The 58,342-nt window shown below is 52.9% G+C and overlaps 1 protein-coding gene across 1 annotated transcript; it reads left to right on the forward strand.

The window, feature by feature from the left end:
- The first annotated feature begins 4,166 nt into the window (after positions 1–4,166).
- On the forward strand, positions 4,167–53,611 carry CACNA1S (calcium voltage-gated channel subunit alpha1 S). Its single transcript, XM_013961952.2, has 44 exons — positions 4,167–4,327; positions 9,828–9,933; positions 17,159–17,298; positions 17,853–17,986; positions 18,605–18,757; positions 19,033–19,238; positions 19,978–20,081; positions 21,214–21,362; positions 22,418–22,499; positions 23,132–23,292; positions 24,040–24,265; positions 24,832–25,039; positions 25,329–25,449; positions 25,923–26,037; positions 26,224–26,317; positions 27,129–27,198; positions 27,434–27,566; positions 27,854–27,983; positions 28,920–28,979; positions 29,726–29,832; positions 30,271–30,358; positions 30,644–30,751; positions 31,652–31,704; positions 31,984–32,130; positions 32,427–32,628; positions 34,294–34,452; positions 34,792–34,902; positions 35,613–35,696; positions 39,468–39,524; positions 42,567–42,695; positions 43,384–43,449; positions 43,651–43,742; positions 44,257–44,416; positions 45,034–45,161; positions 45,655–45,751; positions 46,838–46,940; positions 48,106–48,207; positions 48,327–48,451; positions 49,543–49,671; positions 50,454–50,653; positions 51,440–51,516; positions 51,971–52,080; positions 52,972–53,088; positions 53,351–53,611. Exons 1-44 carry the CDS (start codon positions 4,167–4,169, stop codon positions 53,609–53,611), a joined length of 5,565 nt encoding a protein of 1,854 aa, XP_013817406.2.
- The last annotated feature ends 4,731 nt before the right edge of the window (positions 53,612–58,342 follow it).

Here is a 58,342-nt window from a genome sequence, read left to right on the forward strand (position 1 = left end):
GGGACACAGCCCAGCCAGCACAGTCTTGTGGGGACAAGGGCCCCACAGGCTCAGTCTGCGGGGCACAGGCCCCATCCTGGGGCCCGCTGTGCAGCCCGGCCCAGGCTGCAGGGCTGTCCCACAGCTCACAGGGCTGGTCTGGGGCAGGAGAAGGGCCAGGGCCGGGCCGGCCCGGGGCAAGCATGGGGCCTGGGGCCTTCCGGCGTTCTGCAGGTCCCGCGGTGGGTGGTGGGAGCTGCCAGGGGCGCGGCACTGCCAGGAGCCCATCTGGGAAAGCGGCAGCGGGCCGGACTGGACCCACCACCAGCTACGGATCGGGAGGGAGCTGGGCTGGGGCTGGGGCTGGGGCTGGGGCTGGGGCGGGGCGGACTGGGGCATCCCTGTCCCTCCCCGCCACAGGCGCTCCCCGCCCTCTCGGCCGGCAGCACAGCTCCGCTGGGGCCACCAACAGGAGCATCCAAGCCGGGGGGAGCTCCGGGCCCCACTGGCCCCAGGACATGCCGCACCGGTCAGGCAGGGCAGGGTCACCTCAGCCCTGGCTGCAGCAGGACATGTGCTGGGGGTCTGGGATTGGGGCCTGCTCCATCCCCTGCTCCCCTGCCCGCCAGCCCTGACTGGGTTCCGGCAGGGGCTGTGAGGTGGCCCCCAAGGGGGGCCAGGCCCAGTGGGAGGCTGGTGGCATGGTTCAGGCCCCTTCTTGCAGTGAAATGGCTGGTTTGCTCTAACTGCAGGGAATGTCCCCCTAGAAGGAGCTAGTCCCTTGCTGGGTTCCAGTTTGGCATGCCAGCCTCACTCCCCAGTCCTCAACGCCCCGCAGCACATGGATGGCGTTGGAAGAGCTGCTGCAGGGGCTCTGGCTACTGCTAAAGGTCTCCATGAGCTGCTGTGGCCTTGCCTTTGGGTGTTGTGTGCAGGAAGGAAAAGTCTTGATTGGCCTGGAGTAGGGCACATTGCCTGCCGTGGTCTGGCCTCGTGCTCAGACAGCCCACAGGGTCTGTGACAGCTAGGTCTAGGTCCTGCAGGAACTAGGTGGCAAAGCAGGGAGGTACCTGTTGTTAGACAGGGAAAAGAGGAAGCCTTTGAAGGTGGGGGGCATGCACATGTGTCTGCGCATGTCAGGAGATGTTTGCTTGCATGGTCGTGTGCGAATATTGCTTGAGAATGGAACATTTCTATCCCTTGCTCTTCAAGGTGGGGAAAGCCTTTCTGATTTGGCAGGCCAATCTAGCTGAGCACTGCCTTCAAGAGTCCCTATGGCTCTGCCCTGTGGAACACAGCCATTACAAAGGGTTTGGCTGCAGCGGTGGACTGCCTCCACTGCAGTCCCTGCTCCCATATTAACCTTTTCTCCTTCCAAGCTGAGTGGGGCTCTGTCATGGGCTCACTGTGTTTGGGACTACAGGCACTGACCCTTCCTAATGCCATCTTTGCACAGGTGTGGTGAAAGAGCAGAAGATGAGCATGAAGCTTGTGAACGATGTGAGGAAGAAGAGCAAAGAGGTGAAGAAAACATGCCAGCCTTGGCCCCTGGCCTGTTGATGGAGGTCTCAGTTTCATGAGGAAGCAGCCTTCCCCTGCTAGATACATAGGAACATGTCCATTGAGTGGAGATCACAGTAAGAGCAATTTGCTACGCAGTAAGTGAGAGAGGGACTGGAGCAGGAAAGCCCTGCCCTCAGGCCAGCATCTCCCCTCTGCTTCCCCTGCCTGATCTGTAGAGGGAGGCAAGTGTAGTACCTGCAGGTGACTAAGCAGTGCTCCCCACCCTGTCCCAGTCCTCTTTTGTTATGCCTCAAAGCGTGAGGCTTCAGCTTTTCAGTCTAACTCTGAAGTTAGTTAAGGTCACATGGGAGACACAAAAGTGCTTGGCCTTGGCACCAGCTGTGCCATGTCTGGATGATGTGGAGGGGGGTGAGCCCTGGCCTGCAGGGACCACGCTCTAGCAGTTTTTGTTAAAGCCATGTCAAATTAGTGCTTGCCAGCACAGCCCTATGCAAAATACAGAGTACTGAAGGGCAGCAAGCAGTTCCCAGCAGCTGCACACAGGGGTGTATGTGAGAGAATAAATGAATCAGGTATGCTGGAAGGGAGTTCCAGAGGTCTTGAGTCCAACCCCCTGCTCAGAGCAGGTCTGATTAGGTCAAGTTGCTCAGGGCCTTATCCGGTTTAGCTCAGATTATCTCCAAGCATGGAGATATGGTGTTCAGAAGGGAGCAGATGGTGAATGAAGGGGTCCAGAGGGGATCAGAGAGATCTTGAATGTCCTTTCCAGGCCCTTGCTTGCAGCAGATCTCCCATCATGCTGTCATCCTCTGGGACAGCTGTTGAAGGATGAATCAAAGGGGAGATGTTTCTTCTCATCCCCTGCGAAGGCCTCTTGAGAAGGTGCCAGCAGTGTTCTAGCAAACAGTCCTAGAGCAAGTTGGGGGAGACCCCACGCCAGGGAGCAATGTCTGCTGCCAGCAGGAGCATGCCAAGTGCATGCTGCAGCCTGTGCACTGGCTCGCCACTAGGTGGACCCCAAATCCTTGTCTTGATAGGGAGAACAGGCACTCCTGCACAGGCAGCAGCAGAAATACAGCTCATGGCTTTCAGCAGCGCTTAGGGGGGAAGAATGAGGACCAGAGGAGAAACGGGGGCATGCCTGGACCTGCCTCAGTGACATGGAGACAAGGCTGGAGCCCTGGGTAGGAAGAATTTGACTCCAATTTCCTTAAAATGCAGCACAGTGGTGTAGGAGGGGGCAGGTTATTGATTTTGCACCTCTACAGTTGAGGCCTCCTCCCCTCCCGGTGTGTAAAAATGGGCTGGTGCAGCTGCAGGAGCAGCTCTCTTATGCTGTCTTCCTGCCATGAGCCACAGAGAAGGGAATGATTGGCTTCACCTGGCACCATGGCCCTCCTGGCCCTTGTCACAGCCTGTTCCGCAGCTGGCAAAGTAGAGAGGAAGAAGGTTTGAGCAAGGTGGTGTGGTACAGTGGGTAGAGCTCCCCCTGGGATGCAGGGGTTGACTTGGGCACAGCTGCTTGGCCACATTAGGCTGTAGCATCTCTGCAGGACAGGGACAACATTTGCTGAGGGACATACCTGTAAATAAGAAAATTTGTGTAACTGTTCTGCTGGCTCAGTCCATGGTTTGCAGGAAAACCCAAAGTACTGCCCTTCCTGATGCCTCTGTTTCCCTTGCTGTGAAAAGGTTGTGATAACCCCCTTCTCTCCCTATATGCATTGACACCTCTAGCTCAGGAGTCCCCAGCATTGTCCATATATCCAGCTGGGCTTTCCCAAGCCCAGCTGAACTTCCAAGACACCCCTAGAGCAGGACACAGCCCACCCTGGGCTTCTTGTGTTCCTGCATGTCTCAGACATGCCCCTTGCCCCACAAGCAGAATTGGAGAGGTGAGGCTGACCCAGGGCTGTCTGAGGTGATCAGTGACAGCCAAGGCATACTTTCGGCTCAGCGTCACTCCCAGGAGCTCTGAGGTTGGGGTCAAAGTCCCTGTCTGTGAGACAGACCCAACCCCAGAGGTATAGGGCCCAGGGCTCGAGAGACCGGTTTGCATCTGAGGATCTCCACATGAAGGTGAAATCGTGCAGAGAGACATGGCTGATCAGTTTGTGGGGTGACCTTCCTTGGGGAAGTGTCCCACTGGCCAGAGTCCGGTTCTCCATCTCACCCCAGAAATGCAATTCAGCAAATGGGGCCACATGCCTTCCCCCAGCCAGCCCAGCCTCCCCACTCAGGCGTGGAAGGCCAAGGGAGATGGGGAAAGAGGTGACCCAGGGTGAGGGCAATTTTCCTTTGGAGGGTGTGCACCTGACTCTGGGTTGCCCATCCCCACCCCCCGCCTGGCTCAGTGGCATGTGAAGCACTCACCTGTCTCAGGATAAGCTGAGTAAAGAAGCAACAGCTGCTGGAGTCCTTTTGCTGCCTCAGGAGCTGTGACAGCACCCGGGAGCCAGGCTAGTGTCTAATTTTAAACTCATGCTCTGTGCATTTGGGCATGCGAGTGCAGCCTCCAGTCCCCACTCCCCCACCACCTCCCCCAGTGCACAGAGGGGACGGGCTTAGCAGGAGGGAAGATCCAGAGGGGCTCTGGCAGGCCAGGATCTGGGGAAAGGGGGCTTGGCTGCGGGGCAGGAAGAGGCAGCTAGGGGAGAAACACCATGGAGCCTACTTCTCCCCAAGATGACGTGAAGAAGAGGCAACAGAAGGAGAAGTCCAAGAAGCCAGTGCCACCAGTAGCCCCCCGGCCAGCCAGGGCTCTGTTCTGCTTAACCCTGCAAAACCCGCTGCGGAAGGCATGCATCAGCATCGTGGAGTGGAAGTATCCTTTGGGCTGGGTGGACTTGGGAGCGCCTGTGTGTGCATGCCTGTGAGCATGAGTGCTAAGGAGGAGTGCTTGCTGAAGCAGGACCCCTTGGGGCTGCTAGGCAGTCAAGTCCTCAGCACACTTTGAGTCCATGAGCTGGCTCTGCTTATGCTGTGGTGGGGCTGTTTGTGCTGGCTGTCTCATCGGGCCTGTGAGGGAGCAAGGAAAGGCAAGGAAGGGCTTGGGCTGCCCCAGCAGGGTGCATTGGCAAAGGTGATGGCTGTGCAACCTGGGGGCACAAATAGGCTAGTGGGAAAGACAGGGCTGAGGAGCAGTCCAGGTCAGGGGGATCCTCAGCAAGGTATTGTGGGGACAGGAGGGGACGGCCTGGGTGGCAAGGGATGTGGGCATATACATGTTTTGTGTTGGCTGTGGCTGATAGGAGCCCTGCTGAAGAGAAACAGGAGATGGCCTGCCAGGAGAGGAGAGTGTTTGGTGCCAGAGGAGGGGGTGCAGGGCCTGTCCCAGGGCGGGGATGGGGCCAAGCAGAAGAGGAGGGCCAGGGTGGAGGAGCAAGTGCTGAGGTTGCAGCTTGGGAGGACAGGACAGTCTAAGGGAAGAGGGGCTTGGGAGGTGGGCAGGGAAACTGCAAAGAACTGCTTGGGGTGGCTGTGTGTGCGTATCTTGTCTGCTCCTGCAGCTGCTTCCTGCCATTGCCATGGGCAGCTAGCCAACATCCTCCAAATCCCTGCCGACACCATTACCATCTCAATCTCCTTATCCCCTCCCTCCCCACCATTTTTGTCACAGGTGAAGGCTTTCATGGATGAAGCCGTTTAGAGGGACAGTATCTCTGTGTGCCTCTGGTTTAACTTATGGATGTGTTTGGGATGGTTGCTCTTTAGTTGGCCATGCTTTGACTGGAGTGTTTTATCTTGGAAGTGCCAAAATGCCATGTTTCTGCCACCCATCCAGGGATAATTTTAGGCCATTAGACATGGCCTAGTTCGTTTAAAATACAACTTGTATTTTGTGGAAGGGAAGAGGATATTTTTGCCTTAATGGGAGAGGAAACATTTCACTTGGTTTCAACAAAACATTTGGGCTCAGCTGAAATTGATTGGATTTGGGCATTTCCAGCAAATCCAGTCTTTGCACCCCAACTTTTCTCATTTCAGTTGCTGAATGCATCTAGGTGTCTCTGGCCTTGATGGGGTTCTCCCAGTCTGGGGTTGTCTCCTCTCTGGGGTAGCTTGGGCAGCCCTGCCCCACTGGAGTAAGCCTTCCTCCTGTGCCTAGGGCTGCAGAGCCAGGCCTTGCTGGTTGGAAGCACTGCCTGCATTGTGGTATACGTGGTGCTACAGGGGCACCAAAGCCATGCCCCAGCACCACCAGCAATGCCATCCTGCTCAAAGCCTGAGCTGCCCATTTGCAGACACTCACAGCATGCTCACACCACCTGGCAGTGCTTTGCTGGGCATGGAATCTGAGCTCTCTTGTTCCTACCTGGCACAAAGAGGCTCTCTGACCTTTGAGGAGAGGGAGCAGAGTCAAAATTGGGGAATTTGCCATTTCTCCTTCTCTTCGGCTGAGGAATGGGGTGTTCTGCAAGCACTTCCTTCCCAGAGCTGTGTCTGTGTCTTACATGGGCACAGGGCACAGAAAGAACTTGTTCATAGACCCTAGTGGCAGAGGTAGAGCTGGAAATAGTATATATGTGTATCTTCCAGCATGCTCAAACACCTTCTTACTAATGGGCCAGAGCAACTGCATAGCACACTGGGGGGGGCCCTTCCCACACTGGGGACCTGGGCAAGGGACATGGAGGGAAGAGGTAGATCTCTCACCAGGAAGATATAGACTGTAGATGGTAGGAAGAGCAGAGGTGCAGGTGGTCCTGACCTGTGGGAGATGGATGATTCTGGGCACTGGGTTTCGCTGGCACCACTCTTGTGCCTGGCTGTATTTATACACCAATGCACCTGTCTCCCCTCACTCAGGGATCAGGGTTTGCAAGGCATGATGGGGTTGTTCCAGCTCCTGTGAGTTGTTATGGACTTCAAGGCGAGACCAGCTGCCCAGTGGAGATTAGCGTGACCATTCTCTGTGGGGTTACCTGGTGAACGGGTTCAGGGTGCTGCTACACATCTCTGCTCCTTGACCCCATCTCTACTGCACAGCATCTGCACTGTCAGAGGCACAAAGCTGAGGCACAGAGCTGGGACAGGGTCTTTTCCAGGCAGCTGGAGAGTGCTGGTATTCCAGGTCATTTTGTAGCCAGGAGGACTTTAAGGCAGATGGGTGAGGAGTAGGAGTCTGGGGACCATGAACAAGGCACTGAGTGCCTAATTCCCACTGTGAAGCTGAAGCTGGTTCCCTCGGATGCTGAATGGCAGGAGGCTGCTAGGGAGCAGAACTGAGATTTGCAGGGCAAGGGGATGAGGAGGGTTTTGAGTCTCTGGAGCTATCAGTGACAAGAGGCAGAGACCCCTTGCCCCAGTGACAGTACATGACTGTTGGCTAGCTGAATTGTCCCGCTGCATTTCTACCTAGTGACAGTGCCAGGCTCATGAACACTGGCAGGCAATGTGGGACTTGCAGGCAGCAAACTGATACCAGGAGAGCACTGGGTCCTAGCTTCACCTCCTATTGCAAGATAATTCTGCTTTCAAGGGCGAGGAGGAAATATGTATGTGGCTGTTTTCACCAGAGCAGAGGAACAAGCAAAGGCTCTTTTACTTCTGCAATTTAGTGGTTATTGGGGCAGGATATGGGCCATGATTCCTGCCCCTCTTTCCATTTGCTCCTCTTTCACGAACTTGCTCCATGATGCTGAATTGGTCCCTACACCCCTGCATCCTCGCAACTATATGGAAACTCGAATGAGTGCTGGCAAGGTGGACTGCTCATCTCACCCTGTCAGAGCAGGCAGGGAAGCCTCTAGCCCCTGGGCTGTGCTGTGCTATCTGGGACACAAAGGGGTGCAGCTTTTCCAGTTGACTTTAGTTTTTAAAGTATCAACAATTTGTTGGCCAGAAGCGTCCAGAAAAGGCAAAATAACCTGACTGTGCCCAGCACAGGAGGACACAACTGGCAGCACTCAGTCAGCTCAGCAGACTGAAATGGAGATGGAGAGAATATTCCTTAGTGCCCCTCACCCCATGACTCTGGGTTAGATAGTAGTATAGCCAGTGCAGCCCAAGGCTGGCCTCAGCATAATGAGCTGGAAAACTGAGATAGTCACTTGATTAACCATGGCATGGGAAGGCGTCAGTATGGCTGTGGGACCCCCTCTGGGGTACTGAATTCTGAGGGCTGTGCTGGGCTTTATAGCAGTATCAGTCTGCCTGGCTGAGTTGTAGATGTTCCCACAGAGGGTGTTCCTGGGAGCTGTGCTCCTTTGGAGGGTTTGCCCAAAATGAGATGGAAATGCTGAGAAATCCCGTCTTGTGCTACTTAGGTGTCTGTACCCAATGGATGCGATTTATCAGTTTACAAGAGATGAAACAGGCAGGTTGGTAGTTACAGGTAGGAATGGGGATGAGAGATGTCTCAAAACAGTTTGTGGGAGTAGGCACTGGCTGTGGTCATAACTTCTTGCTCTTAATGTTGCCTGGTAGGACATTAGTGAGGAGAAGGGGCTGCAGGGGAGATGTGCTGATTTACTGGATATGCTGATTGCTATTTGTTGATTTACACTATAGATGGGTCTGGCCGAATGGACGCTTGAACCAACATTTTCATTTCCTACATGTGCTTCTGGTTTCAGTGGTTTTCAGTGCTACTGATGGATGCAGACAAGGCAAGTGAATCAGGGAGAACTGAGATTTACTCATCAGGAAACATTATTTGTCAGGAAAGTTTGGGATGAGCATTGTGATGGAAAATGTTTGGTGTACTTTTTTGCACCATGCTCTACCCAGTATGAAATCTTCTGGCAAGACAAGGCCACTGGATGAATGGAAAAGACCCCTTTTGCTTTTAGGCACAAGCACAGCTGCATGGTGCATTGACTAGAGCACAAGTCTAGGACCCAGAAGCACTTCAGTTCTGCAGCAAGGCCTGGATGTGACCAGCTCCAGGGTTTAATCAGTCACTAAGGATAGGAGAACATTGCATATGTATGAGGGTGTTTCTGGTGGTCAAAGTACTCCAAAATACTTTGGGTCAGGGGCTCTGAACAATCCTGAGCGCTGCTTACTCTTTCTAACCAGTTCTTCTCACAGTTGGTAAGTGTGCTATGCTTGTCCTGATCTCTCTGGCTCTTTGAGCAAGGGCTCAAGGAACAGGTTGCCCAGAGAGGTTGTGGAGTCTCCTTCTCTGGAGATATTGAAAACCCGCCTGGACGTGATCCTGTGCAACATGCTCCAGGTGACCCTGCTTGAGCTGCGGGGTTGGACTAGATGATCTCCAGAGGTCCCTTCCAACCTCAACCATTCTGTGATTCTGTGACTAAATTATGCAGAGTCAAGTAATGAGAGACAGCAAAAGATGATAGCTGTCCAACCACGTCTGCTGCACTCGCTGGAGACCACAGGGTGGATTTGCACCATGCTGGGAGGAACAGAGACTTGGGATCCCTGAGGTGAGAGCCCTGCCCCATACAGGGTGCTGGGGCCAAAGTTTGAGCTCTGTTGGGGGTTCAGGAACATGATAGCTAGAGCTTGACCTTGAGATTTCAATGGCCCAGAGAAGCAGTGAAGGCAGAAGGAACCCAGCTGTGACCAAGGGCCTATCCTAGGGACTGCGGGGGGAACAGCAGGTCAGACCATTTGTTTGGAGATGCCACAGGGCCTGGTCAATACAATACCCTCTTTTAAAGAGGGGGACAAAGCTCAGGCTGACTGCCCTGGTTATTTCCAGCCCATGGTGCTGCCTACACTGGGGCACTCCAGGGCGTAGGATGGCAGCTGAATGTTCTGCTAGAGGAGACTCTGACTGAGCTGCCTTGCCCCTAGGTACCTCCTAGCTGGAGTGACACGGCTCACCTGAAATCTGCCTCTCAGCAGTGTCTCCCTAATGCCACTGAGTGCAGAGGGAGCAAGGGCCACCACACTCCAAAGGGTGATGCTTTGGCTAAGTGCTTACATTTTGGGAGAAGATCCTGAACTATCCGGACAACCTACCAAAGGATGATGAGGGGGAGACTGCCAGCTTTCCCATGCCCTGGTTCTTCCCCAAAGGCAGCCTTTAATTTGTTTCCCCTCCCCATATATCCCTTGCCAACGCTGCCTTTCTCCAGCAGCCATGCCCCAAATATCCAGACCCTGTGTCTCATCCTGGTCCATCACTACCAAATCCCCTCCATCCCCAGGAACGCAAGGAAGGGAAACAAGTGTGAATGTGTTGAGCATGAAGCCTGCCTGTTCTCTCTGATTTCCTGCCCCAGTGGAAGGTTTCCCCACAGCCTGTAGGGTTTCCCCACATGCACCAAGACAGGTCAGGACAGGGACATAGGCTGTATTTGTTTTTCAGTTCCTTTCCTGTGTCTCCATTCCTTAATACTTCCTCTCAGACCCTTCGAGATCATCATCCTTCTGACCATCTTTGCCAACTGTGTGGCACTGGCCATCTACCTGCCCATGCCTGAGGATGACACCAATGTTGCAAACTCCAGCCTGGTAAGGCACAGCCCCTTCCTCAACCACAGCAGCTCTGAAAAGTTTTGCCTCATCACTTAAATATATTGTCTTGACACTGAGATGTAAAACTGCAGATTAATAGCACAAGGATTCCTTAATCCCCATAGGTACGTGGTGGTAATATCTGTGATGGTGGAATCAGCTGTACCAAAAACTTCTGCTTCCCTGAAGGGTGAAATGGGGCCTTTTAGGTCCAGCAAGAGATGCTGCAAAGTCAGAGAGAGGCAGTGTCCACAGTGATGGGGAAACCACTGCAAAATGGGTTTTTAGAGGGGCTGAAACCACTCCCAGGTTGAGATTGAAGCCAGCAGATGTGTGTGAAATACAGAGGGAGGAAGAATTAATGCTGAAAAAAGAGCAAATCCACTCAAGTTTTTATTCTGACACTTCCAAAAGGGAACATCCTGTTCCTGAAAGGCTGAAATGTTTTGTTTCAGCATTTTTTGGCACAAAACTTTCTGACCTTTCATTTCAAAACTGTCTTTTAATTTTGGGACATTCTTTTAAATGGTAGTGGGGGGGGGCAGAACCTGTTAAGCAGAGAGGTCATTCCATTGCAATCAGTTATTCCAGTTTATTCCAGACACTACATTTTGCCTGGAATAAGATGTTTTTGTGTGATACAAATCAACAGTTTGCATCATTTTTGGTTCACCACCACTTTTTCCTCTTCAAATCTCTTTTGTGGTTCAATCTACATTGACTTCCACTGAGTGTCTAAGTTTGGGTAGTGAATCAAAATATCCAAATGCATTTTGTTTTAGTAAAATGTTCTCTCTTGCTGATTTTAGGACTTCTCAGTGTTGTGGAGGGTGTTGTGTGCAAGTTTTGCTGGCACCTTGTTACTTAAAAACTCTCTCTCTCATTTTTGCCTGTTCCTTAGAGACTCTGCAGCGAAAATATTAAAGCACTCAAAGGATTTGAAATATAAAATGCAAAATAAGGATTTTATTTGAGCAATATTTAATTCCTTTAGCTGCTTTTGGCTCTTTCCTTCTCAACAGCCTTTCAATGGCATTAAAGTAGTGCTTACTTCTTATTTGCTTGGAATAAGAGGATAAAGGGGCCGCTGTTACCAATGTATTATTGTTTCTTTTAAAAACAGAATCAAGACAGATCCACACAGGAGGATAATGACAAATACCCCCACAGAGAAAATTCCTGGGGTCTTTGTTCAGCCACACAGTGTGACCAGTTTCTCTGAGGCCTGGCAAGGTCAGGGCAGAGTTAAGCTTAAGACGCTGGTTTTGCTTTGATTCCCTGGCCATAGGGGCATAGCAGGATTTGAAAATTGCGGTTGTCTCAGCCAAAAGATAAGAGAAGCAAAGCAAAACAGGGACAGATCAAGCATGGAAAACAGGAGGTGGGGACAGCAGGGATGGGGGCTCCCTGCTGGCATGAGGTTTGGCTGAGACCAGGAGGCCTGCAAGGACAGAGGCAGAGAAAGTCCAGCAGCATGTTGTGGCAGTGCTGCATGACAGGAGATGGCATGGCAGCCTGTCTCACAGTGCTCCCAGGTAGGGATGCTAGATTAGCAGTGCCCAAGAAGGTCTGGCAGCTTTTTCCACTAATGAGCAGGCAGACAGGCATGTATTGGGTTATTTCATCTGTAAATGAAATTTGAATTATTTATATTTATTGTATATTATGTTATTTATATTACATCCTACTTCAGGATTTTTCAGCCTGTTGCTATGCCAACAGCTCATTGTATCAGGAACCTTGCAGACCCAGGGCTCTGTTCTTTCAGCCCTGCTTAGCACATCCCTTTTTCTTTGTATTCTGGTGACTTCATATGAACAAAACCATGTAAGAGCTGAGCTGGACTCTCGTTATCTTGGGTAATGGGCTATGCTCCACACAAGGAGATAATGGAACAAAGGCCCATTGGAGGCTTTTCTTCCTGCAGTAGGGACACATGCTGCAATATGTTTAGTCTCTCCCTGTCACTTTTTAATTACCTCTCTTCATCACCTGATCCTCCTAGGAGAGGATTCTGTTTCTCTGAAGACCAGCATATTCCCTCTTCTCCAAGGAAGGAAGAAAACCTGAAAGGTGCTGATGATTATTACTCCTCGTACTGCAGAATTTGCTAGTGGTTCCAGCAGAGATGAGACCACTTTACTAAACTCTATGTCCACCTGAAACTGTCCCTGTCCCCCAAACTTGTCCTTGAAATAGATGATGAGGCAAAAAGTATGGGGGAAACTGAGTCAGAGCAGTGATGACACTTGCCCTGTATTGCCCATGGAGGTTTTCCAAGCTCAAGAGCAGTCATGCTCATGGCTCTGCCTTTCCAGGACCACCTGAGAAGGATCTGCAGACAGAATTTGCACTAGGTGCAGAATTAGAGTCTCATGCAAACTTTGTGAACCAAAACTCATTTTAGGGGGTGAAAAATGTACATTCAGTGACCCATAAATGTTCTATGAATCCATTTCCCCATATCCTGAAGGAAATACAGTTGTTTAATTTCAACATATTTCATTTTTTATCTTTTCTGGATTTCTTCTAATCCAGAACATTTTTGTTTTGTAATGCTATTTTTTCAAAATCTAATTCTATTAAATCCAAAATCTTTTCCTGAACTCTGATGAAGTATTTTTGACTTTTCAACTCAATCAGAATTTTAGAGCATTCATTTTCATTTTGACTTGAATTTTCAAAATTGTCAGTGAGCTCCAAATCAAACTATTTGTCTTCCATTAGTAGTCTTGCTCTAGGAGACCTGTGTGATCCAACTTCAGAAATGTGTGTTTAGCATGGCAGGTTATTCTGGGAGAAAATACAGGTGTCTGCATGTGAGGTGGTGGTTTGACTCTGTTTATAGTCAGTGGAAAAATAAAGGCAAATTTAGAGTGGGATTTGTCTCCTAGGGCAGTTGATGTCATAATAAGATTATGAATGTTGCTTGACACACTTCGGACACTTAAAGTACCTATTTCTCCCTGCTAATGGGACCCAAGGGTGACTGCTCAGATAGAGCCCTCCACATCAGAGCAGCTAAAAGTAGTTGAGCTGAATCCTGTGTGCTGTGTAAGCATACCAGATAGAGTATGGTGCTTGGTAAACAGAGCAGAACTGGAATTCAAGCTGTGCAGAAGGCACTCTGTTAGTAACACATAAAATGGCTTTTTGTTTAAGCAGAACTAATGTTTAGTATAGGGGAATATGTTTCCAAAAATCCCACCATTTTGGGCTGCACTAGGTTGTGTCTCAGCCATGGGGACCCCTGTGTTTTAAGACTCTGAAGCATGAATACAGCCCAGGGCACAATTTAGTCACATAAATAAGGGCATCTAATCCTGTCCTAGGTGTCCCTGGCCTTCAGGTCCTCCTCTGGAAAGGCATGAGTCTCTTGTGGGTCCTGTGTAACATCTGCCAGGCCCAAGTGTGTCTCAGATCCTCCAGGTCATCTCCAGTAGCATTGAAAACAGCAAAGTTTAGGAAGCTGACCCGAGCAATTCTTGAGCAGTGATCCTCAATGCAGTGCCTGTTTCCGAGAACGAGTGCCTGCTGCCCAGGTGTCTGTACCCTGGGACTAGCATGGGTCACTTGCTGCAGGAAGGTCCTGGTTACAAGCATCTTCCCTAGAGTTTGGGGTCACCCTTGAAGTCTTGGGGTCCTGTAATAGCTGTGAGAATAGACCACGCACTTGCACATCTCCATGCACAGCCTCAGTGCATGAGATTTTAGGAACCGCTGTTGCTCTTTATCCAGGAGCCCAAGGGATGCACATAAAGAAGCAGCTGCATGTGCATCACTTCTCTCCTTCACTGTGGGCTGCAGCTGTTAAGGGCCTGGCATCCTGACCAACTTGTGTTTTGCCAGTCCTGGCAGCCTTGGTGGATCAGCCCAGAGTTTTGGGGAGGAAGCTGATGCAGGCCCCTCTGATCTTACTGCATGCTTGGCCACCCAGGGAGCCTGATTATATACAACCCTGCCATCACAAGATTGCTTCTTTTCAAGCTCCTTCCCCTGCAGACAGAGTTGGCCAGAGGATTTCACCTCCCCTTTGCACTTATCCCAGTTATGACTTCTGCTGCCCAGTGCTGGTGCATAGCCCTTGCCCTCCAGTTTGGCAGGCAAGCAATGACCATTCAACCTGAATGCTGTTTCAAATACAGCAACTTCCAAACCTAACTCTATCATGCAGGATGCCCATGGTCCCCCATGGCACAGCAAAGTTGGGCTCTGAAGGGACCTTGCTGACCATCTGCTCCCAGCCTTGGATTCTTCCCTTCACAGCTCCCCTTCCCAAGCACTCCCCATGCTCTGATAAAGGCTATTATAAGCAGCATTTTAGGAGCTGTTTGGAAATGTTTCTCCCAAGGTTTCTCCCCAGACACACCTTGTGGCAACTCCCAAGGCCTGCCTGGCCTTCCACTGTGACCTTCCCATGTGTGGAGTTTCCCACTGCATTTGCAGGAGGCTTCCTCTGCTCCCAGTGTCCTCCATCATTTTTATCTTGGTTTCCAAAGGAAGGGGAATCTATGAGACTGCCGTAACTGTGTGCCCATCTGTTTATTAGCAGTTCTATCCCCTTTTCTATTTCAAATCTTTTGGGCTTGTCCCAGCTACATTCAGGGGAAGAGGAGAAAGATACAAAGCTACTCTGTATTTTGCAAGGCACGGTTGCTGCGAGCCCCTGGAGAAAACCCTTATGGTGGGAAAGCTACCTGCCCTGTATGTCCTGGCACGAATAGTCCACACATGCATCCTTGTCAGTTCCTTGGTGCACATAACTGATCCAGCCACAGTAAGGCCTACCACTCAGCCAGGTTGCAAAGGCAGCATGGGATAGTGGAGGTGAGGAGGGTCAAGGACATGAGGGGAAAGGGGAGTGGGGCATGATTGTGGTAGAGAGGCTGGAGGGGCATGAGAATGCTGATGTTGCAGGGGCAGGAGTGGAACTCGAGGTCATGGAAGAGGGCAGGTGGCTGGGAATGGTTTGGAGGGGTCAGGGGAGCAGTACTCTCACTGGTAGTATCCACCCTTCTGAAGCAGGGGAGGCAAGCTGTGTTGAGTTGCCTCAGCTAAAACCTTGGTGACCCAGCCCTGGTAGCACCAGTAATTGCAGTAATCACAGGTCTCTGCTCAGAGTCTCTTGCCCTCAGATCCAACAAGGAGCTGGCACTTGTATATATGACAGTGATAGGATGACAGGGTTCACCTAATCTGCCCCCATGCACCAGGACAGGTTGGGGGTTGACCTGCTGGAAAGAAGTTCTGTGGAGAAGGACCTGGGAGTGCTGGTGGAGACCAGCCTGACCATTAGCCAGCAATGTGCCCTTGTGGCCAATGGTATCCTGCAGTGCATTAAGAAGAGTGTTGCCAGCAGGTCGAGGGAGGTGATCCTCCCCCTCTCCTCAGCCCTGGGGAGAGCACATCTGGAGTACTGTGTCCAGTATGAGGAAAGGCTGAGAGAGCTGGGCCTGTTCAGCCTGCAGAAGAGAAGACTGAGAGGGGATCTTATCAATGTATACAAATATCTAAAGGGAGGGTGTCAAGAGGATGGGGCCAGACTCTTTTCAGTGGTGCCCAGTGACAGGACAAGAGGCAAAGGGCACAAACTGAAACAGGGGAAGTTCCGTCTGAATATGAGGAAAAACTTCTTTACTGTGAGGGTGACAGAGCACTGGAACAGGTTGCCCAGAGAGGCTGTGGAGCTTCTGTCCTTGGAGATATTCAAAGCTGTCTGGACAGTGTCCTGGGCAATGTGCTCCAGGTGTCTGTGCTTGAGCAGGTGGGTTGGACAAGATGATCTCCAGAGGTCCCTTCCAACCTCAACCATTCTGTGATTCTGTGACTCTGTGACGCTTGGCATGTTCACTACTTCTGGACATGGTGATTGAACAAGCAATGTTGCTGTCTGTTCCCTGGCCCTGGTTTCTCAAATGGACAGCATTTTAGGTTTGACAAGCCAGAAGGAACCTGGGAGGAAGGTGTACAGTGTATTGTGTGTTTTCACTAGGTTGAGCGCTGCAGGCCTTCCCCAATGGAGAACTACATGCATGTTTGGTCCCAGAGTGACATTTTTGTGACAAGCAGGGAAAACACCCATCCTTCAGCAACTGCTGATCCCTGGGGTGCAGATGGAGGAGAGGGGCTATGGAAAGCCAGAAATATAAATACTTTCATCCATCTGTCTGCTTCGAAGGCATTTTAATCCCAGTCTGGAAACAGCCATCAGCAGCAAGGGCAGTGATCAGAGTGACAGACAGAGCCAAGTGGGCACAGACAGCTACACCCAAGTAAAGGCAAGCTATTTTGGGCTCTGCAGCTGCTGAGGGCTGTGCTGAGCCCATGCAGTTGGGCACCAGACCCAGTGTGGGAGCAGGTACAGCATCTCTGCCCCGTGGAGTCATGGGGTGTCTCTTCTCCCAGAGGGAGACATGCCATGCCCCATCCTTCAGTGCCCGCAGGGGTGGGGAGGGACATATTGGTGCAGGGGGTCTATTTGGGAGGAATTTACCCGGCAAGCAGGAAGAGCAGGAAAAAAAACATTTTTAGACAGGGTTCACCTAATCTGCCATTCAGACCCCCGGCAGAGGACTTGATGAGACATTTGCTGGGTCAGTTTCTCTCTGTCAGCTCACTCTGCCAGGCATGTATGCCATGCAGATTTGTGGCATTAGATAGGGCCTCACTTCCCTTGGGAGCCTGGGGCCCAAGGGAAGCCACAATGTGGCCAGCTCACCCCATGGGGACTGCACAGCGTCTCCAGGAAAGACCTAGCAAGCCCTCTCCTCAGACACAGAAGATGAGGAGAGGGAAGCAGTGCAGGCTGTGGAAGGAAGGCCATGCAGGGATAGGAGGATAGGGTAGTTGGGAGGGGAACTGGAGATGTGCAATGCCCTGGACAAGGCACCTTTGGGCACTGGGCTAGGAAATGGTGGATCTGCTGATGTATTTCATAAGAACTTGCATCTTTAGCCCAGAAGCCTGTTCCTGGCAGCTTGTTTTTGGAGGGATGCAAGGGAACATGCCACAGGCCAGAGAGTAGCATGTGGTGGCTCAGTGTGCCATCCCACTCTGCTTGGGACAGCCAAGGTGCTTCCTAGTGTGCGTGGGAGATCACAGCATTGGTAGCAGGGGCAGATCCAGAGACCTGCCAGGTGCAGCTGCGCTGAGTGGTGATACAGGGGAGGTGGCAGTCTGCACTAACAGTGTGTCCTCTCCTGCTTCTCTTTGCAATCTCCAGGAGAAGATTGAAATCGCCTTCCTGATCTTCTTTGCCATTGAGGCGATGCTCAAGATAATTGCCTACGGGTTTCTTTTCCATACAGACGCCTACCTCCGAAATGGCTGGAATGTGCTTGACTTCTCCATCGTGTCCCTGGGGTAATGTGAGGAGGGGAAGCTGCCGATACTCAGCTTGCCCCAGGCCTCATCCATATCCCATCAGTTAGATCATTTTTCTCTAGTGACCACAGTGGGTTTTGGGGGAGCTTGTAGAGTTGGTTTATGCCCTTTTTCCATGTGGCCCCTTTTTCTTGCCCTGCCCTCTCCTCCTGGGCTTCTCTGTAACTCCTGTTTCTTTTTGTCCGACTTCTTCATACCTCTCAGGTCTCCTTGCCCTGGAGAATGTGAGTGGCTTGTGGTCCTTTGGGATTTGGCACACAGGGAGTGGGTCCACTGGGCACCAGGGGGATGGGAGGGCTCCCAGCTGCCTGGCAGAGCAGATTAGATCCCAGCAGATGGGTGCCCAGCAGCGGGTACACCTATGCCAAGAGTGGGTACAACCATGCCATGCTTGGCCAAGATTCATTCTGTGAGTCAGGCTCAACTTGGTTGCGGAGCTCTGACTCTCTAGCACAGATTTCTTAGTCTCCATCCTCATGCCCTTCTCTTCCTTCCTTCACCTCCTCCCCTGCCCTGTGCCCTGGTTCTTATAGGCTTTTCACCATGACCCTGGAGCAGATCAATGCCAAGGAAGGAGGGACTTCAGGTGGGAAAGGTGGATTCGACGTGAAGGCCCTGCGAGCATTTCGTGTGCTGAGACCCCTGCGCCTGGTGTCTGGAGTGCCAAGTGGGTGCTGTTCACCCTGTCAGCATGAAGGGCTAGTGGATGGATATGAACCCCTGTCCCTGGCTGGGATGGGGGGCCATGGGACAGGTTTCACATTGGTGTTGGGCCATGCCCGGCCAGAATATGGGTGCAGAGGAGCTGCAAATTCTCACTCAACCCTACAGCTTGCAGTTATCAACACTGGGGCTTTGCAGGTCACAGCACACATAGATCCCTCCAGGGTTCAGCATCAGCACCTTTTGGTAGGCTGTGGAAAGGAGGCCAGAGTCTCACTCTAGTTTCTCCACACAGGGATCTCCTTCTCCCATAACTCATGTGAATACAGGCAGGAAGAGAGGAACAGAACAAATGGAGGGGTATGAACCACTCTCCAATAATGTCTGGCAGCTGGCTCTGCTGGGTCTCCCAGCTGCTCACGTGGTGGGTAGAGAGAGGATTTCCTGCTCCAGGGCTTTCAGTCCCACCTCACCTGTGCCAGCTTTTGATGTTGCCCCTCTCTCCTTTTGGCAAGGGGTATTTTGGGGAGTCTGCAGGTGTGGAGAGGCCAGCAGAAGTGTGCAAGGCACGCCCAAGGCTGTTTGGGAGGGGCTGACCTCCTCTCCCTTCTCTCTGGTGTAGGCCTTCAGGTTGTCCTGAACTCCATCATCAAGGCCATGGTACCCCTTCTCCACATCGCCCTGTTGGTCCTCTTCATGATCATCATCTACGCCATTGTTGGGCAAGAGCTCTTCAAGGGCAAGATGCACAAGACCTGCTATTACGTCGGGACAGGTGGGGCTGTGGCAGGCAGCAGCAGGACAGAGGTGTTTGTATGTGGCTGCTCTGGGGACCACAGAGCCTGTGGTCTAGTCCTACCAGCATCAGGCATGGGAACATGGCAGGGAGGAAGGTTATTTGCTAGAGGGCACAGCTCTGGTGATGGTACGTGATGTGAGAAGGTGGTGAATGGCGCCCCTTTTGGAAAGCTTCACCAGGAGGTTGGGAGGTGCTGGGACCTGATCTCCTTATCCTAGCCTGCTGCTTACACCACAGCTTTCCCCCCTCAGATGTGATTGCCACAGTGGAGCCGGAGAAGCCAGCCCCATGCACCAGCTCTGGCCACGGGCGTCATTGCACCATCAATGGCACTGAGTGCCGAAGTGGCTGGCCAGGGCCCAACAATGGCATTACTCACTTTGATAACTTTGGCTTCGCCATGCTGACTGTCTACCAGTGCATCACCATGGAGGGCTGGACTGAAGTTCTCTACTGGGTAGGCTCCAGCAGGCTGGGCATGGTACCCAGCTCAGCACACTGGTGACTCCTTGTCCTGCTTCACAGGGGGCAATTCCCCCCAGTACACAGGACTCCTTAGCAGGGCTAAGGTCTCTCCCTCATTGAAAGACATCCTGTGCCCACCAAGCTTCATACTGCAATCTCCATTCCATCACACCAGGCGCATCTGCATCTCTACTGTGCAGGCATTGCCTGAGCTTCCCTCACTCTCCAGACAGGCAGAAGTGTGTTCTAAGGGTGCTTCAGCTTCCACCTTTGCCTCTGACCTGTCAGGGGATGCCCTGGTCCAGGGGAACCTTTCATTCATAGGAACAGGAGCAGGTAGTTTGAGCTCCAGGGTATCTGGTGCTGGAGTTTTTTAGAAGCCTAGTGTCTGCTAACGTTGCTGTCAAACCAGTGAGGCCGTAGGGAAGGGCTACGGATTGGGCCCAGACATGGCTGACTGGTGGATGCTTCTCTAGGGCTGTGTCTTGCTGTCCTTGGGAGAATATCTTGATGAGGTTTGGGCTGAACTCTGCTCCCCAAGTACTTGGGTCTGGCTTTATCTCCACTAAGGCTAGGTACAGAGGGGTGAGGATCCAGGACTCAGAGAGGAAGGTTAATGTGCTGCCAGCCCAAACCCTCCTTTTGGAGGGTAAAGCTCTCACAGGCTGTTGAGACATAGGGTAGACAGTGCCTCCCCTTCAGGATGCTTCATCTGCTTTTCTCCTTGCAAGGTGAATGATGCCATTGGGAATGAATGGCCCTGGATCTACTTTGTCAGCCTTATCCTGCTCGGTTCCTTCTTCGTTCTCAATCTGGTGCTGGGTGTGCTCAGCGGGTAAGTGCTGCCCTGTCCTTTCTCTTTGCCAGAAGAAGAATGAGCTGAGCATGGGCCTTAGCTGGTTTTAACTATGCAAGAAGAAAGCCTAGAAAAGTTTCTGTTCCTTAACCTTTCCCATTTCCCTTTCCCTTGCGTATTTAGAAACATTGAGCCTTGAGTTACCTGTTGTATCAGCTGCCATGGCCTGGGGCTGTCCAAGACTTTAGCTCAACACTCAGCAAAGAAATCTCTCTGTAGCATAAGTAGATGTCAGCAAACACAGACATTATGTGTTTGTACTGCAGTCTGCAAGCACCAGAGGTAAAAGGAGCTGAGCAAAGAGCTCAGTCAGCAGTCCTTACCCCATGAGTGTGTGTCACAAGACACCCATTCTCTTTTCCTGGGTGTCCGTGACATTACTGTCCTATTGTGAGCCTGCATGTTTTTCTTATGGGCAACCTAAGGGCATGTCTTTGATGTGGGTTCAAGAGATCCAAGAGAATTTTTATTATTTTAATTAATGTTTCAACAGTCTAATTGAAATACAACAACCAGTTATCATTGGTCTGGTTAAAATGATCCTAACACTTATATGCCAAATTATCCAGTTCTGCTAATTCCCATGATAACACAGTTAAAGCTGTTATGTACATAGTGTGTCACTCACCCTGGCAGACCTACCTTCTCCCTGTTGCCACGAAAGGGATGTCCTGATTACTTGCCATGTGATGAGCTCACCTTTCCTACATGGAGAGCTTGGGCCAGCTTTCTGCCCCTCCAGATGGGTGGGACCCTGCTTGCTCTGGCATTTAGCAGGACTAGAGATCTCCTGCAGCCTCTGTAACATTGCAGCATCTAGTGTTAGCTTGTCTAGCCACAGCCACCTGCAGCAAGGAGCTCCCAAAGAAGAGCCAGTGATGGGGAAGAAACCCTGCCTGGCATCAAGGAGATGATGATCCCCCATGTTCTTGCATCATGCAACAGAGACAAGAGAAAGGAGAGTCAGTAGAGCAGTCTCTTAGGGTAGGGTATTTCAGGCTTTTATCTTTTTACAAGGACTGGCCTGGGACAGAGCTGGGACACGTGGCCCAGGCTACAGCTTCCGTGCTGTCTCCTCCTAAATCTCACTCTATTGCCTGCCTTGTCCCAGCGAGTTCACCAAAGAACGTGAGAAGGCCAAGTCACGGGGCACGTTTCAGAAGCTGCGGGAGAAGCAGCAGCTGGAGGAGGATCTGAAGGGCTACATGGACTGGATCACCCATGCTGAAGTCATGGACAGTGACCGGGCCAGAGGAGAAGGTACCAGCTCTGCTTGGGCAAAGACTCTTAGTGCAGAGGTTGGGTTCCTAAAATTGAGCTTCCTGGAGGGACAGCAAGGTGGGGAGCCATGCAGAAGTCACAGAGACTAATTTTGTTTGCAAACCTATGGAACAAAATGCTTTGACTTCTGCAGAACAGTTTCCTTCCTCTTTTTTTCCTTTCCTGAATCATTTTTTTGAATCTGATCCAAACTAGCAGATAACTTGGTCCTTGTGAGAAACCTCCACCTTAGCCACCCTATTTAATATTTGCAGAAAGTAATGGCACCCTGCTAACAAGGCCTAGGTCATCTTTCATTTGCAAAATTCACTTGAAATGGTCATGAGAAGCCATGTGTGTGTGTGCACTTGTGTGTGTAGGGGCAGAGTGCGGGGTTACTAGCTCACATATTAAAAGATACATGAGTTTCCTGACGTTGTTTGACAATTTTGAAAGATTAGACATGGTTCAGGGTAGAAGATGAAAAAACAGCCATCTAGTCAAGGGTGCGTCAAGGCCTGGGGAGCTCTGGCACTGAGGGGTCTGTGGGTCAGTCATGTCCCCTGCCAGTGCTTTGCAGCCCAGCAAAAGGTGTAGTAACTTCTGATGCCTCAAGCTGAGCTGATACATGTGTGTAAAAGGTCTTGGGAAACAACAGGAAAGATCAAAGTTCACACCTGCAGCCTGTGTTCTTAAACACCTCCTGTTGTGCAGCACTTGTTTAGATCACTATTGATCCCAGTTTTTCTCTGTTCTGGAAGCATCCTGCATGATAGGGGAACCTACCTATACACTACTGGCTGTTCAGCCTACCCCACTGGGTTGCTGCTGCTCTTGCTGCAGTGCAGGTGTTCCCAGTTCCTCCTATTTATTTGGTTTGCATGGGGCAGTCAAAACCACCTGTCAAGGCTCTCCCTACTGTCTCCCTGGGACTGTGTTTCTTATATTCACTTCAAGTAGGGAAGCTCTTTCAGATGAACTCCTGGGAGAGGTCCCTTCCCTGATGTTTCTCCCAAGGGCTCCAAGGAAAGCCTGCAATGTTGCTCCATCTACAGGTATGATGCCGTTGGATGAAGGAGGGTCGGAGACAGAGAGCTTGTATGAAATTGAGGGCATGAACAAATGGATTGTCTACTTGTGAGTATGCACTGGTTGAACCATCTGCTACCTTGCACATGAGCTTGCACAGTTTCTCTCTTGCCATCCTGGCTGTGCCAGGCTGTCTTGTCAACCACAGGTCCTTTAGGAAAGCTGAGGGCTATGTGTTAAGGAGGAGATACAAACATCCAGGATATCAGACAGCAGGGAATTTTGCTCTGGTATTGGCAAGAAGCCACTTGAGGATAGATTGCCTCTTCACTTTGGAACCAGGCTTCAGGCATTCTCTCCTGCCCCATGCAGCATGTCCTGCGATTTAGGAGCTGTGCACATGGCAGGACACCAGAAGTCACTGCAGGCCAGAAAGGACTCAGGAGGTGTTTGTATCAATGAACTGCAAAGCTTGAGTTAACGTAGCCAATGGGCATGTCCCCTGGTTATGTCCCCTTACCCCAGAGCCCCCAGTTGTTAGTGGGGGTAGCACCATGCATTTCCCCAGAACTCACATGGCCCCACCAATGGCTGACTATCTCAGCCCCTCCCAGGGAAGGACCCTGGATAAGGGAGCAGGGGTAGTTCTACTCTGCTGTCCATAGTCACTGCTCTGGGTACCAGGGCTGGGCAGGACCTTCTGGCCAGCCCTGCATGACCCTTTTGGCCTGTCTTTCTAGCCGCCAGTGGAGGCGTTGGAACCGAATGTTTCGTAGGAAGTGCAGGGATGTGGTGAAGTCCAAGTTCTTCTACTGGCTTGTCATCCTGCTCGTGGCACTGAACACCTTGTCCATTGCCTCTGAACACTACTTACAGCCCGACTGGCTAACAAGGGTGCAAGGTGAGCAAAGAGCACCAGAGTAAGGGAGGGTTCTGGACACCCTGCTGTTGTGCAGACATATGCACACATTCTGCATGTCACATTAGCATAGCACAGGGCCTGTTAGACACATTCAAACTTGCTCACACACACAAACACTGCTTACGCACAAGTGTATGTGCACCATCAGCACAGAGCTGTCACACAACGGCATGTGGTACATGCACAGTGTGTACACTTATGCATACAGAGTGTATACTCTTACGCACATGGTCTTGCACAGTGCACACACACCGAGTGCATATATTTACCACTGAACACACAGAGTATACACACCCAGACACTTGCATACAATGTATAGTCACACACATACACACATGCAGTCACACTACATGCACTCACATGAGTACGTACATGCACACACAGAAAACAGCCGTACACACATGAATTCACAGTTCAGCCACATGTACACACACACACAGAGCCCAGCACATACATGCTACATGCAGAGACACATATGTGGACAAACTGCATGCACTGACATGTGTGGTACAAACACACACTCACAAATGCAAGTACACAGTTGTAGATGTGTCAGCCATCTCCTCACCCTTCTCTCCTGGGTGCTCCCTAGAAGAAGGATTTGCTGCAGCTGCCACTCAGGGGTCAGTGGTAGGCAGAGAAGGGAGATGGGCAGTACTGCTCTCATGCTGTGCTATGCTGAGGTTAAGAGGTCCATGCTCTGATGGGCTCGGTCTCCCACCCTAGACAATGCCAACCGGGTGCTGCTGTCACTCTTTGCGGCTGAGATGCTGCTGAAGATGTATGCGCTGGGCCTGCGCCAGTACTTCATGTCCCTTTTCAACCGCTTTGATTGCTTTGTGGTGTGTGCCGGCATCTTGGAGACCATCCTGGTGGAACTCAGCACCCTGTCACCCCTGGGCATCTCTGTGCTGCGTTGCATCCGCCTCCTCCGCATCTTCAAGATCACCAGGTTGGTGCAGGAGCTCTGTGGACTCTGTGAGCTCACTACCCTCCCAAGCCTCACTGGCCTTGTCCCTTCAGAGGGCTGCAGTGTGAGCAGAGGTAGGAGCTCCTGGAAGGAGAGGCAAGCCCAAAGTGGGGATTTCTCCATCCTCAGGATGAGGTCTGGGAGGGGGGAGGAGGACAGAGCGGATGTCTCTGGAAGGCTTCCAGAGGCTCTCTCCTCTTGCTCTGGGTTCTGGTGTGTTGTAAATGGGAGTTCTGTGGGCTAGGACTCCTGGGTTTTCCTTCTGGTACCAACTCACTACATGTTCATCCCCTGCTCCTGTCTGGTGGAGACCTGTGTAGGCAGTGAGATGTCTTGCACACTACACTTGGAGCTTCATTTTTACCTCCTGGGGCCTGGCTGGACAAGTCCTAGCTTCCAGCCCTGTGAGTGGCACTGGGCCAGAGCCCCCTTGCTGGGCTGTTGGTGCAGCTCTCTGGGCAGAGCAGCATGTTCCTGCTGCCCTGATCCTACCTGCAGCCTGCTCCAGTCATTCCCCTCCCACACACTCCTGTCTCTCCCCTCCCCAGGTACTGGACATCTCTGAGCAACCTGGTGGCCTCCCTGCTCAACTCAGTCCGCTCTATCGCCTCTTTGCTCCTCCTCCTCTTCCTCTTCATTATTGTCTTTGCCCTGCTGGGCATGCAGCTCTTTGGAGGCAAGTATGACTTTGAAGACATGGAGGTGTGGCGCAGCACTTTTGACAACTTCCCCCAGGCCCTCATCAGTGTCTTCCAGGTATGGACTGTGGCAAACAGGGCATAGGGGTGGGAGACAGGATGCTTGGTTCTTGCCTGGCCTGTGTGACTCCTGGCGAGAGCCGAGGCTTAGGAGAGAGAGGTGGATTTGCAGGAGATGGTGTGGCTTTGAGGCTGGAGCACAGAGATAAGACTGGGGTCATGGGAGGCAATGCCAGTTCAGAGCTGGAGGAGTGAGATGGGATCAGGCTGTGGGATTCTGTCCTGCTCTGGTGCAGGTGCTCTGTAATTCTCATTCCTGCCTCACGTTATCCCTGCTCTGCTCCCAGATCCTGACGGGAGAGGACTGGAATTCAATCATGTATAATGGGATCATGGCCTATGGGGGCCCATCCTTCCCTGGCATGCTGGTCTGCATCTACTTCATCATTCTCTTCGTCTGTGGAAACTGTATCCTCCACCTGTGAAGTCAGGTCCAGGCTTCCTGTCCCCTGGTACAGTGACCCCATACCATCACTGAAAGGGGCTGTGCAGGGGCAGATGAAAGGGGGGGCTGCCTTAACCCTTTCAGTGCTGAACAGGCTTCAGGGCTTGCACTGGTGATGTTTGGGGTCCAGAGGCTGGAGGAAAGCATACCACAGGGGCAGGTTTCAATGACTGACAGGCAGATCTTCAGGCATCAGTCAATGCAGAAGCAAGACTGAGCTGGAGAGCTGAGCCAGGAAAGGGATGGGTCAGTCAGCCAAGGGCTCAGCACATGCAGGGAAGAGGGATGTGTGCAGGGTCAAGGATCACCAGGCAGGTGTGTCTCAAGGGCTCAGCTCCAGGAATGTTTTTCAGGGCAACCTGGAGATCATGGGCCATATGGCCATATCCTTCAAAGGGGAACCATCTCCCACATGTCCTTAGCGCTGTACCTTCAGATATCCTCCTCAATGTTTTCCTGGCTATCGCAGTCGATAACCTGGCTGAGGCTGAGAGCCTGACCTCAGCCCAGAAGGCCAAAGCAGAGGAGCGCAAGCGGCGGAAGATGTCCAGGTGAGTGACATGGTCCCTGGCAGTGGGAGCTCCTAAACCAGGAGCTTTGGAGCACGAGGACACATAGCATTGGTGGCGCCTCTGCCTTGGGTTAAGTTTCCTCTCCTCTCCTCTCCTCTCCTCTCCTCTCCTCTCCTCTCCTCTCCTCTCCTCTCCTCTCCTCTCCTCTCCTCTCCTCTCCTCCAGAGGTTACCCAGATAAGTCTGAAGATGAGAAGCAGCTTTTGGCAAAGAAGCTTGAGCAGAAAGCAAAGGGAGAAGGGATTCCCACAACAGCCAAGGTCAGTGCTGGTAAGGCCAGGACTTGGAGAAGTCCTGGTGAAGGACCAAGGTAACTTCAGCCACCAGCCAGGACTGACAGTGCCTCAAAGGCTTGGAACCGACCTGAGTCTGGACACTGCTGGGCCAGAATGACCCTCACCTTAGCATCCTCTGGTGATGGGGCCTCTCTGGGACCCTGGCAGGACCTGCTGCCTGGTGGAACCCCAGAGCTGGATGTTCCCATCCTTTTTTTGCTGGGGAGTCTTTTCTGTGATTTTCCTTTCCTTTTCCTTGGACACAGCCAGTTGGCAGCAGTTGAAGCAGACTGGTGTACACCAGCGTGGAAGGGAGCAGGGCAGGTCAGCAGCATCCCAGACTCACATCCACACATTCTCGGTGTTCACACCAGCACTCCCTGTGCACAGAGCCTTCTGCTCAACCAGGATGACTGTGTGCTGAGCTGCCTCTTATGAGCACCTGGCCTGCAGCTCTTTCCCTCTCCCAAAATACTCCACAGGAATCGGCTCAGGAGTCACTCCATGTTTTAGTCCACCCATTGTACAGATGCAAGGCCTGGGGCTCTTGATCAGCACATATTTCCCTGTCCATTCCTCTTGGTTTTGCTCTTTGCTCAGATTGCAACATCCCTGAAATTTTTCCCCCGCACTGCTTCAGGGAACCATGTGCTGCATGCTGTATGGGCAGCACACAAAAAACCTGCTTGCACTACATGGCTTTCAGGCTACTGGGGTCTGGCCAACATACAGTGTTCATCAGCAATGTTGGCACACTCAGCTGCCTGTCTTCTTCTTTGTCTCTTCCTTGTTTCAGTTAAAAGTGGATGAATTTGAATCCAACGTCAATGAGATCAAAGACCCCTACCCTTCTGCGGACTTCCCAGGTAAGACTTGTCCCTGGAAGGAGAGCAGGAAGGCTGGGGAGACATTGCAGGGGATGGTACCACCACCCTGGCTGTGTGAGGGGTGAAGGATGCAGTCACCCCTCACCAGCCTCAGGGCAGTGAGATCTTTCTAGCACAGGAGCCAGATCAGGATCACAGGATCCACCACAGGATCACATTCCCTCTCCCTCTCTGGGTGACCTTTTCCTTTTCCCTCTCTGTGGCCACCCTGTAGGTGATGATGAGGAAGACGAGCCTGAAATCCCTCTGAGCCCTCGACCACGTCCTCTGGCAGAGCTACAGCTGAAAGAGAAGGCTGTGCCTATGCCTGAAGCCAGCTCCTTCTTCATCTTCAGCCCCACTAACAAGTAGGCACACACCCTTCTCCTGGCATGACAGAACCAGGGCTGGCTTGGGTACCTCCAGCACCAACCCTTCCCCATAGGGACTTGTGCATAACAGCCAGCCCTGGAGGTAGCCAGCTCACTGGGACAACACAGTCTTCTCCATGGAAGAGCTAGCACAGGCATCCCTTCATGTTCAGGGCCCTCCTGTTCTCAAGGTTTAGCCATAACCCTCCTTCAGGCTATTGCAGCCCCATCTAATATCCCTCTGGCCCCACGGCAGTGTCTCATGCCATCCGTGTCCTCTGCAGGTTTCGAATGCTGTGCCACAGAATTGTCAATGCCACCTGGTTCACCAACTTCATCCTGCTCTTCATCCTGCTCAGCAGCATCTCGCTGGCAGCCGAGGATCCCATCCGGGCTGAGTCCTTCCGCAATCAGGTGCCCACATGGCTCCAGAGGGATGGAATGGGTGGGAAGACTGCACAGAGACCCTCATTACTCCAGTAGGCAGAGACCTGCTTGCCGGGCATTGTGCCCAGGCAGGTTTTGGTACCTGTGATTTTTTCTCCCTGTGAGAGACTTCTATGCAGAGAATAGGAGTCTCACTAAGATCTCCCTGTTTCTCTTCTGGTCTCCAGGAAGAAAGTCTTCTAGCATACCTTCTTACCCTACTCTTGTTTTGTATCCAAGGAAGAATTAGTCTGAGGGACTAAAACTCCTGTGTTTAGCCCTGACTATGGGAGGGCAATACCTTCTGGGAGAGGAGGCTGGTTATGTTATCCTCTCAGTGGATGATAGGCACAAGGTATTACTGCTTCATGCCTTAGCTTACTTCTGGGTCAAGAGGCCCACCTGCCAGGGATGCAAGATTATCTTGGTTCAAAGTTGTAGTAGTTTACTGGGGATAGGGACATCCTGTGAACCAGCAAACTGGGCCACTGGTGTGTGCAGCACCCTGAAATGCTGCCTACATGGAGCAGAGGTAGCTGCAAGTCTAGTCATTCAAGGCATGTATGGGTCTGCACTGTTGCAGTGTCTGGCAGGGAATGTAGGGTCTGACAGGGAAACAGTTTCCCAGGGCACTCAATACTTTTGGGGATCAGAAGCTTTCAGGTGAATCAGGTGAAGCCTCATTCACTTGCAAACTAAGAGCTTGGTCTTAGACTGCAAGTTTGACCATGCACTGGGGAAAATCAGCAAAGCTGAGGGAAGTTCATGGATCTTCTTAGCACCAAGTTTGCAGGCTCTGTTTAGCTAGATGGGCTCTCCCATTCACAGAGTGGAAGGCAAACCACAACACCAGGACATTTGAACACACTGGAGCATTTCTCATGTCACCAAAATCTCACCAATTTCTGGTACTTCTGTCTCCAGATTCTTGGATATTTTGACATTGGCTTCACCTCTGTCTTCACAGTAGAAATTGTCTTGAAGGTGAGTCCCTCTGCCCCCATAGCCCTGACTGTGCACAGCCCTTCCAGCTGCCAGCAAGGAGGGGATGACTATGCGTAGGCAGATCCACATAGGCAGACCATGAGGAGTGGGCATGTCAAGACTTGGAGCATGCGTCTAAACTGGGTTCTGGCTATGGACAGTCAATCTTTTTGGCGACAAGCTCCAGGCTTGGAACTTATCCAGTTCCACAAGTTCCAGGACCCAGTGGGGAAAAGCTTCTGGCTGAGCCTCAAGTCTCTGCTTTTCCTGCAGTCTAGGGGGTGTGTGGCCTGCCCCAGGGGCCATGTGTCCCCTGTAGTGAGATCAGGCAGCCAAGTCAGCTTTGCCATGACACAAGCACAGATGGGGCATGGCACCAGCATTTTCTTCAGACATCCCTTTAAGAAACACTTTGCAAAAGAGAAAGCAGTGAAAAGCTGAGGAGGGAAACAGTAATTCAAACGGCTGTTGAGTGCTGCTCCCACTGTAGTCTCTTTGCTTTTCTCTTCTTTAATTTGCTGAATGATTAGGAAATGTTATGTCTCCAGCCAGTACAGCATGGAGGATTTCCAGCTCACCTGAAGCCAGCTCCCTGCCTGGCTCCAGAGCAACATGTCTGAGCAGGATAGGGTCCCAGCCCACAGGTCTGTGAGAAGCCCCTCTTGCTACATCTGTCCCAGGGCTGTAGAGTAACCATGTCCCTGAGCCTTGCCTGGCCTCTGTACTAAACTCCCTCTGCTCCCCAGATGACAACATATGGTGCTTTCCTGCACAAAGGCTCCTTCTGCAGGAACTCATTCAACATCCTCGACCTGCTCGTTGTCGCTGTCTCTCTCATCTCCATGGGAATTGAGTAAGCACCTCCATACTACACAGGGGTCAGCACTGGTCTCTTTAGCCAGACAGGCCAGCTTGGGTGCTGCAGTTCTCCAGGTTAGATGGAGAGGGAACAGCCATCCCCTGGGGTGTTAACCATGTATTAGTGCCCATAAAGTGTCTGTTGCCACTACACTGAGAAGAATAGGGGATAGATGGCTGGGAGGCAAGGAGAAAAAACTCTTTCAGTGTCAAAGTCAAACATCCAAGCAGAAATTCAGATTGGAATTGCTTCTCCAGCCACCAGTGTCCTTTGGCCTTGTGTAGCATGATGGCTTAGTGACATCTACATGTCTCAGCCATCCCTCTCTGCTCACCCCTGATCTCGGCCTGGTCTACCTGGTTGCTTGGCGGGTTCATGCCAGGCTGGCCTGGGCAGAAGAATTGCCCCTTCTCTCTCTGCCTTTCTCTTCAGGTCCAGCGCCATCTCAGTGGTGAAGATCCTCCGGGTGCTGAGAGTACTGAGGCCTCTGCGAGCTATTAACAGGGCAAAGGGGCTGAAGGTAAGAGGGAGGACAGGGACGGTTCTCCTCAACCCATGGGAATCCCTGTGTGAGGTTATGTGACAGGCTCCACACTCTTTGTGGTTTGCCAGGCTGAGAACTGAATTCCACCTCCCTGTGAGATGTAGTATGTAGAAGGGGCTTACCTGATCCCACTGTCCTTGGTAGGACTCTGCTTTAACCTGCCCTCTCTTCCTGGGTCCAGTCCCTGCAGTGAGTGAGAGGGAGGGCTGGGGGAACCTCCCCCAGAAGTGCTCACATGTGCTCTGTCCTCACCTTCCACAGCATGTGGTCCAGTGTGTGTTTGTGGCCATCAAGACTATTGGCAACATTGTGATCGTCACAACGTTGCTGCAGTTCATGTTTGCCTGCATTGGGGTCCAGCTCTTCAAGGTGAGAGATGTCCTCTACAGGCAGAAGAGATGTCCTCCTGCTCACGGATGCTCTGGACAAACTCTTTTAGCCATAACCCTCAAGGGAAGCTATCTCCCAGTGTTGGGGTTAGCACAGGTCATATTCTAAAAGGAGACCTGCCTGCACCAGACATCCAGGGATAAGAGTGAACTGGTGGGAGGGATGGCAGGGAACACCCAGGTAATTGTGGGGTCCAGACAACACACACAAAGCGACCAGTTCCCTCTCCCCACATACTGCCTCAGTTTCTCCTCCCTAAGATGACAAGTGCTTATGACTTCCATTAGCACTTTGGATGCACCTTTTCTACAGGAGCACCCTTGCTGTCTGGACCCTGGCTGCTCCCTGGGACTATTCTTAGCAAAGGCAGAGCCAGCCCTGGCTGAGGTCAGCTTTGTTCTAATAATTGGGCTTAAACTCCCAGCCGATGTGGGGAGAGCTCTCAGGATTCCCTGCAAACTCAACAGAGCTGTCAGCATATATTAGATTTTAGTTACTGCTATAGTTACTTCTTCATTCCCTGTTTTCCAAATAGTTGGCTACCAGACGGAATGAGTAGGCTCTGGGCCCTGGAAAATTTGTTTCCACTACAGTACTAGGCAGCTTTTGTTTGTCTCAACCTAGAATTGACCACAGGGTCTGCCATGGCCCCTGAGACACCCCCTGAGCTCAGGACTGGGTTGTGTTGACAACCCAGTGTGAAATGGGAAAGGATGATTCCCAGTGGAGCGGGAAAACCTGCAGTGCTGTGTGGCACATGTCAGAACTAACACAGACGCAGGGTGGGGATTGAGTGTGATCTGTGAAAAAGTCAAACTTCTCCAGGGCTTCTGAAGTCCCAGCAAAATCATAGTGTCTCCTGATCTCTGTTCAATGCAGGGGAAGTTTTACAGCTGTACAGACCCATCCAAGTTGACGGAGAAGGAGTGCAGGTAAGAGCTCTGGGCAGCACAGCCCAACTGGGTACCCTGGTGAGGCAGAGGCCAGGGAGGTGAAAGCTGGGGAGCAGATCACTTGTGTTGCTGCAAGGGGATATTGCAGTCAAAAGTGGGGTTTGATGTCTCGTGCTGCTCTCCCTTGCCCTGGTGTAAATTGGGAATAAGCCCAGGGCCATCCTCCCCTACCAGGCTCCAAGCAGCCCTTGGCCTGTGCTGCACCAGGCAGGCAGGAGGAGGCATGGCCCTGTAAGCATTGCATCCCTCCCACTGCAGGGGCCATTTCATCACCTATGTGGATGGGGACCCAACGCAGATTGTGATGCTCGAGCGCAACTGGTTGCACAATGACTTCCACTTTGACAACGTCCTCTCGGCCATGATGTCGCTTTTCACTGTCTCCACCTTCGAGGGCTGGCCGCAGTGAGTCTGCAGGCAGGGGCATAGGCCTAGACCTGTGCTGGAAGCAGGTTGTTGCCACCCGGCTCGGTTTAACAGCCATGAGCTGAGATGACTTTTCCAAGGAAAGAAAAGTTGCCCAGGCCAAGAAGCAGGGCTAACCCTTCCGGTGGGGGCTGTAGGGCAGACAGGGCAGCCTTAGCAGCCCTATTCCACCTCTATTGGATTTGGGATGTCCCCAGAGCTCTCTGTGTCCTTCAAGAAAACGCATTCTTTTTCTCCCAGTCAGGGTCTCTGTTGCTTCCCTGTCCCTCCTGTAGGCTTCTGTACAAGGCCATCGACACTAATGCTGAGGATACGGGCCCTATCTACAACTACCGGGTGGAGATTGCAATGTTCTTCATCATCTACATCATCCTTATTGCCTTCTTCATGATGAACATCTTTGTGGGCTTTGTCATTGTTACCTTCCAAGAGCAGGGGGAGAGCGAGTACAAGAACTGTGAGCTGGACAAGAATCAGGTACTGGGACTTCTGGGGCAGGTGGAGGTGAACAAGCCCTGGGTCCTGCTGCTTCTGGTTTAGGGTGAACTGGGCCTGTTCTGGGTTCTAGCACTTCTGGGGCAGCCTGAATTTGATCGGCCCTTATTGCTGGCACTGCTGGAGCAGGGTGAATTGAAGCTGCACGAGGTCCCAGCACTCTGGGGCAGGGTCAGTTGGACTAGTGCCCAATACAAGGACTCCGGCCACAAAACAAGCCTGATGAGAACCAGGTAATGGCTTTCCAAGGGCAGGGCAAAGTGGACCAGAACAAGGGACTGGGTTTTCTGGTTCAGGTGGGGTGCCCAGACTGACCTAGAGCAGAGGGCTGGAGACATCAGGGGAGATAGAAGCAGCAGTGAGACCAGCATCAGCAGTCATGCTGCACATGCTGATGAGGAGTGGCCAATACACCAGAGGGCTGTGCTGCCATTCAGAGAGACCTGGACAGGCTGGAGAGTTGGGCGGAGAGGAACCTCATGAAGTTCAACAAAGGGAAGTGCAGAGTCCTGCACCTGGGGAGGAATAACCCCATGCACCAGGAAAGGCTGGGGGTTGACCTGCTGGAAAGCAGCTCTGCTGAGAAGGACCTGGGAGTGCTGGTGGACACCAAGTTACCATGAGGCAGCAATGTGCCCTTGTAGCCAAGAAGGCCAACGGTGTCCTGGGGTGCACTAGGAAGAGTGTTGCCAGCAGGTCGAGGGAGGTGATCCTCCCCCTCTCCTCAGCCCTGGGGAGAGCACATCTGGAGTACTGTGTCCAGTATGAGGAAAGGCTGAGAGAGCTGGGCCTGTTCAGCCTGCAGAAGAGAAGACTGAGAGGGGATCTTATCAATGTATACAAATATCTAAAGGGAGGGTGTCAAGAGGATGGGGCCAGACTCTTTTCAGTGGTGCCCAGTGACAGGACAAGAGGCAAAGGGCACAAACTGAAACAGGGGAAGTTCCGTCTGAATATGAGGAAAAACTTCTTTACTGTGAGGGTGACAGAGCACTGGAACAGGTTGCCCAGAGAGGCTGTGGAGCTTCTGTCCTTGGAGATATTCAAAAGCCGTCTGGACAGAGTCCTGGGCAATGTGCTCCAGGTGTCTGTGCTTGAGCAGGGGGGTTGGACAAGATGATCTCCGGAGGTCCCTTCCAACCTCAACCATTCTGTGATTCTGTAATTCTGTGAGAACTAGATATGGATGCCTGCAGGCTGAAAGGAGGTGCTGGGATGCCCAGGAGCTGAGCAAGCCTACAAATGCAGCATGGGCACTTTGAGCTGGGGGTGCCAGGGCTGGTGTGCACATGAACCCTGCAAGGATGACCTTAGCCAGCCAGGGAGGGAAGTGCCTGCTGAGCAACTCTGAAGTGTGGAGAGAAAATCCAATACCCCTTGGACAGCATAACAAACTTTGGAGGGCAAGCAATGGCTTTGGAATCTTAGTCCTGTGTGGGTGCTTGTTAGAGGTCTCTGCAGAAAGCACAGCAGATACTTGAAACATCATTCTCCCTGGCCCATGTCGCTGGGCTAAAAAAGAATGGGAGACCCAGCTTGTGTCTATGGGGACATGCAGCATTGCCACTGGTGCTGGCTGTGTGCCTGTGCCACTGGCGCTGCCCCATGCCCCTCTGTGTGCATCACATCTGTCCCCCTCTTCCCCAGCGCCAGTGTGTGCAGTACGCGCTGAAAGCTCGCCCTCTGAGGCGCTACATCCCCAAGAACCCCTACCAGTATCAGATCTGGTACGTGGTCACCTCCTCCTATTTTGAGTACCTCATGTTCTTCCTGATCCTGCTGAACACCATCTGCCTGGGCATGCAGGTAAGGGGACAGAGTGCCAACCGCAGGTGATGAAGGGGTGTCAACAGTGCCAGACCCACTGGCTCAGCTCTATTACTTTCAGAAAGCTTCTGGAAAGAGGGTCCCACATGGCAAAACTGGTGCTGTGTGCTCAGCATCCCTGGGGCTAGAAACAAGGTTGGACTGGTCGGATGTGGGAAGCCCAGAGGAAGGGTTTCAGGGGAAAAATTTTCCTTTTTTGATGACCCTTTCTGAGCCAGGTGTGTGAGAGAGGGTCTTCATCCAGCCCACACCTCTGGGCTCACGATGGAGACTGTGCCTGCCCTTGGGCTCTCATGGTTCTTCCTTCCGTCTCCTCAGCATTACAACCAGTCTGCAGAGATGAACCACATCTCAGACATCCTAAACGTGGCCTTCACCATCCTCTTCACCTTGGAGATGATCCTCAAGCTCATGGCTTTTAAAGCCAAGGTGAGGGCAGGACAGGGGCCATAGGCCGGGGGATGGTCTCAGGCTGGGCTGAGGGCATGCATTTCCGTTGCATTTGGCATCTCTCCTGTACAAGCCCCCCAGACCTGGGACTCCAGAGAAATTCTCCTCATAGGACCCTTGGGGACCCCAGTGAGCAGGGCCTGGGAGTCTCTGGAAGGACTATCAGTTGTCAGGACTACCCTTACTAGCCCCATCTAACCCAATGCAACTAGCCATTGCTCCCATCTTTGAGGCCATCTTTGTCTCTGGTGGGGTTGGGGTCCAGAGACCTGCTATACCTCTAACTTCTTCTCTGTACCCTCCTTATTTGACACCATTGCAAGACAAAACCAAACACTTGATGACAGGGTCCCAAATCTGACTACCATCCCTGCCTTTGTCTCTGCCTGAGGCATCAGAGGTTGCACACAATCCTCCTCATCCCAACCAGTGCAGCACTGTTGCTTGGGGTGGTGATGGAGCACTGCCCTCCTCCTGCTCTCCCTTGCTGCCAGTGGAACAGTGGATTCTGCTCACCCTGTATCAAGGTAGCGCGGGTGTCACAGCCCTAGCTGCTAAGAAGGGGGCATCTCTTCTGTAGGGGGGTTTGTCCCCTTGTCAGCCTCACCTTCCTTTGGGCACCAGCATCTGTCTCCTCTTTGACTTGGCCCTTTGATGTTCATTTCTGCTCTCTGGTTCACCCCTGGCAGGGCTACTTTGGGGACCCCTGGAATGTCTTTGACTTCCTCATTGTGATTGGCAGCATCATCGATGTCATCCTCAGCGAGATTGATGTAAGTGTCAGGCCGCTCCAGCACCTTGGTGTCCCCAGGGAGCATTGCTGCTCGTATGTGCTTGGGGCTGTTCTGCAGTGCTGTGCCAGGGCAGGACAGGGACACCAGTGCAGTGCCCAGCTCCACAGACTGTCAGTGTACCTCTCTTCTCTCCCTGCCCCGGGGCACACAGTCCTTGCTCCTCTCATTTTTGAGGACAGCCAGCCAGGATCAGCCTGTGACATGGATGCATGGAGATCACAGATGTGACACTGTGAACCCTAAAGCACTATATAAATGCAGAGGATCTCTCCCAGCCTGCTGACATGTCACACTGCCCTGTCCCCTTCCTTCCCCAAAATCTGTAGGCAGCAGGATCCTTCAGGAAACAGTCTACTTAGTCAGGACTAGACTATGAGGAGCATGACGTGTGCCACCCCCTGCCCACTCACCCTGCCTTTCTTCCTCATGCACACACCTGGACAGACAGTCACCCACATGTTCATTCTTGGATTGCTGCAGATGGGAAGAAAAAGGGTTCCCTCACCTCCCTGTCCCCACAAGACACTTCTGTCACATGCCATGGGATGATCAAACATATCAAATTTCAAAGCATTTGCTTTGCATGTGTCCCTGTATACAGTGATCAGTGATCCACACAAGACTGTATATGTGTGCATGCGTATATCCTGTACACTGCCTTCTGGAAGCTCTGTACCATATATACTGTGTCACTGCTGGGTGGCTGCAGGCAGTGGCTATATGTGTAAATACTCTGCTGGAAGCATTTTCAGAGACGTGTGCTAGGAAGTCAGTGTGCCACTGCCTTTCACAGCACTGGGACCTTCAGACCTGATGCCCAGTACTGAAAATGCCCCTGTGCACCTGGAGGTTGTGTGCTGCATTTAGCAGATCTAGTGATAACTGTAGAAGTAGCTGTGGGATCAGGAAGATTATATTGACCCCCTCTGGTGATTTAGCTTGCCATTTGCTCCCTAGAACAGGAGCTTGCCAGCTCCAACATCCTGCAGGGCTCTGTCAGGCAGAACTGTTGCCATGGCCCAGCCCTGCATGGGATGGCCTTCAGACATTCTCCTCCATGCTGATGAGGAGAGAGTGTGTGAAGGCCCTTGGCATCAGTAACATTCCTCTCTGGAGGATGAGGCCTTTCCAGGCACCACAGAAGTGAGGTGAGAGGAGCCATCCACTCTCCTTCTGGAACAGCAACACGTTCCTCCCTACACAGACCCATGCTTCAATATTGCTGTCCTTTGAACCTCTTGGCCTTGATGAGCTCCCAGGTTTCTTGCCAGTCGTGACAGCTTTCGGCTGTCCCCAGGTCCTCCAGGGCCCTCCAACTCTGAGCGCACTCAGTGCCTCTGGCCTGATTTCCCTTTGCTTGTAGGGCATCATTTTGTAGGATACTACCTCTTTCCCCATCCTGAAGGTCCTGTTTTCACTCAGAAATGAGATTCAAAGGTGCGCTCAGGACCCTGAGTTGGGCAGAGCTTTTCAGTCCATGTGGAGCAAGAAACTGGGTCAGTTGGCACAGATGCCAAGGATGTGCTTCACTGTGGGGCTGGTGCAAGTCAACACACTCAGGGACACGTGTCACATGCCCCCAGGGGAGTCCAGTGCCCTGGCTGGGCTGACCTTGCTGACAGGGACTAACCCAAGCCAGAGCGGTGGCAGTGTCAGCTGTCACCTTGCCATGCCAAGCCAGAGCCAGGTGATGCCACAGCCCCCAGGACCAAAGTTCATCCCTCTGCTGCAGTGGCCAGTGCTGTGCAGGAGGTCAGACGGGATGGCAAGAAGAGTCCTGTTTGACCTTAACTTCCCTGTGTCCTTTCCCCCAGGTCCTGGTGCTGCAAGAGCAAGAGCTCTTGTCTCCCCTGTGCAGTAGTTCAGTCCTCTGAGCTCTTCAGGTAGTTCTGTCACAGAAAGTCCTGCTCTGCCCTATGCCTTGGGGCACCTCCACAGCCGTTGACAGTAGAACAGTCCTCAGATGCCCTAAAGCCTGTCTGCATGCTCTGCTGAGAGCAGAGCTTGGGCCCTTCTCTGTGCCCCTCACAGTGCCCCAGCCTCCCTCCATGCCCCTTTCTTCTCCATCCAGCGCTCATCCCTCCCAGCCTTGTTGAGCTCTTGCCAGCCATCTGGTGACATGGGGGGGGCATTAGGATTAGCAGAGATATGCATCACTGGACAGTCTCACTTCTACCCCTGGTAAATCTCCCCCTTGCTTAGAGGTCAATGCAAGGTGAGTCCTTCTTCTCTGATCCCCAGGAGCTGTTTGCAATCACTGCACCTTCCACAGGTCACCTTGCCTGAGCAGGCAGACCTTGGGGCTGCAGCTTTTTCAGGAGTGTGGCCATCACAAAACAAGTCTGCACCCAGCACTACTGGGATGGAAGGTTAAACCTTCTCAGGAACTGAGCTTTTCTTGGGGCACCCAAACATGTGACTCTGGTTTGCAAAGTCTGTCCTGTCTTTCTTTCTCTCCTTCCATTCTGCATCTCTCTTCTCTCTCATGTCTCTGTATATGGCTGTTTGGGATGAAGAGGTGGGGACAGCTGTGCTATTAGAAGCCTTCTACTAGCCACCAGAGCCGTATTCTCATATCTGTTTAGTTATCTGGTTCCCATTGATTTCAGGGGTGTACTGAGGGGGTCCCAGGCAGTTCTTGTTTTAGCAAGAGGAGAATGGGGATTGGAGTCCCTTTGGTAGTGCTGCCCCAAGCCATATGCACTCTGGAGCATATGGGCCTGGCAGTGTCCATGCTGCTGTGTCACTCACTCCTGCCACAGCCTGCCCTGGAAGCTAAGGATCTTTGCAAGATCTGACCCTACCAACCTACCCAGTGTCCCCTGAAAACACTGGAAGGACTCTCAGGCTCCAGGTATGAGCCTTGTCTGTGTGCAGAGGGGAGCTGAGGCTGGGCCAGCCCACTGAAGGTGGTGTGTTAGTACCCATCCTGGCTCTTGGGGTAAAGAGTCTCTGTGCCCCAGCACAGCACAGGTTTCCCTGAAGAATGGAGTGTGTCTCTGGGTAGCTTTGAGGAGCTTCAAGCGTGTGTGTGTGAGTGAGTTCCCCTCTGCATGTGAGTGTGTGTGCCTTGTGTGTGTATGAGTGTGCCCATGTAGACCAACATTTTCTGCTTTTCACCCTCTTGATTAGTGTGCGGATAGTGCTTGGAACTGAATTGCCCTCCTAGCAATGTGTGGGCCAGCCACTTTCAGAGTTCACTCCCCAACAAACTTGCACCAGTCACATGTAGTCAAGCTTCCAAGCAGACTTAATGAGAGCAGCACAGCTTGTTGGGGAGAGGAGCTGTGGTTTAGCTTGAACCTGTCAGCTTGGGTTCAAATCTCACCTATTGCAGCCCTGTGTTTGGCTTGGAAGGTAATTTGTGGAAGGCAGTTAAGTTACACATTCCTGGGTCTTTGGACCAGACATACTGGTCCATATTCCTGCCATGCCTCTGTCCCAGACGTAAATGTTGCAGCAAGTGAAATGCAGTGGGTCACATAGGTGGGTAAGTCCATCATGACCAACTCTTTCCCCATCATCCCTCTGCTGTCTCTGCCCCACCCCACATGGTGGGTCTCTGTCCCTCCTTCCCCTTCTCTCCTCTCTTAGTCTCATTCTCTTGTCCCCAGTTTTCATCTTACTCTTCCTTCTGTGTTTGTGTCTTCCTCTTTTTCCTATCCATCCATCTGTCATTCTCTCTCTCTCTCTCTCTCTCTCTCACTTCCTGCCTCACTTCTCTTGCTGACTGTCTTATTCTCTTGACAGACTGTTCTTGCTTCCAGTGGTGGATTGTACTGCCTTGGCGGAGGCTGTGATAGCATTGTAAATATCGGCTGCATGTGCTTGCAGTGGGCCCCTTTTCCTTTTGCTGCCCACAGTTTTGCTAGTGTGCCTATGACTGGTGCTTGCATGCGTTCTGCATGTTGTTAAGACACACATCAAACCCATCTGTTCTCTTCCACGCATAGATCTCCCCTTGCTGAGAGGGGCCTGGAGTGAGATACCTCTCCACACACACAGAGCCCTTTTCTATAGGAAATCCCTTCCCACCCTTGGATGTACCAACCTGTTCTCCAGCCATCGGTTCATTCATCTGCTGACCCAGGCTTCCCCTCCTCCCTTCCCACCCCAAGGCAATGAAACCAAGGATAACTGAGCTAACCAGAACAGAGCATGTATCAAAGGTGTCCTCTGGCTGCTGAAGGCTGCTGACCTTCTTTCCTCTAACCATCTTCTAGTTTGTACAAGGCCTAACAGGATTTGTCTGTGCAGTTTTTTACACTGTTAACCAGAGAAATTGCAGAGGTTTGACTCTTTTGCCTTGCTTTCCCCTTGGAAGATGGGCTATGTCCCATGTCTGGTGTTGCATGGGCCCCCAAGTCTCACCCAGTCAGACTCATGGCCTGATCTGCTTGTGATGGGATAACTGGGCAGAGAGAGGCCCCATGCTGATTTCTGGGACCACCATGGGGGTTACTGAGTACTGTGGGGTGCAGTGAACCAGGGGTGTCACTACTACTCTGGGTTGCCTCAGAGGAGAGTCCAGGGGCTGGGCTGCAAAGATGGGAAAAGCTGGCTGACAGGGCAGCTCATGACAGGCAGTGGTTGCCTTGTGCTGGGCCTGATGCCAGCCATGCTGGGGAAGGCAGAAATGCTCCTGATAGGCTCCAATCTTTAGATCCTAGTGGATTGCTCTACCTGAGGGCCTGCTATCCTCTGCTCCTGCTGAGCAGGGGCAAGGAGCCTCTGGATGCCCAGGAAGGTATGCTGCATCCTTCGAGCATGTCCCTGCTGAGCTGGGTGGCTGTGACTATTCCCCATTCCCAGATGCCAGTCCAGACCTCCAGGCCTTGGCTCCCCAGGCAGGATTTCCACAGGTCTCTTGCTGTGGCTTTGTGACCGAGAATTGTTCTGATCGGGCAGCGTGGGGGGAGGGGAAGCTCAAGGTCCCACAGAGTGCTGGAGTCTGGTATATCTCCAGGTCCTGCTGGAGGCTGATTTCAGCATGTGGCTCACATTCAGGGTTCACACGCCTAGGGAGGCACAAGGCCATGAGAGGACCCGACTCTGGCAGATGTTTAGAGCCAGTGCACTGCTGAGAATTGGTGAAGGAAATCCCACAGCCCAGCTATCCACAATGCCTGTTCTCAGGGTTCCCTGGGCCCTGGTGCTGGTGACTCTACAGAGGGCACACTGGACCTTTGCTGAGCACTGCTCCGGTCCCAGTGGGTGGGGAAGTGATGTGATGAGGTTGATGCAGATGTTCCTGACCACCATTTTTGCTGGGAAGCTCTTGTATGCTGGAAAACAAAGTCAAAATAAGGAGACATAGTGAGGGGAGACAGTGTTTCCCAGTGGGGTCCTGGGAACTCAGAAACATTAAGCTGAGGAAGTTTGAGCTGCTAGTGGAAATGTTTAAGGTCGTGGTTTTGTTGCCCTGAAATAGCCAGGAACAGATGTGTTGGGTGATGGGAATAATGTAGTTCAGGTGGGCAGCACTGAAGTCTTGGGAGGCTGGATAGGGCACTGGGAGAGGCAGCAATTGTCCTGGGTTGTATCATAGGAGTGTGTCAGGAAAGCCTTCTGGAAGGGGACCTTTTGAGGAAGAGTTGGGGGGTGGGGCATGTACTGGGCCCGTGTGGCAACAAGTAGACGTGGGTTGGAGACGATGCCAGTGATTGTCCCAAGATGCCTTCCCTTAGTCCCGGCACATGGTCTTGAACTAGCAAAGCTTGAGAGCATTTGCTGCAGCTGCTCTGAGCACCCAGGCTCCCTGGCCCAGCTGTGCCCTGCTGATATGTGGGTGTATGCAAGCCCTCACTCCAGGAGTGATGCCAGAGAGATGTGATGAACTCAGGGTGGATGGTGGCTGGAGGGAGACCAGGAAAATTTGTTCATGGCTTCTAGCGGAAGAGGCTGGGGCTTGAGGACTGTGCCATATTGGACTAACCAGCCAAATGGGTAACTGAGCCCTCACAGCATCTCTCACACCTGGATGCTCCAGATGCTCCCAGCTGCTGCGCTTCTCCACAGACAAAACCTGGCACTTTGAGCCCAGGATCAGCTGCCTGCCTGCTCTACTACCAACTACCCATTCTTCTGTGAACCAGGGAGTCCCCAGCCCTGGCACACTGCCTGGGCTGGAGGGAGCTATTCACCACCTCCAAGGAAGGGGCCTTCAGCCACCTCAACAGAGGAGGCATCACTGAGGTTAGGGGTGCCACTGGGCAGACCCCCCCCCCCCACCCAGAGCCTCCTCATTCTCTGTTCTCCATTTGTCCCATGAAAGGCCTTCTGCGATGTGCCCAGGACTGAACAATCCTCAAACTGACCTTTTTGTGCTTAAACAGCCATTATTACCCCTTCCTCTGCCTGGCCTAGAGCTACCCACACTAGGAGGCCCTGAAACCCACAGCTGGGGTGGGAAGGTCCAAAATGGTACCTAGCGCACAAGAGCCAGGAGGGACCCTAGTCTGTCTTTGGGTGGCCCTGGTTGGCATGTGGTGAACTGCACAGCTCTCCCCAACCTACATTACATCATGTCTTTCTCCTTGAAGTGTCCCATCCCCCTAGCTAATGGGATTTCTTTAATACATGTAAATAGCTGGCCCCTGGGCAGTCCAGGGTGGGTTGAAATGTCAGACAGCAGGGCTGAAGAGATGAACTTATGCAGAGGCTGGAGGGAAAATGCCAGCACATCACCATCTTTGTTTGGTCCTCCATACAGGCGAGGGTCATGGGGAGCATGATTTGTGCCTGGAGGAGGGATCTCGTTACCCTTCTGCCCCCAGGGCCTGTTCCCACTCTTATCTGCCTGGAGGCATCAGCACCCACTGCCCTCCAAGTGTTGTGGTCTGCCTGCAGGACGCTGATGACAACTCCCGTGTCTCCATCACTTTCTTCCGGCTTTTCCGGGTGATGCGGTTGGTGAAGCTGCTGAGCCGGGGAGAAGGTGTCAGGACCCTCCTGTGGACCTTCATCAAGTCGTTCCAGGTGCGTAAAGGACATCTCTCCCCTCCCAGACATACACGTGTCACGGGCTGGCAGCAGGCTTTGATGCTGAGACTAACTGGGCTAACAGTCTCTCTAGACAGGCAGAGGAGAAAAGCTCCTTTGGTCACAGGCTGCTGGCTTCAAATTGTAGCAGGGGGTCTGCACCATGTGCAACACCATTGTCTGCATGTTTGGGAGTATCTGTGTGGGTTTTCCCAGGCTGACATCAGCATGTTTCGGAGCATGAGACATCTCTGGTTGTCCCCTAATGGCTGACCAAACAGGCAGGGAAATGCCCTGGGGCGTCAGCCCTGGACCCAGCAAGGCTGGGGCAGTGCGTCAAGTGGGCAGTTCAGGAACACGCTGCAGCATCTCAGCACACCAGCCCCTGAGTCTGGGCAGCTCCCTCAGCCCTGAGCATCTCCCAGGCCTGCTCAGCCTCCATCCCAGCTGCAGCAACCCAATGATCCCTTGGGGCTTGGCATTAGCCTTCCACGCATGAACACCAGAAAATGGGGCTGGCAGGGGGATGGTTAGAGGAACAGGCAGAAAGTAAAGTGTAAATCCCCTCCCCACATGGAGGCCTGACTGCCAGCCCCAAGCAGTACCTCCAGACCCAATCTGTTGTCCTCAGGTTGCCTTGATATGGGGCTGTTGTCTCACCTGGCCCGTGGTCTTTTTGTCACAGGCTCTGCCCTATGTTGCCCTGTTGATTGTGATGCTGTTCTTCATCTACGCTGTGATCGGGATGCAGGTAAGGAGAGGGGCAGAGCTGAGATTTGGTTTTGAGCAGCCACTCCAAGTCTGGTAGCATCCAAAGAGGTGCAGGGATGGGGGTGGGGGGGTGGGGACAGAGAAACCAGGTACTCTGCCAGGCACTTCCTGGGACTTTGCTGTCATGAGAGTAGGGGATATCTGAGGAAGGGTACTGGGGACCTGACAGTGTGATTTTCAGATGTTTGGGAAGATTGCCATGGTGGATGGTACCCAGATCAACAGGAACAACAACTTCCAAACCTTCCCACAAGCTGTGTTGCTGCTATTCAGGTTGGTCTTTTCTTGTCAAGCAGGCAACTCTGGAAGAGAGCTGGTCTCAAACTCTCCCACGGCTGCCCACTAGCCTGGAGTGAAGAAGATCAGTATTTTTGTAGCTGATTTGTTTTTTCCCCTGCAGAAAAATGTCATGTAGCAATGGAAGTACTTCAGGAATGGCTGTTGGTGTGCCTAGTATGGCTGAGCTGGTGGAGAAAGGGGGCACTTTAAGTTTTCTATTCTGAATGTTTCCTTCCCAAATTGGATTTTAATTTGTGAAATTTCAAGAAACTCAAGGGGAAGCAAGAGCTCAGCCCAAGGCTTCCCTTAGTCCCAAAGAGATCACTTCAGAGCTTTCAATAATAGATGCTACCCAACCCCCCAGGCTGGAGAGTGAACTCTGGAATCCTGACCGCTCCTTTCCCAGAGGCTCCCTGCTCGCCTGTGCACTGGCCAGCTGCAGCCCTCACTACAAGCCCAGTGCACATCCTGCACAGGGCAGAGACCAGCTGGCATCCCCTCTCCTCAGGTGTGCGACAGGGGAGGCCTGGCAGGAGATTCTGCTGGCCTGCAGCTACGGGAAGCTGTGTGATCCTGAGTCAGACTTTGCTGAGGGTGAGGAGTACACCTGCGGCACAGGCTTCGCCTACTTCTATTTCATCAGCTTCTACATGCTCTGCGCCTTCCTGGTACATCTTTCTCCCACTGGGCCCTGCGTCGTGGTGGGGGACAGGTCCCATGCTCAACCTGGGGCACCCCTTGGCACCCCACTCCCAGTCCCAGGAGATGCCTGGGTTCAGGTGGCCGTGCATCTCATGGAGTTGACCCCACAGCACCCTCTTCCCAGAGGTGTCATCCCCCAGCCTATGGTGTAAACCTAGCACCTGCACTTCCATGGGGCCCAGGATGTCCAGGTAGATCCTTGCCACAGCCCCTCAGCATGCTGCTGTCCAGATGAATAGGCCATGTCTTTAGTGTCTGATGCGAGGGTGTTTCCTGTGAGGGTGGAGAGGGAAGAGCTGTCCTGTGCCCACTGCAGCCAGGGTTAGGGCAGAAGGCCCTTCTGTGCATGGGATAATCCACAGCATCCACAGGCTCTAGGAGGATCCCAAGCCCCTTCTCACCCCTGAGCTGACCCTTGTCTGCCTTCACTTTCCTATTGTCCTGGTCAGGGCCACATGGGCAGTGCTGCCCTGCTCTGTGCTCTGAGTCACAAGGGGTATTGCTGCCCCTCTACATGGGGACCTGCTGCATGCCTGGTCCTGCCCCGACCCGGTGTCCTTCACACCCACTCATCTGCCCTCAGATCATTAATCTCTTTGTGGCTGTCATCATGGACAACTTTGACTACCTCACACGTGACTGGTCCATCCTTGGGCCCCATCACCTGGATGAATTCAAACGGATCTGGGCTGAGTATGACCCTGAGGCCAAGTGAGTGATCCTGCATGGCATGAAGTGAGTGGCAATGAGGGTACAGTTTGCGTGGGGCCGGTGTCAGAGAGGCCAAGGATGAACTGCTCCCTCTGCTGCAACCCCTGAGACAGGTACCGCAGTGCTAGCTGTGGCAGTGTCTAAGAGTTAGGTCCCGGCCTCTGGAAATGAATGCAGACTGCCAGCTTGTTCAGCATGTCCCAGGGCAGATGCTAACCATCATCATGTTTGGGGCCATGAGACTTCCAATCCCCTCCTCATCCAATCCCAATGATACTGCCAACTCTTCCCACTCTACGGCACAGCTTTATCTGCTGTCCAGTGCCATGGCGAACAGTTGCTCTCCCCAAGAAGCGCAGGAAAGCGAAGGGATTTGCCCACTGAAGGAGCATGGGGCAGGCCAAGGGGACAAACCAACACGTCCCTTCCCACACCACTGTGCCCCACAGTGTCTCCCATCCACATTGTTGATGCAGTTTGTTGCCTCCCACAGGGGGAGGATCAAACACCTTGATGTGGTGACTCTGCTGAGACGTATCCAGCCTCCCCTGGGCTTTGGGAAGTTCTGCCCACATCGTGTAGCTTGTAAGGTAACAGTCAAGGGGATGGCTTGGTTAGTGGGCATAGGGGCATCTTTCCTAGGCTGTTTCTGCATCCATGTAACCCCTGCCTTGCCTCACCAGAGGGGCTAAAGTCAGGAATCCAGCCAGATTTCCAGTGTTATAAATTATGCTCACGCTCTGATCTCTGGTGTTTAATAGAGAGGAGTCTTTTGGGGCAAGCAGAGATGCTTTAACCTGGCTAGAGTTGATGCATTTCAGGGTCCTGAAGAGAAGCACCTGCCTGTGCTCACTCCAGCACCGTGGTAGATAGCTATAGTGGCCTGGTCTCTGGATGACCCTGAGCCCTCAGTGCAGAGGAATTTCTGAGCCACAGTGGAGTGCTCCAGATCCCACCTGGGGCAGGAGGGCAATGCTGGGCCTGATTACCCTGCTACATTGCCTGGGCCATAGAGGGTTATCTCCAAGAGCCAATAGCACTGAGGGAGCTGGAGACTCCTGCTCGGCACATTTGAGTATCTTTTTCCCAGCTTGGCTCATACTGCTCAAAGCCAGGGCCTGTTTGAAGCTCATATGAAAACCATGTTCAGCAAGACAGAGCTCAGGGTAGCTTCACTGGTATGAACCCTTGTGGGTCTTGGGCAAACTTGTTAGGAGGTTTGATCCCCAAATCACATCAGCCTGATGCAATTCTTGGAGGATGGAGTGCAACCTAGAACAGTTCCCTTCTTGCCCTAAAAGCAATGCCACGTACTCTCCTTCCAGCTCTTCCTGTAGCACCACGGGCCTATAGGTTGAGTTATTTCCACAGGTCTAATCTAAACTTCCTCCAACTCAGTCTGGTTTAGCTGATTAGGATGAGTGATGTCTCTTTCTCTCTGGCCTGTGTGCTGCCAAGAGATGGTGCAGAGTCCAGCTGGCCTGACTGTAGTAGCCAGAGCTGGGAGGGTTCCTTGGCTCACAGCTCAGACTGAGACGTGTCGCTCAATGCGGAGTCTCTCTCACACCCGTGTGAGGGGCTGTAGCTGCCCTCCTGCCAAGACAGGCTGCATGTTTGCATGGAGGTGCCAGCTTGCTCCAGTCAAGTGGGAACATGATTGTTGATTTGTTGTGCAGCGTCTGGTATGCATGAACATGCCCCTGAACAGCGACGGCACTGTCACCTTCAACGCAACCCTCTTTGCGCTGGTGAGGACAGCCCTCAAGATCAAGACAGAAGGTGAGAATACTTGTGTCTGCCTCTGTCACCTGGCCAGGAGACCAGGGGAACCTGTGACACAGAGTGCTAGTTACGCCTTTTCTGCCAAGAACCACAGGACTCCTTCCCTGTTGGGCTAGACCCTCTACTGCAAACTTCCAGCACCCTCCTCATCTTCGTACCTTTATTTCCCTGGATCAGGAACCATGGGCACATGCATGGGGCTGCTCAGGGCAAGCATGGAGGACATTTTAAAGTTGTACATGTATGTGTCGCATCCCCAAAAAGCAAACCAGTGACACCCCAACTAGATGACTTCACCCTGAACAGCACAGGAGCAGTTCTGACCCAGTTTCCAGCCCTGCCGCGGTACATGGCTGGCAAGCTCCCTTCCCACACTGTTAAGCGTAGTCTGATCCTCCTCCACACCCATCACAGTACTGCCTGCTCCAGATTTGCATCTCCCTATGTATTTATTATCTCATACTGGGATGAAAGGGGCTAGAGGGATCCTCTTTGAATTTGCTTAGAAAGAGTTGCTCTCACCACCTTCCTTGCCAGCAGTGGAGTTTGCTAAGCCCTGCTTTGGGAACACACCACACTAACTTGTTTCCATGGTTCTGGATTTGGCAGCAATCACACAAGCAGCTCTGCAGCAGGGCTGGGGCAGCCAGCTCTGGCAGGAGGTGAGGCTGAGTAGTGGGGGTCCATCTGGATCTGACATCTCCTAGTGGCAGTGCATGTGTATCTTCCTTTTGGCTGAGGTGGGAAAGGACTTTGGGAAACAGAGTCCTCAGCAAAATGCAGCCAGCACTAGGAGGAGCACAGGATATTTCAGAGCACACATGGGGACAACCTGGGATTGCAAGCTAACAGAAATGGTGAAGCCAAGGAGAGCACTGAAGGGGAGGTAGAGATCTGTTGTTGACCACCAGACCAGACAGAGAACAGAGAAGCTGGCACTAACACTCCACCCTTTTGCTGTTTGCTAGGACCCACCCTGTAGTTAAGGTCTTTTCAAATCAAAGCCCCTTTCTTAGAAAGCTAATTTTTGCTGGGCAGGGAGCCTGGGGAGGAGCCATCACACCCTGCATGAGTCTGGACAGGTTTTCACATGCCTTGGCTTCGTTCATGTCCATGGTCCCCTGGGGAAAAACTACTCCATCCCTGCTCCCTTTCCTCACAGGTAACTTTGAGCAGGCCAATGAGGAGCTCAGAGCCATCATCAAGAAAATCTGGAAGCGAACAAGTATGAAGCTTTTGGACCAGGTCATCCCACCTATTGGAGGTGTGTTTCCTGGTGGCACTTGCCAGAGGGGCTGAACCCCTTATTGGGGTCTCGGCTCTTCCAGGCTCTTCAGAGCCTTGTGTTAGGCGATGTTGTCAGGTTGGCTTTCTCCCCTCCAGATGACGAGGTGACAGTGGGTAAATTCTATGCCACTTTCCTCATCCAAGAGCATTTCAGGAAGTTCATGAAGCGCCAGGAGGAGTATTATGGTTACCGGCCCAAGAAGAATCCTGTGGAGATTCAGGTTGAGAGTTCTGGAGTGGTGGTGGAGGGGTGACTCATCCTGGGAGCAGATGGTGACTGGGTCTGTACATGGCATGGTGGGGAGTTCTGCAAATAGGAGAAGGGGCTTTCCTCAACTCAGAAGAGTCCAGGATGACATAGAGAGACAGGGCTGAGATGAGATGTGGTGCCTTTGTCCCTCAGGCTCTGAAAATGAGGTGGCTCCAACTGAAGCAATGCTGAACTTGTCATGAGTGGTCCTCCAGGTTAAGGTGACCTTAGTCCCCAGAGCGCAGATAAGTCCGGAAGCAGAGGAGTTTTCTGGCTCCCCCTCTGCTGACTCCTGCCATAGATAAGACTCAGATGGCTATGATGCCTCATGAAGCAGTTATAAGACCTGGAAAGGCTTATCTCAGACCAGTTTTTAGGCTGAACTCTACTCATCCATCTGCTTACCCACTAACTCTTCTCCAATGCCAAGTCCTTCTTCATTTCCTCACTTTGACAGTGATATTGACAGTCTTGGGTGCCTGGTGCTCTGAATATCTTGATTGGTACAACATTAGTTGGAGAGGGGTTGGTGTGCATCATCTTGGACAGGAACTGCTGCAGAGTCAGAGAAGACTGCACAGACAACCCTGAAGGATGCTGCTAGGGTGGGATGGGAGAGGAGAAGTTTATGTGTTCGGCCAAAGCTACAGAGATGTCCCCAGCCTCTGCTGACCTCCTTGTAAGGAAGAAATCACTTATAGTAATAAAAGATGAGGCCCAAAGAGTGCAGAATGGGGAAATGAGCCAGGGCCCCAGCTCAGATGCCCTCAGACTGGGGACAAAGACATAGCTACTCTGGGGTATCATCAACATGACCTTTCTTCAGGCTGTCCTTAGCAAATCCCTTTGTGGAGCTGCATTTGCCCAGAAGCTGCTTCACACAAATACAGAGTCAGCTAGCTGCAGGGCAATGCATGACCTGTCCCTGGTAAGGGATCTGTCATGGCAGCATGGCTTGGGAACCAAGAGAGTGGGGTTCATTGTGTTTCCTTCTCCAAAGTTCAAAGAGAGAAGGGTTGTGGGGCCAGGCCATATCCAACCATGCCTCCTTGTCCCTACCAGGCTGGGCTCAGGAGCATCGAAGAAGAAGCTGCCCCTGAAATCCATCGGGCCATCTCTGGGGACCTGACAGCTGAGGAGGAGCTAGAGAGAGCAATGGTGGAGGCTGCCATGGAAGAAGGGATATACAGGGTAAGCACAGCCTTCAGGACACCTCAGACGCCCAGCAGGGCTGAGGGGTACTTGGTCCTAGTCATCCCCCATTTCCACGTGTTGGTGGTCCACCAGTGGGTCAGTGTGGCTACCAGTAGGTGGAGCATAGTCCACGTAGATGAGCCTGATCATGAAAGACAGCATGAGCCACCAAGGTTGGATCAGTGCTTCTTTCCCCTACCTAGGCATCAGGACGCCCTGCTTTAGTATTACTCCACTGGGCAACCTGCTTCCTGCCTCTGTAAAATGATTCTGCTTATGTCTGGCATGGATATGCTGGATGTTGACCCACAGCTTTGGGTCACGCCCATCCGCACTTCCTCCCAGGCTGAGACAGGACAACTCAGGTGTCACCACTACCCACAAGAGAGACGGATTCTCTCCCCACTCCTGAAAAGTCTGTGAGTCAGCCTGAGCCACTGTGGTGTCACAGGGGCTCCTGCTGTGTCCAAAGGTCTCACAAGTTCAGTGTCCCACAGAGATGGCACAATTTGTCAACGCATGGGGCTGGAGGCTCTCATCCCAACACTGCTGTGTGACACAGGGTTTGTCATGTCACCTCTCAGTGCCTCAATATCCCCACCTGGACAGAGAGGCTCTTGACACCATGCAGTACACAAGGCCCTGGCAAAGAGGTTATCGGAGAGAATGGTGTTCTTCTGGGCACCCAGATGTGTCTTTTTCCATGGGAATGGTCTCATTTCTCACCCCAGAGTAGCCTGGAGCTCCACGCTTGCTCTTATATGCTCTGTTGGTTGCAGAGAACAGGGGGCCTGTTTGGCCAGGTTGACACCTTCCTGGAGCGGAGCAGCCCCCTGCAGCCCCATGTGGCCAGCCAGAGACCCCTGCAGTTCACCGAGGTGGGCAGCGAAGACCTCGACTCCCCTGTCTTTCTTGACGACTTCCCCCAGGAAGGCAACACCAACATCAACAATGCCAACAACAACAACTCACTGGAAGGGTAAGGGTTGGTAAGCCTCATGTGAGCGTGGTGAGGCTGGAGGGAGAGCCAGATGCTGTGCCCTGCCCTGCTCACAGTGACACTGTGCCATTGGTGGATTGTGTGTTGGTCTTGCCCAGGTAAGATCTAGAGAAGTGACTGATTCCAGCAATGAGGCAAATTGGGCCCTGGAGGAAGTAACTGAAAGCTGGACACTAGCTTGGAAGTGGCTCCATGGACATGAGCCCTTTGTGAAGAAATTCAGCCTTCAGAGCATGAAGTAGGGTCCCAGGCAAGGAGGCAGTGAGGGCAAACACCTCCCTCCGATCCCAACTCCAGCCTAGGACTCACAGAGATATCCCCAGGACACAGGTGTCTCCACACATCTCTGTGTGTGACTACCCTAAGTGCCCCTCACTTCCTTTGTCTTTGTTCCTTTGTCTTGGTGGCATTAGGATCTAGGTAGACAACAGAGCTCCAGGAAATGCAGGAAAGACTCTTCTCCTCTTCTTCCTGCTATCTCTGTGTGCCAAGACCCAGGCTGAGGTGGCAGAAGAGGTGGTGCCCAGGAAACCCTGTGCCCCACAGCCACCTGAGCATGGGGTATGGAAAGGCTGGAGCAGTCTGGGGCAGGGACACAGGTTACAAATGTAAGAGGACATAATTCTTCCTACTTCTTGCAGTCTCCACCCTGTTCATCCAACCCAGACATTCCTCCTGGTCTGCCCCCCGAGCTGTGTCCCCCTGGGTAGAGAAGACAGGGAGGGCTGCATCCCTCAGGCTGACCCATTTCCCTGCCCCTGCCAGGGTGAAGTACGAGGATGAGTTGCTCGGGCAGAAGGTACTGACAGCACCCAGGCAGCCATGCCTGTCTCCAGCATTGGGTGAGTCTCAGCATTTCTCCTGTCCTGGGGAAGATTTGCACCAGTCCCTGGGGGCCAGGGCACCAGGAAGGGACTGGCTCCTCAGCAGACAGGAGGGGAACACAGAGCTCCCAGCAGTTTGCAGATAAATTCCCCACCTCTCCCCGACATTTCCACCCTTGAGAATGATAGAGCGTGGAGCCAGGTGCCTCAGGCTGTGGAAGGGCTGGTGACCCCCAAGCCAGCAGAGCCATGAGGCCACGTTCATTTCCACAGACAGGGATTTCTTCATCTTTGCCCTGTGTGAGGAGCAAGCATGGGGGAGAGGGCAGGAGGGGGCCTTTCTCTGTTCCACTACCCCTAAGCCCTTTCTTTCCCCCAGTCTAGTTAACCCTTTCCCAGCTGATACCCTCTGAGGTGGCAGTGGTATTCTTGCTCTTGTGCCCATCTGATGCCCCTGCTTTCCCTCCCCTAGAGCATAACCACACCTTCCCTGTGAAGAGGCTGCAGCGGAGGCTGAGCAGGAGGCGAGTGGCCACTTTTGGGGGCTGCGCATCATCAGGGCTGCATGTTCTACCCCAGGAGGTAAAGGGGACAATATGTTTCCAGAGACAGCAACATGGGGGACGTGGGCTGAACCTGCCTCCCTTCCTAGGAAAGGCCAACACTGCCGTGCTGCAGAGGCACCCAGTCCCTGGTGCTCCCCAGCCAAGATCACAGCTTAACTGGGACTTCCACTTGTGATGAGCTCGGGGAATGAGCCAGGCCTCCTACCTTGGTTACTGCAATGGGCTCAGGGCATTCATCCAAGCCGGGGGAGCTCAGAGTTCTGTTTTCCCAGTAGCAACTCTCTGGCTTCCCCACTACCTCTGGAGCCAGGACAGGAAGAAGTGGGGGTCAGGGTTGCTCCTGCACCACTCTAGCTGACAGGATCTACCTGACAGGCTCACAGTGCCCCTTTGGCTCCCAGACCCTTTTGTAGGGGAGACACCCCAGGGGAAAGGGGCATTTACATGCCTTCACTCTGCACTGAAACTTCCCAGGAGGCAGATTCATGGAAAGATCCCCAAAACCCTGCCAGTGGATGTGTGAAGGCTGATGCATGCCATGTCCCTGCCCCTGGTTACACACTGAGGACAGCCAGGCCCTTGCTCAGGGCAGGGAGTTCCTCTCTAGCTCTCATCCCTCTTGGCTGGAGTGGGGAGCCCTGGTGTCCCCTCCACATTATCAGTCCTCATCCTGGGGTTCCGAGCAGATTTCCTGCCTCAGTGCCTAAGCAGACTGGTGGGTCTGGGCTGGTTCCCAGCTCTCTGCCCCCTTGACCCTGGTGGTTCCATTGCTGGGCAGAGCTCCAGAAGGATGGGAGTGGGTGTCCAGGCTGGCGGACACTACCTGCTGTCCCCGCATTAACAAAGTAGGGCTTTTCTTTGAACATTGCCCAAGCCCAGGGTGCACCTTTTTGCTCCTCTCACCCAGCTGCCTGGGAAGGATGGCTCTGTGGAGAGGACAGTGTCCAGCTCAGTGTGCCAGCAGGATGAAAGCAGTGACCCAGATGTAACTTCCACCCCAGCCATCACCTTCCTCATCCGGGAGGTAAGGCAGGGGCAGGAGACTGGCAGAGGGCAAGGAAGGGCTGCCAGGGAATGGAAAAGGGGTTGGTGCGGGGGCTGCCATGCTCATGCCAAGGAGGGGGCTGGAGGGCAAAGCTTAGCCACGGGCATGAACAGCATTTATGTGCCAACACAGAGGAGAGCAAAGCAAAGGCAGAGGGGATGGGCTGCCTGTAGACAGGGGCACTTTGCTACAGACTGAGCACACTCTGAGCTATGACCCCATCCTCCACTGATGGCTCCAGGCTCTGATCTCTGGGGGCCTCGCAGCTCTGGCCCGTGACCCATCCTTCGTAGCAGTGACCAGGGATGAGATGGCGGCCAGCAGCCAGCTGGAGATGAGCGAAGTGGAGAAGGCAGCTGTGGAGCTGCTAAAGGGAAGAGAAAACCTTCAGGGCATGGAAACCTGCTCTGTCCACCAGGACATCTTGGCTGCATCACCACCTGCCTCCCAAGGGCTCAGCACAGCCACCTCCCAGGAGACCATCTCCATCACTTACCTGTGAGCTGCCAATGCTGCCCAATGGGCACAGCCTCTTTCAGGTGCTTGCAGGGGGGTTACTGGAGAAATGTCATGCTTCTGCCCCTCTCTGCCCTTGCGGCTCGTTGGGCTCTGTCCCAGGGCAGGAGAGGGGCAGCTCTCTGCCCAGCAGTGGGAGGATATTTGGGCCAGGTCTCCAGGATGTTGGTGACAAGTCAGGACAACATTGTGCCAGCAAGGTCTTGCAAGAGTTGAATGGGTCATTAAAGTCCTCCTGCTATGTGACCCCACAGATCACCCTGTCCCCTCCTTCTTCTGCCACCCTGGCCAGAGTGCCAGTGCCCAAGGCTGCTTGCCAGCTTACCCTAACCTGGGGAGGGAACAGCAAATGGGAGACCATATTTAACCAGATCTGGCAATGATTCACATGACAGCCTCCACATGACAGCCTCCACCCCCAGGGTGCTGACAGAGCTCACACCCTAACCAGCCATTTTGGGAGTGCCAAGCTCTGGGTGGCTCTTGGCATCCCAGGAGCCAACACCCAGCAGCTGGACCTAGAGCCCTTATGTCTGTGATGGAGTCTATTTCTCTTGCTTACAGCTGAGCCTTTCCTATGGGGAGCTGGATGAGTGCTGTCAGAGGAACATGACCTGGGGGTAGATCTGCCTTGGGCTGGCACAGTGATTGGATATGAGCGTTGTGCCAGTTCCCCAAGCAGAGCAAGGCCTGTGGGTTTCCCAGCTCATTCTCCCATCTAGGTAACAAAGTGGGACAGGAACAGAGATGTGACAACATATCCAGGTCAGTGTAACAGCCCATGGTTTAACTGGGAGGGGAATTAGCCACAGGGAGAACTTTCGAAAGGACGCAATGCAATTTCTATCACTTTGGATATCTCTAAACACCTGCTCTAGGGCTTGGACACTGCATGCCCATCCCACTGCTTAGCCCAGCCTACAGGAGGGTCTCAACCAGCCCACAGATATCCCCACTGCTCGGTGGGGGACAGGACAGATATGTCTGTGCATTACCAGGTGGCTGCAGCTCTACCATTTCTGTCCTGTGCTGTTTTGTGTAGTGCTGGATACCGAATAGCTGTGATTATTTCTCTCCAGGAAGGGGCCTGCCCAGGTTAGTGTTACATACTTCAGTGCCCCAGGAGGGATCTGCGTGAGGCTGTCTCTTTGTAGTGATCTTGCTCCAAAGGGCCTCCAGCCCACCCTAGCTGGGTAATACAGGGCTCTTTCTTGCTAATATGTATTAAAATGCAGGGAACTGATGGGTCCCAGGGGAGATATTGAATCAATAGAGCTTGTCTGCTCTCCAGCAGGGCATTTATTTGTTAACTTAATAAAAGGGAAATGGCTGTTGCTGAATTCCAGCTGCAGCCCAAGCCCTGCAAAGCCAGTCTTGTATATGGGGCATTGTAGTGCAGACAGCTTTTCCCTGAGGGGATTCAGGCCATCAGCAAGGAGGGTGGTGGGGGTAGCCCCGGCACCCCTTGCTCCTGCTTCACTGCCATGGGGCAGGACATGTGCCACCTTACCCTCCACACCACACACATACAAACACCGTAACCCATTCATGGGAGAGGGGGATGTGGGGTGGTTGCTAATGAGTCTCTGGCATCTGCTGTCCTTGGGGGAGCATCGAGGACATGTTTTATTAGAAGAGAATTACAAGGTAGAAGGTGATGGTTTCCCAATTCCATTAGTGAAGAAATGGTAAATGACTGCATGTGCCCCTTTCCTAGGCCAGAGGGGCAGGTAGGCGCGCCAAACAGGCAGGGTAGCACAATGGTGCCAGGTCATTTTGTGGTGATGGGGCAATGCCTCCCCGCCCGCTCCCTGGCGTCTGTGGCTGCATGGGGAGCTGATCTGCTCAGATCTAGTATTTGGGAGGATTCTTCATTGAGCTGGTTCCCAGCTGAATCAGGGGACAGATCTGGCTTGTTGCATGACTGGCACAAGGGTGAGGAGCATAAATATGTGGCTAGCATCACCATGGCAATGTCACTGCCCCTCTCTGCCCCTGGCTTCGGTGGGGAAGGGTCCAAACCCTTCTGTCTCCCACTGATCCCAGAGGGATGCTGCTGTCCAACACAAGCCATGTGAGATGGATCCAGCCTTAGAAGAAGGCCCCTGACAGCTCAGAGGTGGGAGGTCCCCCCTGCCCCAGGTGCTGCTTTCAAACAGGGCCCCCAAAGACTAAGGAAGAGAGATGCCAGCTCCCCAGATACCTCCAGGGCATCACACAGGCTGTATCCTGCTCATCCCCATCACAGTAGGCCAGAGTGAGCTGCCCTGGAAATCACTCATCCCAGAAGGTGCTGAGCCCCTTCCCCAAGGGTGCAGAACCTCATGTGCACATGGCACGTGGCCCTGTTTGCTGGGCACCTCAGAGAGGGAGGGAACACTGGGAGATGGGGGGGAAGAGACACTGCTGTTGAGGTGAACATGGTCCAGAGCCCAGACCAAAGGGCAGGAGGGTGCAGTGCGAGGCATGGCACTGGGCATGATGCTGCCTTCATTAGATTTTGGCCATCAGAGCTGAGATATCTTGGCTGTCCCAGAGCAGATGAGCAACCTCAACCGGGACATAGCCCGGGCTCCTCTAAGTAAGCCTCTGTGATCCTCAGTTCCCCCTCACACTCTCTCGGCTGTTAATCCTGACATCAGCACCAACCTGCAGGGCAAGGTGTCTCCCTTGCGGGTCCCACACACAGCTCAGGGCTGGAAGATACTTCTGGCCTGGCCTTTCTCCTGCAGGGTCAGAGGCTCCCTCTGTCCTTTGCAGCTCCCGGGGCACCACGGACTCTAACCCTGTTCCCAGCATGGCGGGGGGGGCCTCCCTGGGCTCCCTGCAGCACAGCCACCTGGAAGCATCAACCCCAGTGACATCAAGGCAGCTGACGGAGAGGCTGGTGCAGGACTTCCTTGGCTTCTTGTGGTCCGGTGTTTCCCGTTTCCTGTTCCACAATGGGCCTTAGCAAGGGCCACCATCCCCCTCACTGCCCTCCCAAGAGCAGCTCAAGATTCAGAGCTCTGATCAACCTGTGGGCAAGGGATGGACCATGGTGACTTCAAAGAGCCTGTTCCTCTGAGTGTGGGGTGCCCAACACAGGGGATTTACTCACAGAATCACAGAATCACAGAATAATTGAGGTTGGATGGGACCTCTGGAGATCATCTAGTCCAACCCCCCTGCTCAAGCAGGGTCACCTAGAGCATGTTGCACAGGATCATGTCCAGGCGGGTCACTGCTCTGTTCCCTGCATAGCCGGTCTGTATGGTGTGAGTATGCTGGAGAGTGAGGATAAGGAGAGAACTGCTGAGAAGGTAGACGTAACCTGAGCAGCAGGAATCTGCTCAGCGCAAGAGCTGTCCAGGTTGACCAGATTTCTCAGATCTGCCCGAGGACTCCCTGCTGTCTGGGATTCTGACCCTGGCACCATCCCAACACCCCTGCCCCATCTGCCTTGTTTCCTTTCCTCTGTGCCTGGGGCCACTCTCGCTATGGCCTTGGGTAGCTCCCAGTATTAGCAACCCTCCAGTGCCCCATGTCTCTGGCTGGAACACCCAGATCACCGCTGCCCTAGGCCAGCTCCTTCTGCTCAACAGCATCATGACCCCCACACCAGAGAGCACCAGGCAGAGACAGGAGTCAAGCAGCAGCGGTGTCTGAGTGATGCCAAGTTTGCGGGGAGTACAAGCCCTAGAGGTAGTTGTTTCAGGGAGTACTTGTCTTGCCTCCATCATCCTCCAATCACTGCTGGTCTCCCAGCGTGGCAGGGACCTGCACAGTCCTGATCTCTCTCCCATCCCCTGGGCCATTCAGTATGTCAGCACTCCCCTAGAGCAGGCTGTATCAGGGAGGAAACGTTCTTCATTGGGACTATGGAAGTGGCAGGTTTGGTCCTAGGATTATGCTGGGCTGCAATTAACTCCTTTGCAGGGATAGATGTTTCCCTCAATGGTGTCAATTAGCACTGGTGTGATTGATGGCTGTCACTGCTGGACTGGCCCTAGAAAAGCAGCACTGGGTGAAGCAGCTGTATGGCCAAACACAAAGGTCTTCTCCCTGAAACAGCTCAACCCTGGAGGGAGATGGCAACAGGGTGCAAAAGGGACTGGTCTGATCTGTTTCCAAAAGCAAACCAAAATCCCTTCCCTGTCTTGCAGCTGAACAACCAACCACTGCCACCAGGTGTGCATACAGCCCAGATGCAGCTGCACTCTTCTCTATGTATAGCTCTGAGCTGATCCCTTCGTCCCTTCCTTCTCCAGCTTGTATCTAGCTGTAAGAAACACAGCCACTTCTCAGGGGAGGCAGGGGAGAAGAGGGTGCCCATGGGAACCCTAGAGATGGCATCCATTGGTATTGCCCCCTTTGTCCTCCCTCTGGGCCAGGAGGGAGAAGGCAGGTCAGGAGCTTGGTAGCAGCTCAGAGCTGAGGTGGGCAATGTGGTAAGACAGGCACTTTGATCCCTCCAGCTGCTGCTTATTCCCAGGTTTCCAGATGTTCAGAGGTGTTTTACTGGTATTGTTGGCATTGGCCAGCACAGAGCACAGGTTGCATTTCCATCTCAGCTGCAGCCCGGGGATCCAGCAGCAGTAGATTCAGACCAGGTGGCTCTGCCTAGGGAGGGTGAGAGGGCAGCCACCCTACTCTGGGAAATGCCCAAGGAGCACAGTGGCTCTGGACAGGATCTGACCCCACTAGCCCAAGCATGGCCAGGAGAAAGACTCCCAGG

The sequence above is a fragment of the Apteryx mantelli genome, chromosome 25, assembly GCF_036417845.1.
Source record: "Apteryx mantelli isolate bAptMan1 chromosome 25, bAptMan1.hap1, whole genome shotgun sequence".
Taxonomy (NCBI): Eukaryota; Metazoa; Chordata; class Aves; order Apterygiformes; family Apterygidae; genus Apteryx; species Apteryx mantelli.

Coding starts and splice junctions, on each gene's coding strand:
- CACNA1S (XM_013961952.2), top strand. CDS start 4,167: ATGGAGCCTACTTCTCCCCAAGATGACGTGAAGAAGAGGCAACAGAAG. Junction 25,040..25,328: donor CCCTCATCAGTGTCTTCCAG/GTATGGACTGTG, acceptor CTCTGCTCCCAG/ATCCTGACGGGAGAGGACTG. Junction 25,450..25,922: donor TCTCTTCGTCTGTGGAAACT/GTATCCTCCACC, acceptor CTGTACCTTCAG/ATATCCTCCTCAATGTTTTC.